General features: G+C 40.2%; 1 protein-coding gene across 1 annotated transcript; it reads right to left on the bottom strand.

The window, feature by feature from the left end:
- Positions 1–23,120: 23,120 nt before the first annotated feature.
- On the bottom strand, positions 23,121–71,575 carry LOC118556331 (unconventional myosin-XVI-like). The gene is made up of 15 exons (XM_036132427.1): positions 71,492–71,575; positions 68,523–68,723; positions 66,808–66,883; positions 63,373–63,569; positions 61,849–61,929; positions 60,689–60,894; positions 48,422–48,524; positions 47,741–47,837; positions 47,383–47,656; positions 42,768–43,150; positions 39,282–40,529; positions 35,055–35,207; positions 32,806–32,888; positions 30,017–30,120; positions 23,121–23,209 (listed from the first exon to the last, which is right to left on the bottom strand). The coding sequence occupies exons 2-14, from the start codon at positions 68,709–68,711 to the stop codon at positions 30,073–30,075; spliced, it is 3,138 nt and encodes a 1,045-aa protein (XP_035988320.1). The 5' UTR covers positions 68,712–68,723; positions 71,492–71,575; the 3' UTR covers positions 23,121–23,209; positions 30,017–30,072.
- Between the last annotated feature and the right edge of the window lie 514 nt (positions 71,576–72,089).

Below are 72,089 nucleotides of genomic sequence, written 5' to 3'. Positions count from 1 at the left end.
ATCTGCATCCTCTGGTCTCCTGCTCATACCTGCCTGCCTGCACCTTCTGCCAAGATTCATCTGTCTAATCTGGTTCTGTTTGTCTGCCTCACCTGTCACTATTCATCCCTCACAATAAAACTTTTCACAATAAAAGCTTGTCCAAAGGTGTTTTTCTTTAGTAGGGGAGGCTTGCTCAGTGATCTGGATGAAGCCATCCATTGTTAGCCAATTCCAGATGTTTCCTAGACTTTCGACGAGTGGTCCTTGGCTCTTGCACAACTTCTGTTTATTTCAGTTCTTTGTTAGAAACCTTACGAAAACCACACTGCTTTTCCTGAATCCAAGATTCGACTATCCGACGGACCCTCCTTTCCAGAACCCCTGAATAGACCTTACCAGGGAGGCTTAAGAGTGTGATTCCTCTGTAGTTGGAACACACCCTCCGGTCCCCCTTTTTAAATAGGGGGACCACAACCCAGTCTGCCAATCCAGGGGAACTGCCCCCGATGTCCACCCAATGCTGTAGAGCCGCGTTAACCAACACAGCCCCACAACATCCGGAGCCTTAAAGTACTCAGGGCGAATCTCATCCAACCCCCAGGGCCTTGCCACAGAGGAGCTTTTTAACAGCCTCGGCAGCCTCAGCACCAGAGATGGGAAAACCCGACCCAGAGTCCTCGGGCTCTGCTTCCGCAATGGAAGACGTGTTGGTGGGATTAAGGAGGTCTTCGAAGTACTGAAGCTGTACTTGATCAATATCAGGTATGTAATTTCAAGCTAAAACTCCCAGGGCTTAACTTCCACACTTGTTTCCTCTGTAATTCCACTTTGTTACTCACAACTTAATTTATGGGCTAAATTGTTTTACATTTTTTAATAAGTCTAATTCTTATAATGTTTCATATAGTGGTCCATTGGAAAAATACTGAGAAAAACATTGATATGTTCAATACTTATTTCCCCTCACTGCATTTCCAGGTTTCAAAACACACACATCTACATTTTCCAAAGTCACAGTACTAATTTCTGCATTTGCATATAATTAATTTCAGATCCCAATGATTTACTGTCAGATTGTAAATGCAGATGGCCTGTAGTTGACTTAACAGTAAATGATGATGGTCCAGTAGCACTGCTCAGCAGCTCTTCTTTCAGCGATCAAGAGAAGATAGCCATGTTAATTAAATTACTTTTACCTCTTAAGTAGGGCAATTACAAGATTTAATTGGTTGGCAAATGGTTGATTAGCTAGTTAACTAAAGCTTGATTAAAAAGTGTCACAGTAATATGTGGTGTTGACGGTCAGTTTTGAGTGGGGGAGGGTTTGCCGGAGATTTGTGGGGCTCTCGGTTCTATTTGTGTCCAGACAAATGTGTATGGGATCAGAGCAGAACTGTGGGGCGTTTTCTTTCCTGCATTTCTCATTGTGTCTCCTTTAGACAAAAAGTGTATAAATGTGTGGTGTTGAGGGATTTTCTCAATTTTTTTCATTTTACCACTGACAGCAGAGATAAATGAGCGGGTAAAAGCTTGGCCACCACATAAAGAAAAGACCCCTGGGACAAAGCAGAGGAACATCTGACATTTTCCCTTATAACCCAGCTGTATTGCTATCAGCGCTTATTGCTTATTTCCAACATTTTACCGTGCATATTTCTTTTGTAATCTGGGAGATAGCATGGAAAATATCAAGTTAAACTGTACATAGTGTATTTATGGAATTTGTAGATTTTTTTTATTCAAACTGAAGCAATATAAGTTAATTTAAGGAATAATCCAAGAAAAAAAAAAACATGAATGCAGAAGACTACTTGCCAACATTTAAATGGAAACAATCCAGAGTTTACTGGCATCATTTCTGATGGATTCATTTTCAAATGGCTTATGTGATAATTAAGGCTCCCGTTGTAAAATTTAAATCATCACACCATCAAATAAAAACACGAACCATTGAATTGCAGCTTGTTCATTCTCTTTGAGCATATTTGTGCATTTTAATTCCCATGTTGGAAGAAAGTCACAGTCTAACATTGTCAGCACTATAGAGCTTCTTTAACTGTCACATTAATGAGCTTAATTATAGATAGTATCAGACAGTGTCTGCTGACTGCTAGCTAAAAGGAAAGCAGAAGGAAGATGATTCAGCTCACACAGTCTGGATTTACAGAGGGTGGAGCAGATAGGACTAATTTTCTGTTACTGATCAGTTATCATTGATTTAGAAATCCGATGCTCTTTTTCTTTTTAGAAAATGGATTTTGATTACATTCTCAGCTAAAGCCCTGCCTTGATTCTCAGGTGGGGATGAAGACCAGGATAAGTTCCCATTATTTGACTTGACTGTGACAGGAACCTCAGCATGGCTGTCCTCAGCATCCCAGGATTTCTCCTCATCAGTTATTTCTTGGTCTGGGTTAAAAGTCTTCTTCAGTTTCTGACACTTCCTACTGAAATCTCTACTGTGGTGACCATCAAATTTGTAATCAAGAACCTCACGTATGCAATATGGATTTGCCATGTAGCTGCCACACAATGGTATGTGAGCAATGTCTCAAAAATATGACATAGTAAGCAATGGGCACACACGCACACTTGTTTAAAATACTTACAGAGGACTGTGCCTTAACTTCCATTGACTTTCAATAATTTTCAACCCTTTCTATGGCCTAACCCTAACCCTAACACCCAAACCTAACCCTTCCGAGTATATACCTAATCCTTACCTAGACCTAATTGATACCTTAGTCCTAAACCTAACCACTTCCCCAGAAAAAGGACAAAAAAGGACTTCACCTTACATCACAGTCCTCACTTTACTACTGAAATGGGCAAAACATGTCCTCACACCGCTACAAGTACACACACACACACACACACACACACACACCCTTGCAACCACATGTTTGAAGCAGCTATGTGTATCAAGCTCAGTGCTGTCGTAAGGATTTAGCTCTGTGCGTATCTGTCTGCATGAAGTCCGCGCAGATGTCTGCCGACTCATTTCCATGCAAGTGTGTGGAAGCTTTAAAAGTGTACAAAAGTTGATGTAATTTTCAAAATGTATATAATGTTGATGTAAAATCACATTTTAAATTAAAATTGGCTGACCCAGAACCCTAACCTGTGTATAGATGGCTATCTACCAAAGCTTCATGGCTCTTCTCTCTTGAGTCATGGCCATCTGAAGGATCTACTTCTGTGGTATTGGCTCACCTCCTTAGCCCTCCCTTGATGTAAAAGTTGTTAAAGGCTCTGGTCAAGGAATGGGCTTCAGCACATCTGCATCCAGCCTCCCCTGGGAGATACCTCACACTTTTGGCCTTCTGAAAGCCTCTGGCCATTAAAGAGCTTCCTCTCAAATGCTTCTACCAAGCAGTTTCCCCATGAAACTGTCAGCTCCAGCTATGCAACAGGAATGTGGCGCAGGAACTACAGCTGACATTCACAATGTCTACCAACTACTGTCAGTCTCAAGCAAAGGCCAGGATCGCAGCCTGTGATCTTTTGAGTGTGGCCGCCTGCTCCTTAGCTCTGACAAAGGTGATGGTTTCCTTGGAGAGAAAAACAACTTCTTTACTCCACAAGTCCATTGCTGATGGCTTCAGCAATGGTCTTAAGGACTTGGTCATGTCTCCACCAGTATCGTTTTTCTCCAAGTGCCATAGTTCCTCAGCTGAGGATGTGCTCTAGGGTACATCTCTTAGGACACACTGGGCATGCTGGTGTTTCTGCAATGCCCCAATGGGGTACCGCGCACGTGACGTCACCGTCTCAAGAGCAACACCCCTTTTGCTGCTTAGGTAGGGCATACAGGAGAGAACGCACGGATAACCCAGCTATTACAAGCGCAACAGAACCAGCAATATGACCGACTTTACAGCCGTTAAACTTTCCCAAGACGATATCCCAGGCACACGGTTTACTGGTCGCACTGTCGAAGAACACACCAACCTTCAGCTCAAACGATGGCTTGAGTGTCGAGGGCTTAAAAAGACTGGAAAACTGGCCGAGTTGATGAACGGTAAGCTTTGTTTTTTTTTCCTGCGTGGCGGTCATGGCAGCGTCGGCCGTTTTTTTTTTTGTTGTTGTTTGTAATCACCGTCCAGGAATGGGTATATGTTTAATGTTTCTCTCATTTGAAATGTTTTTGAGTAGGCTATCCTGGTAGCAGGGTATCATGTTAGCGCCTGCTACCATGACAGCCTATATGCTGTCATGGTAGCAGGCGCTACTTTATTAACATGTCGGCCACCAAAATACTCTTACCTTGACTTGATGTCGCTGGAATTGGGTCAGGATGTTCTTCGGTTGTGCCCTTTCCTCCGACAAAATGCTTGCTACATATGTACTTGAATTTGGTAACTTTTTCCGGGTTGAACTGTTGTGTAGGCCGACCGCCCCGGTCCCAGCGCACACATTTCTCCTTGGCAGTCTTGAAGAAAACATCCTTCATATGCGGCCGATCAGCGTAACTCGAGTCGCTGTTGCACGTTCCATAGCAACAATGTTTAAAAACCATGGTCTTAGATTTGGAAAAAGCAGTCGTTTACCGAGTAAAACCTAGGCTAACGCACGTCTCTTTTACAGCATAACAGCGGCGGGTTTCCGGAGTTTGCCCCACTGCGTACCACGTGATGTGACGTCATCGTGACGTTGTGTTTCTAAAAATAGCTCGTGCGCGGTACCCCATTGTGCACATTAGAAGGCATTGGAAGCACATGATACAATGCATTGGTGAGAAACTTCATGCAGTGAGGTTGAACTGTCAGATTTCAGTCCAGGTCACTTTCCTCTTTACCCAATTCTCCCATCATGTCCAAGCCCCCTTGTGACTCATTCATATAGCCTTGCAAATAATTTTCTCCTCCACAACTGATGTCAGCTTCTCCTGAACAAGACACTGCTTCTCCGTCCTACTGGTGTTCATATGGAGAGTTGGAAAGGATCCCAATCTGACTTGGCCTCTTGTGACCACTTCGACCTAGCACTTGTGACACAACCATGCCTCCTCTAAGACAGTATCTTCCACCCTTCACTTCCTGCTGATCTTCACTTAGAATCCAGATTTGGCCACCTTAGGGTAACTAGAGTCCCTGTACTGGATCACTTTTCTAGCTCTTGTAATTTTGAACTCCTCTTCCAAGTGTGGCAGCACTCTCTGTGGTGACCGAAACCATCTCTGGAGGTGTTTGCTGACATATCTCTGTAAAGTCTCAACTGCAGAGACTGACACGGCAAAACAGAGAGGGGCCACAGGGTCCCGGGAAGAAAGGCATGCTGGAGACCCAGGCCTTGAACTATCCAGGTGGACCCGACCTGTCCACAGATTTCAGCTAGCCATCCAACTTAGCACAGGTTGACCGGATAAAGGATGAGTCTCTGAGAAAGCTGTCAAAAACCTTGCCCAAACTCTTGACTGGCTTCTCTGTGATCATTGGCATGGTTGCGCCTGCAATGCTATACCAACATTTTTCCTCCACCTTTCCCTTCATCAACACCATGGAGTTTGAGTCGGCCAGTTAGAAAATATTAGGTATGGAAAAGTAAGGGAAAAAAACGATGGTGACAGCAAAACAAATCTCACTCCACAGTACCACACTGGAAGTGTCACACATTTCATCCCAATCGCCTACACATGCAATGTAGTAAACACAATGGTTGTGCATCATATACAAGACATATTCTTGATTGATTCTGTATTTTGTTATTCTGTACAGGAAAAAATGGATCGCTCTTGATTTACTTTCAATGTTTCTACTCACACCTATGGTCAGGGGACATGGATTATGACTGAAAGAAAAGTTCACCGATACAAGAGGCTGAAAAGTGCTCTCTAGAGTGACTGAGCTCATACTCAGACAGAGTGTGAGACAGTTTTTTCATTTGGAGTAGCGTTTAGAGTGGAACCACGGCTTCTCTGGATCGAAAGGAGTCATTTGAGGTGGGTTGGGGCTTTCTGGGCACATTCCACTGAGAGAAGACCCCTGGACAGACCCATAAAGCATCAGCGCGCCTGTACATCCCTGGTGGCCAGAGAATGTCTGGGGATTACCCAGAATAAGATGGAGAGTATTGCTGGGGAATGGGATGTCTGGGTTCTCTCCCAGACTTGTTACACCTACAACCTGAGCTGAGATAAATGGAAAACAGTGGATGGATTCCATGTTGACAGTACTTGATGTTTTACAAAATTTACTTTTTGTCTTATCTTTTAGACTGAAAAAGCTTTTAAGATACATGAAAGAGCAGAAAAAGCAGAAAAGGCAAAAACTATAAACAAAAAAATATAAACAATTGTTGTATAAGTAACAATATGAGAAAGGAATAGCTTAAAGAGAGTACTAAACATAAATAGGATACAAATCATTTCAGCATTTAATCCTGAAACATTTCCTATACAACTATTTCATCAAAAACTTTTTTAAAATTGTGATTTATATCTAGTTTTATCATTGGTGAGGCACAGGAAACGGTCTGTGAGCTGTGAGTGGAAGAGTAACCCTGCCTGAGTTTTTCTTCTGCTCTAATGCGGTAGAAGCTGAACTGATGTGATGGATGTGTCTGAAGAGACTGACCTAAAAGTCGTTAATTGAAAATTGAAGCACTGCTGAGATGCTATTGATTTTTCACACTTACAGCGAGCAGCACACTGAGGTCTGTGCCACTACCAGAAATGGGTGAAGAGGTGAATGGTGGAACAGCAACAGGGTCAGGTAGGGGTAGTCAAAACAAGACGTGGGAGGAGGACGAGCACCGAGAGCCAAAGAAGATTCAAGGGTGATTGTTACGGTGGGTCAAATGGACATTGTTGCTCCTTTGGCAACATGTTGCTCAAGGAACCCTAAATCTTTGAATATCAAAATGTAATGCTTGTGAACACTCTGAATGCTCACAGCTCAGGGAAAAATGCTTCAGGTCTGTATTTTTCTCTCTGCATTGATCAGTCTGGAGCAAGCAAGTCTCCCAGTCTGTTTGCAAGTCAACACAAACCAACCAACCCTCCAACCTGCGCTAAGTGAATCAATAGGGATGGAAATTCTGTTTACACTTTTGTTTTATCGCCTCTAAACTGTCTCACACAGAGGGTCTCACTCAGTCTTCAAATGTTCAAACTCACTCTTTTTTCTCATTATTTCAACCACAAGTAAAAAGACACCTGGACAAAAAGAACCACATTAATTCCCTCAGGATTGGAGGCGTTTGAAACAAAACAAGCATGTGTGATCAATACTTTGCCTCCTCATTTTCATTGTGCAGGCCACAGACAGCAGTTTCCTCCTCTCTCTCTCTCTCTCTCCCTCTCCCTGTCTCTCTCTCTCAGACACACACACACACACACACACACACACACACACACACACACACACACACACACACACACACACACACACACACACACACACACACACACACACACACGCGTGCGCATCACAGCAGTTTAAGCATTTGTTTGGAAAAACAACAGTCTGGTTCCTCCCAGAAATAAGGTAATAAAAATCACAACAAATACTCTTTGGAGTCATAGTTTGTATCTGAAAAACTTCAGTACAGAATACACTAAGGGAGAACTACATGCTAAGATCAGTAAAACACGCCCCAAAAATACAGTTCTTGTGAAAAGATCTACCATTGAATTTAATGAGTAAATGGTGGAGAAAATAAAATGTGTTTGTTCTCGCTGCATGTGGTGTAATGTTCTGTTACATTCAACTTAGACACTGTTAAAATCAATTGAAAACCAGTTAACCCATAAAAAGATTAATGTTTCAATTGTATTTCAAGACATGTTTGCTATTAAGACATGCTTACAAAAAATTGACAGATTTTAGTAATAACTAAGCATGTGGTGGAAATTGATCATCTTCAGTCAGTATAATGACACAGAACTTTAATATAATATAATATGCTTTCAGCACTTACAGCTGCAAGTCTTTTAGGCAGAGGTGGGAAAAGTAACAATACTTTGTATTCAAGTCAGAGTAGCACTACTTTAATATGTTTTTTTCCCAAGTAGAAGTAAAAAGTAGTTATCCAATATATTACTCAATTAAGAGGAAAAAAGTATTTGGTAAAAAGGCTACTTAAGTACTGAGTACTTGAGGAGCATTGTATAATCTGATTTAATTAGAGAAAATTGAATAATCATACAATTTATTTATTTTAGGGACTTTTCACGGCTCTAGTGGCTCACTTTTTATGACAGTAGGCTGACAGGAAGAAGGTGAGACATGCGGGTCGGATTCAAACCCGGGTCAACCGCATCGAGGACTATAGGCCTCCGTATATGGGTCACGCTACCCGTGTCACACATGTTTGTTCATCATTCAATGAAGTGCTGTAACTAGGTGGGAAAAGTAGCCAGGAATTATACTGAAGTTAGAGTAGCATTAATTCAAGATAATATTAGGGTCGCAGAGGTTAGGAAGTTCGGCCAGCAATTAGTCGGTTGCCAGTTTGGCAAAAATAAAAGTGGGACTCATCCTATAAAAATACTCTTGGAATAAGAGTTATATTTTGTCCTGTGTTCACATGTTGTATTTGTTTGATGAAAATTCCTAAAAACATAAACTTTCAAGAGGAAACTGACCTATGTGATCATGACAAGTTTTGTTTTCCTGAGGAAGATTTATAAGGAGGAGTTCATCAAAACCAAAGATGCTCAAAGTCTGCAGAAATTCTGCAAATTATTTTAGATTAATAGACTTTACCACTGCTGTTCAGAGTACATAATTTTGAATTATTGCAGTTGCAACAGGCTGAAAATGGAATCTTCAGTCTGACTGGAGACTGAAGAGATGTCCATCTTTTTCTTGAGCAACTACATATTTTCATAATGCTTATATATAATAACATGTTTTAAATATTTAGATTTTAAACAAGTCATTCTTATGATTACTATAACTATGGTTTACTTTGGCTGGAACCCTAGAGGAAAAAAAATTTACTTAAGTAAATGACAAAAAGAAGTAATTTGAGAACCTTGCAGCCTTTCCTTCCACTTCACAATTATGCATGATGTTATATTTTATATACTATGTTGTCTTTAGGCTAAAAAAAACACACGGTAAAACCACATTTTGTTTTAGGCTGTAACGTGACAAAATATGATTTCTTTTTTTATTACTTTTGCAAGATACTGCATGTAATAAAACATGCAGTAAAACAGGTTTGTAAAACACAACATGTGCATGAGACATTAGCAAAATTTACAAACTTAATTTTTTTTTTTTATCACAATGTTCTTCCCATGTTTTACAAGAAATTACTTGTTGGGTACTAATTCATACAGTTCTATTGAGATGGTCATCTTTATCGTCTTCTGTCCCATGCAAACACTTGGAAGATAGTCTGAAGGCAAAGAGCGCTCAGATTGAAATATGGAGAAGGAATGGGTGCTCTTGTCTAGAAGGTGCAGGAGGTAGGACATGATGCAATAAATAGCGTGGCAATCAGTATTTATTTCATAGCATGTGAAGAACAATAGAGATGGCTCCCTGATGACTGTTTATTGCTTCATGTATTTTAACCTTGGTTTTAGCGAGCCTATGAAGTCTTACTCGTACTGATACTTGCTCACTTTACCTGCTGACATACTAAGTTTGTTTCCCGAAGATTTGATGAACACATCACCAAGATATTCGCATGATTACAGCAAAGGTTGGTGATTGAATTGCTCAGCGAAATATTTCTGTGATAACATAATAAATTCATGATTTTAAGTTGAAACAATGATTACTTGCCAAACAAAAATAAATAAATGAATCCTAAGCATAGCCCCAAGCTTTCATAGTTCTATTGAGCCGGAGAAGAACAATAGATACGTGTATTCATAATTTCTGTTTATGCTTAACAATTGAATGAACACAGTTGTTTTTAACCTGAGCACATTTTGTCCAGAACTCCGCATTCAACTGTTCAACTTTCAGAACGCAGAACATGAAGTCCAAAACTAAACAGCATGTAAAGCAGACAAACCGGAGGGCACTGTCACCCTTCCTACTTTTGTTACACATCTGCAAACACAGTTCTTACCCCTGTGCTAAAATGGCTGGGTATTAATTTATATTTCCTTAAAATTTTCATGAATTAGGTAGATAAAATAGAAAAGATAACTGTTTAAATGTAATTAAATTTATTTTATTAAAACATCTGTTTTTTGTCTCAGTTAGCTTAGTTGACTCTTCTGAAAAGTCATGAATTAGTCACCCAGAGAAAATCAAAATAGCTGGGCATCTTCCCAGTGGCAAATCATATTTATTTCAATCATGAAAGCATCTTCCCTTACAGTGGGGTAGGTACAGTCTAAATGACCAGTTTTAAACAAATCACTTTAAAAAAAACATATTAAGACCACATTACAAAGTTCCCTCTCATCATGAGTTTAATTAGCCAGCAAAAATGTAAGCATGTGACTTTAAAACAAAACTATGGAAGAAAAGAAAGATAACTTTTTGCAGGGTTGTTGAAAAGATTTGGAGTCAGAAGTGAAGTAAGTAAGTTCCTACATGGGTCCCAAATCAAACGGCTTTTGGAGCTGCTATTTAAAGTGAACAATCTGGGGTGTTTTGTTGATATTTTTATTTACGTTTTCCTGCTCAGGCCGCAAGTACCTGGTCACTACATGCGCTATTGTGTCTGGGAGACTGACACAAGCGCGCACACGCACACACACACACACACACACACACACACACACACACACACACACACACACACACACACACACACACACACACACACACACACACACACACAGAAGCAGGGGGAGGGAGCTGTGCAATGCACGCCAGAAACAATCCAGAGACAACCTGCTGAAAAGATGAAAAGCCCAAGAGAAAGGGCGATAAATTTTGGATGCATTTCAGTTACAGTGATAATACAGAGGCAGAAAACAGAGTATGCAGGGTTAAGATCCTGTATTAGGCACTCTGTACAAAAACCTTTTGTATTTTCCAATGCATTTATTTTTGGCATTTTGGTCCTCTGTTGAGTATAATAGGCCAGGAATTTAATAAACAGCAAGTGCAATGAATGGGATCTTATTAAGTAATTTAACAGGCAGTTTTACAATAATTTTGGTAATGAATAAGTTTAAGTAACAAAATAAAATATCTGTTGAGGGTGCTTATTTTAGTGAGTCAAGCTATCAGAGCTGTCTCCTTTAAGAAAGCTGGAAGTCCCATCATCAGTGCTGCCATGAGCCAGTCTCTGGCACCTGTAGCCAGAGCTGGAGATGTTCATCTCTCCACTGCCAGACTTGAAATGAATCACAAATGTGTGAAGCCACACAGGAGGTAACGTTTTTGTTGGCTCCCAACCAAAATATAAGGCTAAAAACTAGACATGGGATGAGTAATAATGAAGAAACAAGAAAAGTAAAACGCCACTGTGACAGTAGTTACGTTTACATGGACAAAAGTAGTCAGAATAAAGGGGCGATCGGAAAAAAAAATTGTCATGTAAACACGGCAATCGGAATATTGTGATTGGTTTGAGCTCAATCGGGATGAAATTGTAATGCGAATGAGAGAGTTTTATGCCGACTGAAAATCCAATCAGCATGCATGCAAACGCTTGTTAGGATCAAATTATTCCGAATGAGTAAACGTGTGCGGCTGACAAAAATGTGACATATTTCTGCGTTGTTGAGTGTGAAGAAAAAACAGTTTGGGCTCTCGAAAAACCAAAATTATTATTTGTGCTAGTCCAGCCAGGAAGCTCGGATTTTATAACTGCGTATGTCAGAGTGGTTATATTCTGAATAATGCCAGGTGCATATTCATGCATACTAAAATCAGATTGCTTGTTTGTGTGCCCACAAAAACGGTCCAATACGATTATTTTTTGTTTTTTCAATCCGGATACATTTCAGTGCGATCATGAAATTTTGTGCATAGTCACTGTCTTTTATGGTACCTTTGCAAATCCCTAAGCCCAATAAAGAAGAAGTGTTTGAGTTGTAACAAAATAAACCGTGAATCCGAGCAACCTAACACTAACCCTATTGTCCAGTATATCCAGGGCTTATGCAGTCGCCTGAATCCGAGTATAACAACAGAAATTGTCAGATACAATTTATGTTATAAACGTGTATGTTGTTATTTTTAAATTGCCTCAAATAATCAACCACAGCGAAAATGTTTTGGATAGTGACCTTAAAAACAAACATACTGAACAGAGATTTTTGTTGCGCTTCTACTATACAGCTTCTGGTGCAATTTTACAGTATGAGTATCACTAATATATACATATATATATATATATATATATATATATATATATATATATATATATATATATATATATATATATATTGCCACTGTAGGATCATCTCTTCAAAGTGTCCCTGAGGGACTGATGGTTGTTTGCGGCTCAGGAAAAATATAAGGCAAAGGTTACAGAGAACGTCCAATGGCTTAAATAACAGGAACATGCACCATTTTGCATTCAGGGTTTACTTGTGTAGCTTCAGCTGGTCATTCATTCTACACTACCTTGTCTCCATCTTTCCCCTTTTCCTCTAATGGTGGCTCTTTCTAACCAAGAGGAAATGATAAGATGGCTGTGTTGACATTACAGTATTGTGGGACAAATTAAAAAGGAATCCTTCAATAGCAAAATAATCAAATCTCAGAAAAATCTGTGTTATTTTTTTGTCTCCCATGATAACAGGAAAATTAATTATGAGAAAAACAAATCAAAATGGAAAAATGAAATCCTAATGACCTAATGCAATTACATAATTATATTAGGCTAACTCTTATGCTCTGAAAATAGTATTATCAAACAAACCTAAACAATATAAATGAACATTAGTGCAAGGAAATCATGTGAAGGAAAATACCTAAATAAAACACAGATAAGAAAAATGAGAAAACACAGAACAGAATTGTTACTCTTTAAAGATCTCAGTCCTTTATTTCCTCAAAGACGACAAACCCTCAACTAAAGGCTAACCGGTAGGATGTGGGTTTCTGCGTGAATGCGAAAACCAGATCATTCAACAGGACAGTGTCTCCTAGCACAGCTGCAAGATAACTGTCTGAGAAATGAAAGAAGAAAGATCCAATACGCTAAGATCACCCATTGAAAATCTTTAATTGCTATAAAGCAGGTGGGAGCCCGAAAAACTATTTTCAAAGCTAAATAAACCTCACTTTTATTGCCATTGCTGTATTATAAAATGTTAATTACTTCACGGCAGAGCATTACCACTCAGTTTATTTTTGAATTTCAATTGGTTTATTAGAAAATGGAGATTATGCAGACCTTGTTTTCACAAAAGCAACAATATAGCGGTAAATTTGCATATGTGGAGATTTTCAAGCTCATATGCATAGATACATGTGTAATAACGTAATTTCCATAATGAAAATTAAATCAGAAACAAACAAAACAAGAAAAAAAGGCAGACAAAGGCTTGAGGAATCATTACCTCAGTGATTGTGGCAATTATGCTGGATTTCTGCTCACAGAATTTTAAATTACTCCCTGATCAACCACGTCTATTTACATGTACCATGTGCCTAATTGATCTACTGCTTTTGAAAAATGCTGTTTGCACAAGTTTGCATGCAAAACATGATAACTTTGGTAAAACTAGTTTTTGCAGCTGGAGCAGAAAGCATTTAAAGCATGTGTTGACTCCTGAACAATTTAAGAATGGAATGCAAGGCTGTTTTTTTTTTCTTCTTTTCTATTGCTATCTCATAGCAACAAATGATTTTTTTTTTTTTTACAGAGGTGCTGGTGTAGTTTTTCCAACACTGGAATATTCATTCATGTTGTACGATATAATAAGAAATAATTTCCCCCTGAGATAATTAAAGTATTTCTGATTCTGATACTGACATCAAGATAAACAAAAGGGTATTTCCGAATCCCTATGAAGAAGAGAAACAACAGCTTCAGAGCATTTCTTTTAAACTAAGCAGCTATAAATCATAACAAATGATAAAAGCTTAATTTATTTTTTAAAAAGCCACTGTTTACCTGGCCGTTTGTCATAGCCTCATTAACAATGTTATATTTTTTTCACCTTGGGGCAAACCTCAAACTATAGCACCTTGGAAACTAATTAATCTCCTTAGACTTTTGCACACTTTGTAACGCTACAGGGTACAGAGCTGCAGTTAAAGCTGTAAACCTTTCGTAGTTCATCTCCAACTGGTTTTGCACATCTAGAGAATGAAGGTTTTGCTCATTCATTGTTGAAAAATAGCTTCAGCTCAAGGAGAATGGATGGGGAGCACCTGTGAACAGCAATTTTCTTGCTTTGCTACAGACTGTTAACCTGGCACTCCAGAATGATAATGTGCAGCACTCTCCTTTCTGCAAATTACCAATCTTGGACTGCTCCCATCGAATCTCTTCAGGGAAAATAGGGAAATTCAGCAGAACTCTCCGAATTGATTGGGCAAAGCGACACCTAGTTCCCGCCTACTAAAGGTTGGCTTTAGCCAATCACGGTATCAGATGAAAATGTCGTAAGCAGCAGGCGCCCTGAGAAACCACAGGTTAAGATGTCTGTTTATTAGGATAGTGACACTCTTGACAATTGTGGATTCTGACTAAATAGATGTGAAAGCGGCAGCTAGGTGTGCATCCTCCTGCGCTGCCATGCTTATTTTGGTTCGGCTGTGGACTCAGCAGCTCTTGCTTTCATCTCAGCTGTATGTCCTGCCGTAACCATAATAGTTCAACATCATTGGCCCAAACTGGTTTGGTTTGGTCTTAAACAATTAAGGCGGGTGTGGAGCAGGAGAAATTTGTCACATGCTTATGAATTAAAAAAATACCGCAAGCATTCAGCTTGCAGGCAAAGTTAGCAATACGTGTGTGGGATTTAAGTCTGGGCCATATTAATAGACAAATATGCTTTGATCTAAACTGTTCAGTTCATTAGCCCTGCCTGTTTAAGGAATATACAGTACTTTAGCAAGGCACTTTAGGTGTCATAGTGGCCTTTATTTGTATATGTTTAATACTGAAATCAACACAACTTCACACAACAATGCCCCCTTGAATGGGTTAATCTCTGTCTTGTTGTGACTCTGTTCTAATCGCCTCTCCTTGATAAGATAGCTAGAGTAAGATTAATGTAAAAAAAAAAAAAAAATATTCCAACGGCAACATATTGATAGCTGAAAGCTGTTGAACATGTTTTCATTTTATTTGGTAGAACGTACTGTACACACCCACCAGTGCATGACTCAGCGCCCTGAAGCAGTGTCAGTGTGTGCCCCTGTAGGGCAGAACGTTCATTCGACTGCTGCTCGAAGAAACATTCCAATAAATGATGGTGGCAAATTATTTAGGTTGAAAGCAATTAGATGGCTGAGTTGTGCCTGTCCCGACCTGATTTTAAACAGAAACCACCGGTGCTTACCTGATGCCCGGAGGTGCAGGCTCTAATCATCCTGGGAAATGTCACTTCATTTGGACAAACTGCTTGTTTTCACACATATTCGACAGCAAAAGGCTTGACTGGAAAATACACTGAATGATTGTTTCAGGCTAATTTAAAATTTCAGATTTACGCTGCCTGCTCTCTGAAATCATACTATGTTTGGATGAACACAGGCGAAGCAAATGCATTCACTAGGAGTGTGTGTTCTGATGAATTTAGTAACCCCACCGATGGGAAAACTTAATGATGAAATAACAACAATAGTTAAATATTAATTTGTGGATGCCATCCTCTCTGTAAATCAGTGGGAAAGGGCTAAATAAGGCAGAATTTTAAACATGTCATCAAAGTATAAAGAAACTCAATTTTCATTTAATCTTACCTTGTGTCATGTTCACTATATAAATTGTAGGCTATTAAATTTACATTTTAAAACACTTTAATATGTCATAATCATCAAGGCAATTATATATGAGAGAAATACCAAGATACAAAGATTGCATGTCAAGGTCTAAGATAGCAACAAGGATATTTTTTTGCTGTGACTAAAGTGATGTGGTAATTGATATTATGTATGGCACTAATTAGTCTGTATTCTTTTTTATTGTTCTTAAAGGGGCGTGAACAGATGTGCAGTGGTAACGATATAGAGCAATATTTGATATCAGAATATGTAAATGATACCCATAAAAATATTTTATAAGTTATAACCTGTGTGCAAATCATACCCACATGAGCCCCTTTTTTAAAGATTGTAAGTTTTGACCCAAATATTACCTTTGTTTGAGACATATTAAAATTATTTTCAGTTCAATATGCAGCACTTGCCACACGTATTGATGCTCAGTGCAGGCTGTCCATCTGGAAACCTTCCGTTGAAGTAATTTTGGGAAGGGGCGAAAATACTGGTTAGCTGATTGGCCTATGTTGGTGATAGACGGACCAAATAAACCAATCAGGTCAATGAAGCATATGACGTACTCGTCAACATGCTTCGTCGTCGCTCTGTTACGAGCGACGACGAAAACACAACCACAAGCCAAGCTACTCTTGCTGCTGCAGGTAAAGGGTCGTTAGCTCAGCAAAGAAATACTCTGTAATTCCGATAAAACTTGCTCGATAGCCACGCTAACGCTAGTTTCATCGGCTGAAGCCGCCATGTTCTTTAGACTGAACTGTCGCGCTTCTCGTTGCGTCACACCTCAACCCGCCTCAAAGCCAACGCTGATTGGACGTTCGTTTGGTGAACGGCTCCAAATTTTCTTTAACGGAGAGTAGCCAGACTGATCTGCGAGTGAAACCTTGAAAGCTCGCGAGATCAGGATGGTCTCACGAGGCTAGGTCCAAAGTGCTCTGCTATCAGATTCCAAATCCTGGAGAGAGACTGTTTAATTTTGAGACAGTGCAGTGTTGCCAGTGACCTTCAGCGGTGCTAAACCTGAATGTTACGGGTCTAGTGGCCCCCTAGTGGCTAAAAGTTATACGTTGCTGCTAATTATCTTTTGGTTCAAAAAGGACTATCAAAACATTATTAAGATGGAGGCTTGGTGTATATAACCTTATTTTATCATGATCCAATGGTTTTTAGTATTTTTTATAAGCATATTACTTGGCTATATACCTTTAAAGCATTGAAGTAGAAGTAATCCCCTCTATTAATATAATTGTCGAGTATGATGTTATTATTGAAATAAATTGGGATTGGCTGAATCACCCACATACATGTCCATTGAAAACGAACCATTTAGTACAATGCAAATATATTAGAGGTCCACATATGTGCAATGCTGATCATCAACAACTGTTGTCTGGCTGCATTGCTGCAAAAAGTCAAACTTCAGAGACACATTATCAATAACCTTTTATTTATTATTGGAATATAAATGAACATCCAAACGTAGCTATAGGAATTGTAGGGGGCAACAGATGTAAGATAACAAAACTGGACATGAAAATGAGTGCATTACCCTTTTATAACAATTACCCTTGTATGGTTGTCTGTATACAGTAGACAGTGTTGTCTAAATTAATGATCCTAGCAGTAAACCATAAAATGAAAAAAAGGAAAATACCAAATAATCCTAAAAAATTAATTTTCTTCTTCTACATTTTGTTCTTCTTAAGTGTTTGTTGGGGCGTTTGGCAAATAACTTGGTGCAGTGCTGCCTCCAACCACAATCAAAATCACTGTTCGGGCAGCGCTATTTATCTGAATGCTGTTTTGTTTTTGATTTATATTGGGATGAATCGTAGTAGGAATCAAACCTACTGTTGTGTTGTAAGTTTTTGAAAGCTGAAAGCTGAGCCCCCCTCCTTTGTTTAAGGTTGTTTTTTCTCGCTTTATGTAAATAGCTTCCTTCACCCCTCACTCAAACCATTTGTCTTCTCTGTCCAAAATGTGAACATTTTGGTCCTCAAAATAATGTCCTTTGTCCTTGAGGTTCAGGTGGATGGCTGAGTCCTGTCCTGAAGAAGTAGCTCTCCTGTGTTGAGCCATGCCTTTCTTCACAGATGCAAAGATATAACTCATAAAACTCACAACACAGCAATAAGTTGGATTCCTGCTAAGCTTCTCCCCAATTCAAAACTTCACATATGTGACCACAACATTCCTCCTGTGAGCCAGGCTAAAGATGAGCCTAACGGCTCTCCATTGTTGGGCGATCAGTTCTGGGTGAATTTACATGTGAATCTAAGCTTTAATGATGCCTCGTCAGCAGGTCTATAAAGCTTGGAACTCCACACTACTCCAGACATTTTGCTATCAAGGAAAGCATTCTTGATAGGAAGCGAAACGTCTTCAGCTTCAGAATAGAAATCCAGTTGTTTTTTTTTTTTTTTTACCTTTTTGGGATTGATCATGACACGGATGACTGAGAATCTTCACCAGCATATAAACTGATGTAACCGAAAGGTTTGACACTCTTGCTTCAGGATCTTGCCCTTCCTGCATTGTTTTATGCATGAAAGTCCAGTACCGAATCTGTATCATTAATCTGGCTTGATAGATTAAATATGTTAAAGTATAGTTTTTGTTTCAAGAGTCATTTTCTTACTAAAAAAGTTAAAATTAAAAATAAGAGCATTTTTAAGGTATAGAACTGGGAGTACAGCAACAGTGTACGGTTAATCTTAACACAACACTCCTCTATTCTCCTCACACAGCTGTGCGGGACAGAGGTGCTGCTCCCCTGTCCAGTTCGTTTTTTTGTCCGCCTTTTACGCTCCATTTTATGTGGGTTGTTTTGCCAAATACAACCACTTTATACAAGCAGGCAGTCCCAGTAAAATGCTGACATGAATATTAAATAGATTAAGTAGTAAAATGATCAGTATGGCGAAATACTAATGATGATGTAAATAAAATACATTCAAACATTTGGGACAATTATTTAATTTTGCTAACTTTCATTATCATGTCACACATTTCATAATTCAGTCTAATTGGTCCATTTCTCTCTATTGGTTGCTAGGAGTGCATTTGTTTTTGCTCGTTTCTTGTATCAACCAATCACATGTTGTGTGTAAAATGACTAAAGGTGAAAACGTTCAAGTTAGGAAATGAGCTGTGGCTTGGTCTTTAGACTAAGCGTCATATAACCTGTTTAAATGTACAAAGACACTGACATTGACACAATTGTGCTTTATTGCTGTACAGGGACAGAATTATAAAACATTGGGATAATATTTACGAAATACCACAATCTTTTTTTCTTTTCACAAACATTCATATGCGAATGAAAATATATTGTGTCATGTACAAAAGAAGGATTACAATAATAAAAAAAACATGAGAAAATTATGAAAGGCAGTGACATATCCCTTAGTTAGGTGAAGAAATAATAGATTAACTATAAGCAAATGGCCATTTAACTCTGGCTGTAGCACCAGAAAACTGTTCTCAGAGGAGACGTTTTATAGATTCTTGACGAACAGAGATGAATGGCAGTAATCGACCTGCCAGAGTTTAGCATGTGTATGACAGCCTTTAATGTGGACGATCAGGGTGAAGGGGAGACAAAGGGTTCACAGTGTGGTGAAAAACAGTTCTTCACATTGGATAGTCTGTATTTCTTTTGCCCAACATGTGCATGTTATGGAGAGTCCAAACATATTGATCATGCAAGGTAAATGCCTCATTTCATGGTTTATGGGTATTCACAAAAATTGCACAGCTATCCCAAACGTTGCTCATAAGGAATGGCAGGTTCTATCCTTTACAGGGCACCAACCGAGTTTAACAGCTTGATCTTTGCATTAGATTTGTTCCTTGATAATGTTTGTGGTTCTCCTGCAGCACACAAGGTGTCCATGATGGGAGCAAATCTGTATATTTGCATTGTTACCTCACTTAAAAAAGAACTGCATACATAACTGTTGAAGACATAATTCACATTAAGCAGTCAAGTATATTCTTTTTAGAAGCAAGAGCATAGTCCAGTAATAACCCACAAGGCTACAAAGAATTTCCGTGACACTCAAAGGCGACGGAGTACATGTTTGCATTTAGACTTTCACTAAACAACTCTGCTGTTAATATTGGCGGTGATCCCTATGTCCTCTTGCATCTTCATGCTGCTAACTTGTAAAGCGGAATCAATCAGACACATTGTATGTGATCAGTGGCAATGAGAAATCAATTCGAGTTACTGATACTTAGCGTCTCTAACCCTTCAGACCAATCACCCAATATCAAGCGGCTTGCCGGGACCAATGCAGCCACAACACCAGTAAACTTAATATTAATATATATATATATATATATATATATATATGTATATATATATATATATATATATATATATATATATGTCGAACGTCCGGTTTCCATCAGGAAAAAGTAATAGGCAGAGCAAAAGTATCGGAAAGGAGGAATATAAATACGTAAATCAAATCAACAGTAACAGACAAGTCATTGTAAAAAAAGAAGATATTCACATTTTTAAAAAATAAATCTCTTCCAGTTTTCTCAGTCATTGCATCAAACCCCAAAACATTCTTCAATCTCAGTGTAGCTATAATGAACTGAATTTCCACACCTCGTCTGTGTCTTTCGTCTTTCATTTCAGTCTCTGTGCTCTTCTGGGATGATAAAAGCAAAAGTCTTAAAACACCAGTAACTATTTACACTGGCGTTACCATGGAAACACCCGTAAAGCCAGTTTTATCCACTAAAGGATGGGGGGAGGGGGGTTGGGGGGGGGGGGGGGGCAGGGGTTGATCTGGAAATTGGGTCTGTGGTTGGGGTCAAACTGGGGAGAGGAGAGGTGACCAGAGGGATGCAGGGTTAGGGGTGGCTGGAGGAATCTGTACATAAGTCCAGTTGTTCTGTGTGTGATCTCTCCTAAATGAGACCGAGCACGCAAACCTGATCAGATGTTTGCACAGGCATTGTTAGGAGCTTGAAACATCAGAGGCCCAGGCCAGCTTGCAGTCCTGGGATTTCCATATTATACAAAAATCCTTTTTTCAGTTATTTTCAGCAACATTGACACAGACTGACATGAAACCCACTTAATGGTTGGAATCTGAATTTCATTTCAGCTCTATTATAATTTCTTGGCAGCAGCAGTAAAACATGATGAAGACTTTGCAATCTTATGCAAATGCTTGACAAGGAAAACCTCAAAGTCCAGCAACTGCCTAAATTTTTTATATTAATTTATGACTAATTAGCAAGTACAAAAAGTTTTTTATTTTTTATTTCATTTATAAAGTCTAATTATTTGCTATGTTGCCTTCAGTCCATCTACAATGTGACACTTTTTCAGTTTGAGACAATCTGTCAGGGATAGATACAGTTCCAGTCAGATAAGTTCATACAATCAATGGAAAGTCAAGGTGAGGCTTTCAAACCTAAGAAGACAGCATCAACTGGTAAGCAAAGTGGTGGCAGCATCATGCTGTGGGACAGTTTAACAGACCAGTGAAACTGTCCCATAGACTTTTTTTTCACTGCAAATAAAAAAATAGCAAACTATAAATTACACAACTTCATCTTAAATCAGCAGCTTAATGGTTGAAACAGAATCAGGAGTTCCAACAGGAAGCACCGACCTCAAGTCGACTGAATGGATTTGGACTAAGAAAGCTTAATTCATGCCAGGAAACTAGCCACTAGAAGTAAACCCTTCCAAATCTACCAAGCAAAGTAAATAAATAAAAATCCCAGTCAGATTGATGTCTAAAGCTTGTTGATGAACACAAACCTGAGTGGTCATGGTGTATTTAGCTTCAAAACATTTATCTGCGTTACTGGGAGTGTATTTGGATTGCAGAGAATGTGCAATGAAATAAAACTTTTAAACCCAATTATTTCCTTTGAGTTTTATTGGAATTGGATGCTGTAAAATCAGACTGCTGATCAAATGTTTAACAAGATTATATCTGTGAGTCTAATGTGTTTGACTCAAATGGATATGTTGTAAAATATGTTTTTGTTTTTACGCCCAAGAAAAGATCTGGCCTCATATGCTCTGACCTAACGACGCTGATGCGATGACTCAATGAGAGTTCAGTTTCTGCTTTAGAATGCATTTTTTTCCTCTTATTTATGATGTTTTTCTCAGTCCACATAGTCACTAAACTGAGGTAACACTTCTTATTTACTCATTTAAATCAGTCTGTACATGAAGGAATTAAAGAGACTACAGTGACTCCTTATGCATCATATTTTATAACCATACTTCTGCAATATTTTTTACTTCTATAACTTTGGCACAGTGTTTCATGTTGACAACATTAACTACATACCTGTCTGCTAAAACATTTGCACACTGAACCACATCAGCTTTCTTGTTAGATTCCCTTTTAATGGTAAAGGTAAGTGCAGTGGGTTGGAATTTGGCCAGAGGGCTTTTATTCAAGGCTGGTAAATAAGGAGGAAGAGAAGTGCACCTTGGGATAAGACTGAGGTTAACCTGACCCCTGGTAGCGTGTTGCCATAGCTACAGAAGCACTTAGGATCCAAGCATGCCCGAGCCGGCCACACGGATGCTAAAAACCTGGAAGTTCCTAAAGGCGTTGGGTTTGCTCGTAAACTTCACAAGTCCACATGCAAAAAAAAACCCAGTGTGCACATGTAAGGATTCAATGGAATATCACAAGACAGCACGTTATCGTTAGTATCATCAGCACCAAGTTGTGGGGAGGAGACTTGTTTGAGTGCAGCAATCATTCACAATTATAGCCTGTATACTGGAGGGATAAAAGGCCCATTCATGATCAAACCACTACAAATATGCTGCTGATTTGCTCTTATGATCAGCCTCCAGTAAATGGACATCATCCTTTTGGTGAAAATAAATAGACACGTAGTAATAATTTAATCTGTTATACGTCCGGTTTCCTATACATAAAATATCTGATCATAAAATAAAACCCACTTCCACAGCAACAGCTGTTAATGCATTTATACACACTGTGCACTTTCAGTTCATGTCATATCAGGTAGCTAATTTTCCACAGTCAGTGCAAACACAGGAGAGGCCCAGGGGCTGAGCTCATGCTCTAGGGCTCAGGGCGTCAGCATAGCCCATGAGCAAGGAGGTTGTTGGCCCACGTCGAATTACAACAAACAAACAGAAGTTTACATTGTCACTGAAGAGTTGGGAGGATGTGACTTCAGATACCACAGCTGTGTCGAGATCAAGGAGAGGCCTTCCTTTTGGTCCACAGCAGTGTGGGGGGCAGGGGTGGGGATTGAGGTGGACGCTGCTTAAAGCTACTCCGCCCCTCACACTGCACTTGCCGCCAGCGCAGAAGCTCCCTGAGAGCGGCGCTCTCATCTCTGTTGGTCAGACGTAGTCGCTGGAGCAGCTAGGTAAAAAAGGAGAGACGCAGGTTCGGTTTAGAGAGGCAGATTAGCAGGAGCAGCACACTTTACTCTAACAGATGAGATGATCGAGCTAATGCGTGACTTATGGGACATGTGGATGAAAAGCTCACACTTTATTTCATCGCGATAAATTCAAGTTCTAGTCGTTAAACTTTCTCACAGGTGCTCAAGCCAGAAACAAATCCAATAGCTATGAGTCATTGCCCAAGTAAAATTAGATGAGATTTTCACATTTTTCTTCATTAATCAGTGCCAAACCCCACCCTCCAAAAAAACAACAACAAACAAACAAACGTAAAAATGAAAAGTTTCCTTCATGCTCAGTTATAATTGAACCGATAAATTAAATTGGAATCAACTTTGTAATTTTCTTTTCTTACTGTCAAATGAAAACTACTTATTTTGCAATCTCGTTACATTCTACAACCTGAAAATTACTAATGGCCCAGGCTACGCATCTCCTAGTTTCAGGGTTTAGTCTATTTCTTTAAATCTTTAATCACACAATCTCAACGGTTTATGCTATGTGTTCCCAAGATAAAACCTGCAGGTAACTGGATGTCCGTTGTGTCAATGTTATCTAAATCTAATCATCCGTCCAATTATGTCACTGTAATTTGTCGAAGTTTAAGACCCCTTTGTGTGACTAATTGCTTCTAGAAAATATTATATTTCAACCCTGGAGGTTTTAACAAAATAGGAGTACTTTTCCTGCTATATCTTTCAGTACATTGTCCCGTTGTCACACCAATTACACACAACAAGCTACAACGTGCTATGACATACATGAATATATGTTTCAGATATCCATATAAGCCTAAATACTTAGACTGACTGTTTGCACTGGCACAATGTTAAAGAATCTAATCCATAATTAACATCCCTCTGCTAGGCTATTCAATGCTGTGGCGCCGGTCAGGAACACCAGCTACTGGAACAGTAGACAAGAGGGAACACCACGTCCTTCTGAAATGCATGACTGCACAGGGACTTCCACAAACACACATAGGCCTAATGCAACAAGAACCAGAAACAGATTTAACTATTATTCACTTTGAGAGATTCACAGTGTACAGCTTCAAAATGGTTGCACAACATGATAGGATGACAATGTAGCTTTTAGAGATGACCAAAAAAAGTTATTTTGAAAAACCTTTGATACAGTTTTATGTTTTAGTATGAAGCAAAGTATTGGACAGTTTCTTCCAGGTTTGCTAATTTCAGTCTGAATTAAATTAGAAAATTCATGATTTTGTTTTAAGCAAAAATTACCTAATGATACAATCTAATGCAGCGCCACTAATGGTGTTAATCCATACCTTTGTCAGTGCAGCAAGGTGTTACAATCTATGTTAACAAGTTGAATGGATTATGATAGTATAGCAACAGTATGTCTGAATTTTTGTCTACAAGTCACTTCTTATTTTTGAATACAAAGATGTATGGTGATATGCATTTGGTCACTTTTTTTATTTCTTAAATACATTCAGTTATGTACTTTGGGTCTTTAGGAGAGAAAAAAAAGATGAATTTAGTCTGTCCAGATGCTGCGTACACTAACCAGCCACTTTGATAGGTACATCTGTCCAACTGCTCATTAACGCAAATTTCTATTCAACCAATCACATGGCAGCCACTCAATGCATTTAGGCATATAGATATGTCTACAAGATCTGCTACAGTTCAAACCGAGCATCAGAATGGGGAAGAAAGGTGATTTAAGTGACTTTGAACGCAACATGGTTGTCGGTGCCAGACGGGTCTTGATTTCTGCTGCAACATTCGGATGGTAGGGTCAGAATTTGGCATCAACAACATGAAAGCATGGATCAATCCTGCCTTGTATCTGGTGGTGGCGGTGTAATGGTGTGGGGAAAATTTTCTTGTCACACTTTGGGCCCCTTTGTACCAATTGAGCATCGTGTCAATGCCACAGCCTACCTGAGTATTGTTGCAGACCGTGTCTATCCCTTTATGACCACAGAGTACCCATCTTCTGAAGGCTACTTTCAGCAGGATAATGTGCCATGTCATAAAGCACGAATCATCTCAGACAGGTTTCTTGAACATGACGTTACTGTACACAAATGGCCTCCATAAGATATCAATCCAATAGAGCTCCTTTGGGATATGGTGGAACGGGCGCTTGCCATCATGGATGTCCAGCTGACAAATCTGCAGCATCTGCATGATGCTATCATGTCCATATGGACAAAACTCTAAAAGGAATGTTTCCAGTACCTTGTTGAACCTATGCCACGAAAAATTAAGGCAGTTCTGAAGGCAAAAAGGGGTCCAACCCAGTACTAGCAATGTGTACCTAATAAAGTGGCCAGTGAGTGGATATATTGTGATACTTTGCTTATGTCACAATTTTTTGTGCCATTCAGTTTTCTCTACATTTTTGAACAATGACACAAGAGTCTTTGCTGTGGAGCTGCTAAACAAGGTGATGGACTTCTAACCGATTTTGTGAATCGGCCATCTTTATTTTTTTGCTGCGACTTTGTAGACCAAGCTGGTAAAAGGTAAGTTGGTCCAAAACTGGACCATTTAAAGAGAATTTAAAGAGCCCGCACCTAAAATTAGTTGCTCTCAGAACAGAAGTTAAATAGGGGCTGTGGGGCAACAATAATAAGGAATTACACCAAAGCATTGCAGTTCCACTTTATATAAACCACAACTGAATGTGGTCTCTTTATCAAGTCCTGAAGACACCTGAATATCGTGTAAAGCGCTTTACACGATATTCAGCCATTCAGTGGTAAGCTACATTGGTGAGCAGGTCCTCGGACCAATACCAGTAGGTAAACCAGGTGAAGTTTGTTAAATGATACAACAACTGAGCGGGGGCTTGAGGGGGGAGCATTAATACCATGGGGGCGACAGTGCATGCCCATGGTATTAAAGTATACTACACTTTATTTTTTTTAAGAAGTAGAACATGTATACAGTCCGACCTTCAGTTCAACTTTAGGTATACCTCATTTGTACAGAAACTAGAAAAAGAAGAAAAAAGACGTAAGGATTTATATGGTTTTATTTAAAATCCTTTTATTTATACAAGTGTTTTTCCAAATCTCATAAACAGAAAAACAGATTATGCTTTAAAGATCAAAGATATCAGAAGACGCTGATTTTTATTTTTTTGTTAGCTTTTTCTTGGAAATATCTTTTTACTAGGTTGATTAGTTCAGAGACACAAAGTATCACACTGTCTGTCCTTCTCATATGTTTCAGAAATGAGAATGCGGTGTGCCACATGCTTCTGAGAAGCAAACATGTGAGGGCTGCTACTTTTAAATGTCACCGCCTTAGCCGAGACATTGTCTGATGGGATAAACAGAACTATCAATCTTGTCATCTTCTATCACTCAGCTGTCTGTCAATTTGTTATATAATTAGCCTAGACTGCTCTCGGAAAAAATACAAAACAGTCTAATCAACTTGCCCCCTTTATCTTCTAACATCCTTTCTTCTTATTAGTTATGAAAATCCTACGCAAACTTAGTTTGGAATCAAGCTAATAGACAAAACTATTCTGAACATTATGAATCTAATTTTGTTGTAATGAACAAATTAATTATATTGAAACAGCTACAAATCAGAGCAGTTTCAATATACATCCATCAGAAAAGCATTTTTCTCTTATCTTTGCCTCCCAGTATTTGAAACGTCGCTGTAGTGACGAACAGAGCATGAAACACGACAAGGCAAATATTTGTTAGGCTTTACAGACATTAGATATGCATGAATTCAGCCTGACTCTTAATTACATGGAACACCACAGTAATAAACGAGGAAAAATCATAGATCATAGATTTGTGGCTCAATTGCAATCTCTTATTTTTGTGACATTTTGACCTGCTGATATACAGTTTAGCTGTGAGTGGTCAAAACAACGTGATTTTTGACTAGACATTTTAAACCATAAGTATAGGTATTCAGACATGTAAAATTATAAACTGTGTAAACGGCAATCTTAACTCTGGGGCGACTAAGTTCCAATGGAAAGAGTAACAGCCTTGCATTCGGAAAGTTATGTATTTGAGCCTAATTTTCGCCACTGCCACATGTTGATGTGCCCCTGGGAAAAGCTCTTCCCCTTAAATTGCTTACAAATTTGCATGTTGGTGTATAAATGTACTTATAGGAGTAGCTGGGGAAATGTAACTATAGTGTAAAGCACTCTGAGTGGTCAGTATGATTAGAAAACTGCTATATAAATTCAGTTCATTTAACATTTAAGTTTTATCAAAAACATGCTAACACTTTCAAATTCAGTATGTTCTAAAAGTGATAAAATACAATTGCTCCCAACAATAAAACAACTTTTCAGCAATACCTTAGGCTACGTTATACTACAGGTTTTTATGCTTAATTCCGATGTGCAATTTTTATCACATGGCCGTGTTCATACTACTAATTACATGTCCCTGCCATCAGACTTGTGTTGCAACGGATCGCAATTGTTTTACGACCAGAAGGAGAAAGTAGACGTCACATAGCTGCGCACTGTTCATGGAAATAATTGCAGATATAGTTGTTACTACAAGTGTTCAACCAAGCATTGTTAAAAAAACTTGATTCCACTGAAACAACAACAGTGGATTTAAAGGGATCCAAAATTATACTTTATTTGAGAAATATCTATTTTAGATGTAAAAACAATACAGTACAAATAATGTAAGTTGCTTAGTTTTTATAAATTTTAGTCACTCATACATCACCATGTTGTTTATGCTGCAATGAATTCTGGGTATACTAGGTCCTTTAGCGCTAGCTCCGTCCAGCCAAAACAGCAATGAGTGACATTAAACCTTTGCAGTGTGAGCCGGAGCGAGTTGAAATTGAAATTGATAATATAATAATTAATAATGAAATGTTGAATGACACATACCGCTTGTAGGACTGTGTGATCCAGCAAGTAATGCTCTGTGTCCGGTGGCAGGTCCAATAACACTTGCTTAGGGTCTGATCGGTCTGGTCTTCAGTCCGTTATCACCTGTTTAGGGTCTGATCTGATTTCACATTGGGCACCGGCAAACAGTGGCAGTAGCTTGGTTATTTAAAAGGGCTTTCGGCATTGCCTGTCTGATGTTTCGCCCAGCATCTTTCGCTCTCTAGGTGGCGGGGTTTAGGCGCTTTATGGATAAAAATAGTTGCGCGACAGCTGGTTTTAGCCTGCGAGGGTAACACCCACCTGTTGGCACCTTCATCAATTTTGTTTGTAGAAATGACTCAAAGTCTTTTGGAGAGAAGTGTTGAGAGCCCATATGTGGGTCCTTTGGAAGTTGTCCTTATTTTAATAGCTTTTTCCTATTGTGCTTTTCTTTTTTTTCATGAGGGATCGACGAAGACTCACCTGTGTTTCTGTTGTGTTCTGTTTTGAAATTACAGCCAACAGCGACACTGTGTGGCATTGTCTGAATTTACACCAGTCAAACGCAATACAATAAAATACACTCGGATAACTCCGTAGGTTCCAGACCAGTAGGACCTAACCACGTCATTAACCCAGCATGCATTGCACAGGTGGAAAAATGGTGACCTCCATGGGTGAAAAATATAACAAAAGGTATACAATTTTTTTAAGTAAATATGAGTTTTTACATAACACAAACAGAAATTTTTAAGTTAATAAGAAAATTTCAACATATTTAGGCCAACATGTTCAACTAGTCTTGGATCCCTTTAATCGTTACTAGAAATTATACAAAAAAAAATATTTGTGTTTTGTTATATAGTTGTTGAGTCATGGGATAATATTAAGATCGCATCATAACAAGACAAAGAAGCACAGCTATTAACAGCAACCTTTTGTGTAGCCGTGATTGCTGCTGCTGTAGAGAAGTCTGTGTGGGTGTGTAGTTGGAGCCAGGATAGTGACGTAAAAGTCGGATGAAATGTGACGTGACCATTCAGACAGCAGATGCTTTGAAAACTGTCGGATACATATCCAATTTAGTACCACATGTGGAAGAGGCACAAACTGGATTTTTGGTGGGCAAAAAGATTGGATTTGGGTCACATTTTTCTGCTGCAGGAACGTAGCCTTAGTTCTCCCAGTTTCTTGGTTATCTGTTGGCAGTTCAGTGAAACGCCCCCGTGGTGGGTACAAATTGTGGAAGTAAAGGTCTTTTTGTAACCAAAAACGTTTCTTACAAAATGACAAATACATTTTCACCACCTACTCAAAGTCTTTTTTGCCTCAGCAACAACTTTCACAGTTGAGTTTTGACATTTCAACTCACTTGATCACCTGCTGATTTCTTAGTGCCACTCTAATAGAGATTGTACGTTGAAATTTGTTTTTTATGGCATAAATCTCTAAGTATATGAATAAAAGGACACACTTCTACACCTTGAATGTTCACTGAACCAGAATCGTCCAGAACAATAGTAAATACCATCAAGTTGCTTATAGAGCGCTAGAGAGAAGAACGTCCATCCAACTCGACATTAAAAAAATGATAATGGTAATGGAGTTTTCTGAACAAACAGTGGAGAAAATGACCAGATGAATTGTGGATGAAGTTATGCAAAAGCAGTGCTTTTCATAATTTTGACTTCAAAAAAGTATCCAAAGTTTATGTAAAACCTGTTGATCAGAACATTTTGATCCTCTTTCCTTGGGTTCAATTGCTAATAAAAACATCCATGACTAACCAGACTATTAATCATTTTTACCCAATGTTCTTGGGAAGTAGTATGATTTTGCACAAATTACATGAAAAACACTGCAGTTACTGTCAGGCTTGAGAGCAGCATGGCTGTGAAACACTCACCACATCCCTATATATGGAAAGTGTTTCCAGTGAGCCCCCCTGATCCCCTCTCTCTTTTAGAGGGCAGCCCCTGCACCAAATGGGGAAAAGTTGAGATGCCCCCTCTGAAAAAATCAATTATGGATAAAAGAGCAAAAGAAATGTTAGAAATACAGAGAAAGCGAATCTTGTTAGCAGCTAGATTTAGCTTCAGACTTCTAGAAATACTGTGATTAGGAAGGCCGGAGCATCAGCCTTTTGCTTCCTTCCACACACAGGTCAGCTTTAAATGCAGGGGGGAAACATTTCCTCGGTGGCAGGATTTTAAAGCAGGAACACAGAGTGCTTTCACACCTCTTGTGGAGTTGCTCTGTGAAAGGTGAATCCTGTGAGCTCGTCCCAAAACGGTACACCATGTGCTTTGCTTATTCTTTTGCCTTTAGCTTATCTGACAATCACTCGCTAATCCAAAGTGCTATTAAAGTTCACTTCGTTTTTATGAGAGAAAACTTTGCGTGCAGGTCTGAATGTTCTGGAATATGAAATATATTGGCACTTTTAGCTTGCCCACCTTTATATGAGATATTAAATCTATGTGAGCTAAGAATAACGTGGATTCCAGAAAGACCTAATGGTGTGGTTCACCTGTTCAAACTTCAGTGACAAAATGTGCATTTCTCTATTTACAAAAAATAAAACAACAAACAAAAAAAGTTACAGTTATGTTTAAAATGCCTCAAAGTAGAACCAAGGTCAAATTTCTGCTTCTTGTGCACAACTTGGTGAAAAAAGCAGATTCTGATGGTTATAGATGTGGTAAAGATAATTTGCTGAAGTTCAAACTGAGTGTTAGAATATCGAAGGAAAGAGATTTAAGGGGACTTTTAAATAGACAGACTTGTCTGAGTATTTCAGAAACTGATAATTTACTGGGATTTTCTCGTTTTACCATCTCTTAGGGTCACAGATAATGGTTTGAGATAATTCAAAGACACCAGCAGCTCAAATAACCACTTGTTACAACCAAAGTGTGGAAAATACAATATCTGATCGCACAACACCTTGAACCTCGAATCTGCTGGACTACAGCAGCAAAAGACCACATTGGGTGGCGCTCCTGTCAGGTACGAACAGGAAACCGGCTACAAGTCACCGGAGCCTACCAACATTTCACAATAACAGGTTGTGAAATGCTGCCTGATCTGATAAGTCTGTATTTTAGTTGCAACATTGTGGCAAACTAGAAGAAAGCAGTTATTCGTCTAGGTTTGGTACAAGGTCAAGCTGGTGGTGGCAATGTAATAGTTTGGGGGGGATTTTCTTGACATACTTTGGGCCCCTTCTTTCCAAATCCACCAGCCTACCTGACAATTGTGTCTGACCATATACCCCTTTTAACCAGAGTGCACCGATCTTCTGATGGCTCTTGCCAGCAGGATAAAACACCATGGCACTTAGATAAAATCATATCAAACAGATGTCCTGAAGATGGTTTGAGTACCGAATCTCAAACCAGTAGCCCACCACCTGGGATCTGGAGGAACTAGAGAATTCAATCATGGACATAGAGCCAAAAACTATCACGGCAACAGTTAATGTCAAGATGGTCCAAAATCTCTGAGGAATGTTTTAGATGCAATAATTAAGAACGTACTGAATGAAAATGATGGTCCAACCCAGTACTAGAAAGGTTTATCTTATAAAGTGTCCCGTGAACATTGACTTTAACTTTTCATCTAGATCTTATACTGCATCTGAAGATGATCATGGAAAAAGTTGTGTATTGTTCAGAGTGTCAAAGAAAACTCCCTGGTCTCATGTGCTGTATAGAACTATACATGTTTTCATGGAGCTGGTTGTGATTAAACCAGAACTATCTGTATGCTGTGAACCTTACTAATAAAAACATGCTATTAATAACACTTCTGTCTTCTGTTCCACGCATGAGAAAGTAACAGTTTAACTCCAACGCACAAAATGGTAAAATTCAGAGAATGAATCCACTTTTAAATGTTAGATAAAGCACATTCTGAGAATGATGTGTTATTTCATTTGGGTTTAATCTTTCAGCAAATCACAGGACTATGCTTTCCATTTAACGGTGGATAATTAAGATGAATGATGACCCTGATCAAAAGAAAAGTTGAATGTAATCTTTGGATAAAAAAGGGAGATTTTACAGGGTGTTCTGGCCTAAAGTGAAGTTGCAGCACGCGATAATAGCTATGAAAGCCTGAATCTGTATTTGTGACTTCCTCTCCCTGTGGAATGCGGCAAAGATGCTTTAGGCTCGCTGACATTTACAGCACTGTTTAGTTGGACCTCTCAGTTTTCTCTGGTTTTCACTTGAATGTGTGTGAGTTGGGTTGGAGTGGACAGCACCGTGAATTTAATCCTGTAACACTACACTTGCCTGTAGAGTCTGAAAAAGCTCGCGTGTCATGAGAGGTACATGATGTTCCAAGGAGGTGACTTTTTTTCCCCTTCACTTAGTCAACAAACCCAAACACAATAACGTCTGTCATTACAGGGACCGTGCAAAAACTGTGTGTGCCACTGTGAATGTGTGTGAGTCAATTTTTGTGTCCCTGCAACTGGCTATAAGCAAACAGATCTGAAAATGAAGGTCAAGGTTTCTCAAAAGTCTGCAAGTGGAGTTACTAAACATTATGAGGAGGCGTCCAGGGCTAACGGGCTGGAATGCAAAAAGTGAACAGCGCCTGAAATAAAAATTTGATTATACAGATACAATTCAAATTTCCTGGAGCCGCACATCACACACTAGTAGGTAAATGCTTTATGGTGATTACCTGAGTATGATGGCTGTCCAAATGTCTGTGGAGGGAGGGGGTGCTGGAGTTTGACTTGGTGTGACTCTCATCCTCTAATGAGCCTGAATGTTTTACAAATAGAAAACACGTCATTGGAGGTCAAACCACAACTGTGACATTTTTCAAGTGAACTTATTTTCACCATATAGATGCATCTCAATAATTTAGCAAATAGCTGAAAAGATAATTTATTTCAGTAGTTCAGTTCAAAAATTGAAAGTCAAGTATAGCAATATTACACAAAAAAAGTTAAATATTTCGAATGTTTATTTTAGTCAGTTCTGATAATGAAGAAATGCAAGTAATGAACCCCTAAAATTAAGAAATTTTGGATTTTGTATAAAAACAGAAGACTAACAAATGAATGCTATGTAATGGTCATTTTATGGTCTGCACTATCACAGATAAACCTCTGGACTTAGTTCTCCAGCAGACTGTCACTGGTACCTTCCACATAGAAGGAAGTCCATAAAAGGTCATACCTAAAGCAGATGGCTGAATACAAAGCGCTTATGGAATCTGTTGAATTAGAAGTTGAGTGGGAGGAAAACGTGTGGTAGAAAAAGTCACACAAGTGCCATGAATAAAAACAGCAACCTTGAAACACTTCTGAAACAAATCCCATTCAAGAGTTAGGAGTAAGGTGTGTCAAAAGTTAATGTTTAAATTTCAAAATTTCCATCATACTGTTCCTATGGTTCCTGGAGTCTGCACCATTATCTCTGGTTAGGTTGATTTTAAAACTCAAAGTTCTTCTATCAGATGAATTTACATTTTGCATTTGGAAATTAAGGTTCCAGAGAAGTGGCACAGTCAGATTCCCAAGTCAGCGCAACACTCTACCAGGCACTTATGGCTTTCATCTGCTGACAAGGTTTATGGCTTCATTTTCCGGCAGGACAAGGCACCTGTCCACACTGCCAGGAGCAACATACTTGGGCTGATGACCATGGCATCACTATGCCTGATTTGCCTCCATATTACACTGTATTGATGCAGTAAATAATGCAAAAGGAGCCCCAACCATATGTACTGTATAGTACATAGACATAGCCAAGAATGCTTAATATTTGTCTTATGCTATTTGTTATTTTTCTGAGAAAATACATTTTCTCAAAAAATTCACATTTTTATTAGGTGTAAGTGTGAAATATATCACTGTGTAATGAATGTATATTACATTAATTTCAGTTTTTGAACTTTTAGTTCCAAAAGTAAAACAAAAAGAAAACTATGATGATATTCTAAATAAATATGTGGTTTTTTTTTCAGTTTTAGTTATTTATTTATTGCTTTTATGGTTTATCTGCTGGTTCTCTTTTATTTGTTGTCTGAAATATTTGGGCTGTAGAGACAAGCAAACAGGCTCAAACAATGACTTCTCCACTGCTTTAATTTATACCGGATACTAGAGCTATCATGAAGAATATAGGTTCAGCAAAGATTATAATAAAACATCTCGACTTTAGACAATTCATAGTGCTTATGTAGAAGGTAACTCGTCGTTTATTGAAGAGATTTTACCTCTGATACAGAAAGTTTCTTCAGATTTTATTAATTTCAAGCTTTTATTGCCACTGGTACAGCTGTTGACGTCCTGTTGCTTGTTGATTTAACACTTAGGATTCCATTAATGTTTTGTCTTCGTTTTTTTGTTTTTTTTATTTTTATTGAAAAAAAAATAAGCCATTTGGTTTTTAGAGACGACAGGTTTCTGCTTGGGAACCCATCCAACCATGCTATACTTTTTTAGATGTTTTCTAGTTGTATTTTTTAAACCTTTTATATACTAAATGAGGGAAATTAATCATTAAACGTAGCGCTTGGATGTTTTAGCATTTGCTTGGTCTAACGTTAAGATGAACTTATTGAGCCATTCAGCAGCAGACTGGTTAAGGTCTTGTGTAGTTGTTAATGATCTCTCTTACTGTATCATTTGGGACTGTAAATTGGTTGAAAGTCTACTTAAAATGTTTGACTTTTAGCTTCTTCCTTTATGAACCCCAAGGCCGGACTTTTCTTTTTACAAGGTTTTTGTCAATAATGATGGGATCGACCTGTTTTTTTTTTTGTTTGTTTTTTTAGGCATGTTGTAATACCTAAAACTATAGAAGGGAAACAGGGAGCTCCCTAAACCTTGACTGACCTAGACAGTATAGCAGATCAGAACATCAGGAGATTATGTGTCAGGAAGTCAAAGTGTAAAATCTAAAGCCTTGTGGTGTTACCATTAGATATCTGGTTGCCGTTCTCCACAGGGACAGGGCTCGGGGAGTGGAGAGAGTGGTTGTTGGCGTTCTTGTCTTGCAGCTGCAGAGATGGAGAGGTGGGCGCAGAGCCACTTTCTTCCCTCCCTGGCAGATTGATGTTAGAATTGAATCCTAGAAACAACCGAACCAGGGAAAAACACAATATATCCATAAACAAACCACATTTAGCATCAGTCAGAAAAAACATATAGATTTCAACATGTATACTGTACCCCCTTCCAAACTTCCTGCTATCCTTGTTAATCATCTGTAAAACGTAGAATACATTCTTAAAATAACTGCTATTTTTCTCGATTAAAATATTTGTGTAAACTCAATCTAACTTTATACTAATATCTTGTAAATTATAATGGAGATTTGGTGACCCCAGGATGCCAACCTTTGCTCCCAGATGATGATTTGATGAATTTTTATTATTGATCTGACTCTATGTGTAAGTTTATAAAAGTATCTATTTTCTTTTCATTTGTATCTGCCTTACTTGAAAGGCATGACCTCTTGCTTCGCCTATTTTGAGCAGTAACTGAGAGAGATGGCCTCTGTCTCACGTCATATCGATACTCCAGGTGAACAGAAAGTCATGAATCACAAAGTAAAAGTAAAAAAAAGTTGATCAACTTTAAAAAAAAAGAAAAGTGCAAATGAAAAAAAAATTGTTTCTTTCACCCATCCTCTCAAAAATTAATGATTTATTTATTTTAGGGCGTTTTGAAATCTTTTGCAAGGGTTGAGAATAATTGCAAAGGGTGCTACAATGTTAATTGATTATTTCTGGTGTAGACAGACTGCTAAATTGTCCCTAAAATGAAAACGTGGCTACTTATGTTAGCGTTCATCACTACTTTTGAACAACTTTGCAAGCTATTTAAAAAGCTTTCATTCCGGAAAACTGCTGCAGCTCCTCAAGGTTCACATGTGTTCGCAAACGGCACAAGTGACTCTGGATACATATATATATATATATATATATGTGTGTGTGTCAGTAGATCATCAGCTGCTGTCTCATACTGAGAATGTCTAGCTTTGGCCTCAGTACCCCAACCCCCACCCGGTAACGTGATACCTAAATATAAGCTCAGCAAACTCTACTCTCTAGATTCCAGAGTAAAAGTTTGTGTCTAAGAAGGACAAACGATCACGCCCGGTCCAAGTGAGATTCCAGGGAAGGTAGTAAAGTAAAACCGAATGCTAATCCATTTTATTTGTTTGAAATATGAGTTTTTCATGACACATATTTGCAAAAGAATCCCAAGACCACCTGCCTTCTTTCCTTGGCATTCCTGTGGTTTTCTCATACCGTGGAAGTGAGGAAGGGGAGGGGGCAGCAGGGTAGAGTCAGCTGTTCTTCACAGAGATGTCAGGGATAGCAACTGTAACCTCTGCCTGCTCCCCAGAGCTGCGTATCACATTCAGCCATTTAACTACCAAGAGGGAACGGAAGTGGCTTGTCCTGTTAAACCCATCGGCATCCCTATGCACTCAGATCTGAGGCGGCCGCTGCAGTCTGCCTGCTCTAAATACCCCACTGGCCACCTCTCTGTCACACACACCATTTTCCATGATGCCAGTGCTTTTGCTGCTCAAGTCCAGGTGCTGACGAAGACTCAAGTACAGGATGCGATGTGGGGCAAATGCGTCATCATATGCGCTTGCTCGCATACAGTGTCTTATAAGGTGCTCAGCGCCCCGCTCGCTGAACTTACCATTATAGAAGCATGACGCAACAGTTCGCTACGCAAACTGAGTGGCTCCTCAATAAGGCCTGGAAAAGATGATCATTTATTTGCACCAACAGCTATTTCTCCCACTCCGCTGTAGTTTTTTTTTTTTTTTTTTCTTTTTAACTTGCTCCACAGATATTCGACCAGGTTGTACTGTTCAACGCTTCGGAACATTCACACTCCCTTCAGCACAACATGAGTGAGCTGTTAAATATTTAATGCCTATTCCTCATCATTCTACTGCTCATACATTATTAACAACGCCCCGAGTTATATGCTCTGAGGAAACAGCTGAATTTCTATCTTCCCTGATAGGATAGAGTTCTGCTAAGATTGCATCAAAATAGAATATTTACAACACCACAAAGCAATCTCTTTTTTGGGTTTGCATACTCTGACCTGGTGACCTTTCACTGCACCGACTGAGTGTGACAAAAATGTTTGCCCTACTTTTTTTTTTTTTTTTTTTTTTCGTAATTTTGTCTGCACTGCATGTTGCCCACTGAGTTGCTTCACACAATAACCCAGAACTTGTACTGGCTATTGTGTGATAACTGGGGGGGTATGCAAGTTCGATCATCAGTCAACATGTCAGAAAGCAGACGTAGAAGCCGAGGGGCTGTAACAAATAGGCTTGTGCAAGTGTGCTAACAAGGGTGGCTATTGCAACATCTGAAGAGAAATATTGGGGCTTCTATTGCAGATGTCAGAGTGTCTGCTGTCCCAACCTCTTACACAACCCTTTATGTTGTAAACCGACACCCACATACGAAATGAGGTGTTATCTAAAGCAATGCTTCTACTGTGGAGTAGGGGCTCAGTGGAACGTTATTGAGTCTTTGATCATTGACCTGGTCCAATGGAAAATCTAGATATCAGACAAGATTCAATGTTAAAACAACTGCACTAATATACACAGTTATATGAATGCACAAATTTATGCATGCCCCTACATGAATTAAAGAAGTATACGCTCACAAAAGGACAAAAATTATTGGTCATCTAGTCAAATCTTGAATGAACATTAATACGCACATGTGGTGGCCTGGCTTTGTATCTTCGGATTCCCCCACAGGGTAAAGCCGCATACCTTTAGAAACTGACTTCCATTCTAAATTAAAGAGTGGCTTCTTTCATACATTTTCTGAATATTCAGTAATTTCTGGCTGTTTGTACAGAGGATGTGAAACAGAGTACAGGAACACCATCAGTGACTTTGTGAACTGGTGTAGCCCCAATCATCTGCAGCGTCACGACACAACACAAGACCAAGAAATGATTCTGGACTTTAGAAGGTGGAGGTCCATACCGGCTCCAATTACTATATAATAACAACCTCCATCCTCTTTAAGCAGCATGTAACAGTTTGTAAAATGTCCTAAACTCAGGACATTTTACATAAAAGCGCTTTCATTTACAGGCCTCATCCTTCGGCGGAGCAGGACAGAACTCTACAGGATTTAATTCCTGCTATGCAACCATTTGGCTCTTTATTAAACAATAAAAAGATGGATAATTAATTCCCTCATTCATTTATCTTAATACAAATTTAATTTGCAAGGGGATTAGCCTTACATGTTTGAGCCAGAGTTAGACTCCAAAGTCCAAAGTTGGACACCCAATGAATGACAAAGATGAAGGAATGATTGTTGAAAAAACTTTTTCTATATATATCCCTTCATCCATCTGACTGGTTTCTATGTAAATTTCTCACTTGTAAAATTAGACAACAGCGTTTTCTGCCTGTGCCACCTTTGATAGTTATTTATCAATGCATTGGCATTGCAGGTATTCTGACTTATGTATTGGCTTGTCAAAGCCACTTATCTCTTGTTACTTTAAAGCCGTGGGATTGTTTTACTACCAGTGGAATAATGGCGATGGTATAGGCTGTACTGCATATGAAAGCATGGCACCGCTAATAGATAGGATCACGCTCTTGGCTTTCTAGCAGAAGTATCTAAGACATTTACATGTAGAAGCTTGTTACACACTATCTATTGATGGCTGTATATAATTGGCAAATTTTAGACATATATACATAGCTTTTATTACTATTACACATCTCGACACGTGATATTTCTGCGTTACTGTCTCCACAGCGGCTGCTCAGACTGCTGCTGGCTGCGGGCCCGACATTGCACACTATTTGTAGCTCTTGCCCAACCACGTTGTGTGTGTTTTTTTATTATTTGGTATGTATGTCTGCTCTTTGCCCTCTTAATTGCCCCTCAGAGATTAATAAAGTTTGGTTTTTTGTACTCTCATTCTGTTTAAGGAGTGTTTTTTTTAGCTTGCTTGAATAATTAATTACAAGAAAATGGCGAAACAAATAAAAACAAACCTATTTTTTCGCATGTGATTGTTGGTAATAAACTACACTTTAGGCGATTGAATTCACAAAACGGTCTGCCTAGTGGCTGTAAAGCATGTTAAAACAATGAGCGGCGAATTGTCAACACACCTCCATCTCTGATTTTGCGACCAGGTGTCGACTTCCTCAGCAGGCTGCGTCCTGAGCTGAATAGTGTGTTGAGCTCATCTAAGGGGCTGGTCAGGGGTCTGCCATTGGCTGGGTTAAAGAGCAGAGGTGACGATGAGCATGAGTGCGCCCTCCGTGGCTCAGGTCGGGACATCTTCCCAGGAGAGTAGGGAGGCGGCTTCCCCAGTGGCTCCACACCTGCCCTTTGTGAGGAGCTTTTGGGGGAGTCTGAGCTTCCAGTGACAGATGCTGCACGAGTCAGAGCCAGGAAGTTGGCCTCGGGTGGGAAGGGGAAGTGTGAGGGTGGTCTGTAGGGAGGAGGTGGCGCGCTTGGGGGAGGAGGGGGAGGTGGAGGGGTGAGTGGAGGGGTAGACTTCTTTTCTGGCATGAGGACAGTAAGACTAGGTGAAGAATCAGCCCTCTGGCGTGAAAACTGTGGGGACAGAGGGCTGTCTGGGCCGGTGGCATAGTTCAGGTTCGTCTCAAACACCGGCAGCTTCTTGACCTCCAAGGGGGTGAGGGGTGACTCATCTGAAGCAGGAGAGCAGGTAACAGGGGAGGGGGGAAACACCAGGAGAGGGGGGCGGTGAGGGAGCAAGTTGGGGAAGGGAGCGGGGATATCGCAGCTGCCATCTTTGCCTAGCTGAGCCTTGGGAGTGCCACTGCTCGAGAGGCTCTGTGTGTGAGCAACATCCATAACGGCAGTGGCACTCGCTGGTGTTTGCTTGCTCTCCCCGCTTTTTGGAGGAGACAACCCCAGTCCGATCAGGCCCAAGGTGAGGGTTTGCAGCTTGGCTGCCTTGGTGATTGCAGGAGCAGGAACTCCAGCACCTTCAGCTGGGAGATACTTCATCTCCTCATAGACGGCTTCTGAGTCGACCAGGTCTGGGCTGTCAGGAGGTTCCTGGAGGCTCCGAGTCCGTGGCTGAGATCCTAACATTTCTATGTATACATCCTCTTCATCTTGGCCCTTATATAAGCTGAGTGGGACCCCTTTTGGAGCATCTAAAGAGGCTGCTCTCTGCATCAGGCCTCCAAATCCTCCAAACCCCCCACCACGAGAAAGCAGGGCCATCTTTACATCAGCAGGGCGCAGTTGATGGAGCTGGGGTGCCACAGCATTAATCTCCTCGTATGAGCCTGTCAGCTTAGTGTTAGGGCTGCGCTTGGGTTTGGGCGGCGGTACCTTTCTCATGGTTGTGTAGTCATCACTGTGGGGACGAGGCTTGGCTGAGGAAATAACAAAAATAAGGGATTTCAAAACAAAGCAAGTTAAGGCAATGTGTAAGATCAAAAAAGCGCCTGCACCCTATGTTAGCTTGTGGGTTTTTGAAACATATTTAGATATATCAAAATTTATGAATTTTAGAAAACATGTATAACTAATATGTATTAATTAGTTTATGTAACAAGACAACAAGCAATGAAACATATAACAAGTAGTGAAGGACTGGCTTTTACTTCCACTTAAAACGGCACACAAGCGCAAATGATGAATATGCTGTTACTCAACATCCTGAAGGAGGGTTGCCAAGATGTTAAAATAAGTCAGCAAAACTCCTAAAATGAAATCACAGGACCTACAGCAGGCTCTTTCTGCTGTTGATATGAGAGTGCATGCCTGTACAATTAGAAAGAGACTGCACATGTTTAACTAGCCTGAGAGGTGTGCAAGAAGGAAACCTTTGCTATTTTAGAAAAACATAAAGGCCAGACTAAGGTTTATTAGAGAAGGAATAGAAAATGACCACTTCTTCGGTTATAATACTCTTTGGACAGAGGAGTCTACAATTTTAATATTCGGGCGTAAGAACAGAGGCAAAGTCTGGTAAGCTCGCCTTCATAGAATCCAACATCAATCCTACGGCATATCAGAGGGTACTTGACATCAATATCTGAACAATTGTTTTAAAAGAAGTAAATATTTATTGGGATCCCGTTTCATTCCTGAATTGGAGATGCATTAATCACAGTTTTGTGGCATATTTACAATCTCCACTTTTTTTTTTTTTTTTACGTTAACCTACTGATACCAATTTAGTCAATTCAGATTTCTCTTTAAGATTTACAATCAACAGCATTTAAGAGGTTTCTTTCTTGAAACTGCACTGTGACCAACCATAAAGGAGCAGAGGTAACGTTACACAGCCTATCAGTGAGAAGTCGCGCTGAGGCCAGGTTTTACTAATTTAAAACAAAAACGTTTAGAGTAATCTTGGTTGAAGTTCTTTTGTGGGCTGCTCTTTATGCACAGCATTGAAACAGGAAATATGTAGATAACGAGTGAGAGAAGACAGACTGCTGAACTGAGGACAAATTGCTTCCATTTATAAGGCACTGACTCTAGAGCTGCATCATGCACCACCCCTGGAGTGAAAATTGAAACTGTTAAGCTGCATCTTATCTTAGCGATCGATGTAGTTAGTGCAGCTAGTATTACTAAACCATCAATCTGAGTGTGTACGGCATATCAGCGGGAACAAAGACTCTAAATACAGCATGTTAAATTGCAACAGGAATATTTACCACTATTGTAGCGGCCTGAATAATTAGACAAACTTCCATCTGCAGAAAACAGTGTCCTTTTAAATAGCATTTTACACCTTTGTTTTTTTCCCCCCTCAAACTTCCACACCCAAAAATGTTAATGGACCCATAACTGATCAGGTGATTTGAGTAATGGGAAAAGGGTGGGATTCTTTTTAGATTTTGACCCTGTAACACTAAATGAGCCAATTTTGATCACTAGCGGATATCTAACGACAAGCTAAAATAATACACTATTTGTTGTACAGTAGAGGTGACATACAGAGTGCGAAATACGGGGGGGTTCGGGGGGGCTCAACCCCCCCGATTAACCCATAAGACCCCCTGAAAGCCTCAAAAGCAAAATTTAAAGGAGGTCTTAAATTGTGTCAAAAAAATTAAAAATGAATTTTTTTTTGTCACTAATGGTCACTAAAAATTTTTTAAGCTCAACATGTCCAGTATTTAAAATTCAAAACATTTATTCACAAATATCAGAATTAGAATCAGACATACTTTAATAATCCCAGGGGGAAATATGTTCTGTTTTTTGCCAAGTGGAGCCAGCCAATCCTATTCGCGGATGCAAATTAGCCACGTGCGTGCCAAACAGAAGAAAGACGTAACGTTGACAACAATTAATACTAAAAATTTTTCTATTTTAGTATTAGGAACTGATCTTATCTGTTGTGCCTATGCACTTTATCTGTTTCACTGTTGGTGAATGAAAAACGTCCTCTCGAGTCCTTGTATGTCTGGTGAATGTGAAGAATTGACATTAAAGCTAACTTTGACTTTGACATTGTAATGTTATAGGCCTACTGCATATTGAGAAAATTTACATCGGTTTTGCGCAACAATGGGGAGATGGGGAGATGGGGAGATGGGGGGGACCCCCCCCCCCCCAAATATTGACAGGTATTTCGCACACTGGTGACATACCTGTTGGGTCACTGGGGGACAGCTGAGACTTAGGCGGACTTCCAGCCGGTGAACCGGACCCCTCTAGATTACAGCTTTCTTTGGGAGCCATCGTCAACCCTGCGCTAACAGCTTCATAAGATGCACTGAGGCGGGTGTTGGGGTCCCTCTTTGGTTTGGGAGGAGGTTGCTTGCGAGGAGAGGAAAGACTCCCGTTCCCTGGTCCGTCCTCACTGTTCTGAGCTGCCTGCTGAAAGGCTGGTTTGATTGGTGGACTAGTAGAGAAATGGACCAGACTGTCCACAGCGAGGGGAATGGGCACAGAGCTAGAACGAAAGTGGCGAATAATTCTGCTTCCCCCGTTGATGTGACCCTCATGGACTTTTCCGCTCTTCTCCACCATCCTGTAAAATAACATAATGGGTATGAGGCAGTGACAGATATTTTGCCAAATAAGAAAAAAAAAAAAAGCTTTCATGCATGATTAAAATTACTAAAGTCCCTATCTTTAGTACTACCCTAAAGTCACTTTTGTCCTTCAACATAAGGAGAAATTCTTCTTTCTAAAACAACTGTGTTTTTTGATTTATTAAGTAAGTATATTAGCATATTTAGCATACTTAAAACATAAACATGCTTTGAGTATCATTCAAAAACTAAAAGAAGCAATTTGATGAAAACAATCAGAGATTAGGATTTAAATATAATCTCCTTAGTGTAATTGGATAACATCTATCTTGATATTTCCTCTGCTAATCTGGGGTAGCCATCTGCTGCTTCTGCGATTGCAGGCGGGGGGTAACTGAGCATGTGTGAAGAGGTGGATCAAGGAGGGCATTTTAAGAAACCAGGATGGAAATTAGGCAAACACGACTCCTCTGATAGTACACCACATGATAACATTTTACTTGTTAGCCGCTGCGCTCCTGTCTCAGCAGCAGATGTTATGAAAATAAAGACAGAGAAAGAATACACAAATCAGGAGGGTATTCTCTTACAGGAAGTCCTGAGGTGTAATTTGCAACTTTTTTTTTGTTCCGGGAAAACGTAGGACACCCTCATAGGGGATTCAATGACAGTGAGCTGGCCAGGTCCTGCTGCAGAAACCCATTCCAAAACTCCTCTCTAAGAGTGCTGTATATGTTTTATGGCAAACATGTCTTCTGCTCTGTTCTCCTTGCATACTTCTTTTCTCACGTCTTTTTCTAATTGTACAGACAACCCTGTGTCCCCCGGGGGATCCTGTGGGGGGTACTCCGGGAGTATGGAGTACCGGACCCTTTAATAAGGGCTGTCAGGTCTCTGTATGACCGGTGTCAGAGTCTGGTCCGCATTGCCGGCAGTAAGTCGGACTCGTTTCCGGTGAGAGTTGGACTCCGCCAAGGCTGCCCTTTGTCACCGATTCTGTTCATAACTTTTATGGACAGAATTTCTAGGCGCAGCCAAGGTGTTGAGGGGATCCGCTTTGGTGGCCTTAGGATTGCGTCTCTGCTATTCGCGGATGACGTGGTCCTATTGGCTTCATCAGGGCGTGATCTACAGCTCTCACTGGAGCGGTTCGCAGCCGAGTGCGAAGCGGCCGGGATGAAGATCAGTGCCTCCAAATCCGAGACCATGGTCTTGAACCGGAAAAGGGTAGAGTGCCTTCTCCGGGTTGGGGAGGATGTCCTGCCCCTAGTGGAGGAGTTCAAGTATCTTGGGGTCTTGTTCACGAATGAGGGGAAGATGGAGCGGGAGATCGACAGGCGGATTGGTGCAGCGTCTGCTGTGAAGCGGGCGCTGTACCGATCCGTTGTGGTGAAGAGAGAGCTGAGCCAAAAGGCGAAGCTCTCGATTTACCGGTCGATCTACGTTCCTACCCTCATCTATGGTCACGAGCTTTGGGTCGTGACCGAAAGAACGAGATCCCGGATACAAGCGGCTGAAATGAGTTTTCTCCGTAGTGTGTCTGGGCTCTCCCTTAGAGATAGGGTGAGGAGCTCAGTCATCCGGGGAGGACTCAGAGTAGAGCCGCTGCTCCTCCACGTCGAGAGGAGCCAGTTGAGGTGGCTCGGGCATCTGGTCAGGATGCCTCCTGGACGCCTCCCTGGAGAGGTGTTCCGGGCACGTCCCACCGGGAGGAGACCCAGGGGAAGACCCAGGACACGCTGGAGGGACTATGTCTCCCGGCTGGCCTGGGAACGCCTTGGGATTCCTCCTGAGGAGCTGGCCCAAGTGGCTGGGGAGAGGGACGTCTGGGCCTCCCTACTGAAGCTGCTACCCCCGCGACCCGACCCCGGATAAGCGGAAGACAACGGACGGACGGACGGACAGACAACCCTTTTTACAAAGACTGCTGTAGATGCTGCTGTATGACATTCTGGGCTGTTTTGGAGACTTCTTTCAGCATCTTGCAGTCGTCTCTTGGGGTGAATTTGCTCAGATGACAAAAGCTGGGCCCGTTAACAACTGTTTTAATTTCCTATACCTTAAAGTTTTTCCATACAGAGAAATGACTGATTTTAAATCCTTTTGAAACCTCTTTAAACCACCTTCATCGAATTCATAAGCTGCTACATGCTTCTTTCTGAAGGTCTCAGCTTTTTTATTCTCAGCATAGTGTTCACACTAAGTTCAACAATTAGGAACATACTATTTTAAATTTCTAAGGTTTAAACAGGACAAACCTTCATTAAAATATTGAGTAAAAATGTTTGATTTTATTGTGTGTACCTGATATGATACACCTGCATATAATGTTAGCTTATTTAAGAGAAAATAAATGTAGGGGTGTCCACATATGTCAATTCCCAGAAATTAAATTTCTTTAATTACAAAAGTGTGAAAAACTATGTTCGTCAATTTTTTAGCGTAATTATGATGGTTCAGTAAAAATACTTCCAATTTCCAGTGTTGTCAGAATTGATATGAAATATTTTTTTATCATTAAATAGCCTAGAAAATCACAAAACCTTTATTGGTTGCCCAATATTTTCACAAAATGACAATTCGACGATCCTATAGTGGCGCAACAAAGAAACAGTTTTGGAGTTGCTTGTTGTGTTGATGTGGCCAACATAAAAAAAATGCCTTTTTATTCTGTGGGTTTATAAAACTACCCTACAGATTTTTTAGAGACCAGGTTTTAAAATGTTTGTGTGATAATAATATCAATCATTATAAGCACCACGAGGTAATATGACACAACTTTTTAACTGCACTAACGGTATCTAAACTGCTCTAAATGTCTCTTATTCACGGCTGTCTTGCACTAAAGTAAAGGGTATTTCACTTTATTTAAGAAATTTAGACTTCATTTGATCATAACTGGTTCAAAACCAAAATTACATAGATCAAATCTAAGATAAACAAATATATAGTTAACAGAGATTCTTTAAAATACAGTTTAAGTTTGATGAAACCCCTGTTTTTATTTGTGAAAACAAAAAAATATATATATTTTTAGTGGTTTTTGTAGGTAGCTCCTCCGCAGAATGAGACAACCATAAATTTACAATATATAGCCAAGTCAAATTTGGACTGAATTATTCAACATTAAATAAAGATTCTTTATAACACCGTTTGTGATTTGTACAAAGAAGGTCTTGAGTTTTCTCTAAACCATTGTTAGAATTTCCTAATTTTTTTTTGTTATCAACCCAACAATGTTTTTCATCTAATCTAATGAGCTGGATGTACCTTAAGCTCCTGGTAATTATCACTGAGGACAGCACTAATCAACAACACTGATATGTTTGTTTAAGCATGCGCGTCAGAAAAGCACAGACGATAAAATATATCTTTCTTTAAAGTATTTATTATTTTTTAATAATATAAGCTAATTTGTGCTCAAATGAATTTGGCAGATGACTTTAAAAACTAAGGTCAAGCAGTTAGCAGTGTCTCAGAAGAGCTTCCTCGTATCCACTTAACTTTCTCTTTACCCATTTGGATTTCTTCTGCTTGTTTGGTCAGAATGAGGTGAAGTTTAGAGTCGAGTGATGTTTCAGTGATGCAACACTATAAGATCTGACAACGCAGATCATTATTTGACCATCTATCATGAAGCTTACAATTAAAGGTCTCGAGCACAGAGGTGTCCAATGACATCATTAATCGCAAAACACCTGCCCCTTCTCCATTAACTTGCAGAAACATAAGTGCACTCAATTAAACAAACAAACATGTTTAGAAGGGCAAATGTTTCCAGAGTAAAATAATAAATCTTGCTGGTGGCAGAACCTGCAAATTGTTTGCCAGTGTGCAGGCGAACTGAGCTAGCAATAACTTATAAGGTTGTCATAATTAGCTCACTGAGTTAGCTTGCAGTTACTGTCAGAGGCAGGAGATTGCTGGGAAATGGAATTTGATTGGCTGTGCTCGCGACCCCATGAGGGATAAGCACGCATATATAATGGATGGATGGATTGGCTGTGCTTCCGTGTACTAAACAAAAATCACAGAGATGTTTACTCAAGTTATCATACTGGGAGAATCTTATGCTACCGCTGTTGCTGCTTTAACTGAAACCCTAGGAAAAGAAATCAAATCAAATCAATCAAAACCTGAACAAGAATAAAGCAGTTGTCAAAAAGAAAGCAAACCCACCTTCAGATCAAATTGAACGCATAACTTGTGGTTGTGTTTGCTAATTTACCTCCTGACTGGCTGATCCTCCTCTTTGCCCACTGGCTCGGGCCTTTCACCAAGCGGTGGGCTGCTACTGCGGGTGTTGAGCTGGCCATTGCCATGGCAGCGCAGACGGTCACTCTCCCGTGCAATGTCAGATGCATTTTGTATTACCAGCTGGTCGTAGGTCCGTAGCCCCATGTCTTCGGCTCCCTGCAGGAAACGCTGCGCGCTGCACTCCTCTTTGTGCTGCAGCGACAGCCTGTGACTGACCTGTTGCCTGGCCAGCCAGCCACGAATCACTGAGACACAGACAGGGGACGAGGAAGGTGTCAGACATCCACAGAAGGCGCGCAGGAGCTCGTCTGGTAATGGTTGCGTGGTACCTTTCTGACAGGTGATGATCTTTTTGTGAAGCTGGTAGCAACGGTCATTGAGCTGGTCAGCCTGCCAGTATCTCAGGAACACTTTACTATTGCCCATCTAGACGCACACAATACACACATTATGAGTTATTCCGCATTACTCAAACCCGGCCTGGCTGTTTTCTGCTGACATCTCAGAAGGGTGTGTGAATGCAGAGATGGGAGTGCAGTGATGTGGCAATAATTTATTATAATTAGTGGGAGTGGAGTATATTCACTTTCGGGATTCCGGGGTCATTCTGGTTGGCAACACAGGTCGTTCTATACAAGGTGCATGAAACTGATCACTGATGACTAATGCAACACCAGCTTCATAGAGAACTAGTGTGTGTTAAACAGGGCTGCATTAGAAGAGTCTGCAAGGCATTGTGGGGGTGTGTGCGCGCCTGCGTTTGACCTGCAGGGTCACTTATTCAGACACAACAGGAGTGTAGCAGACAGGACAGAGTGAGGGGTGGAGGGGTTTGTGTTCCTGTGCATGCGTGTGTGAGCAGAATTATGATGAGGCCGGACAGCTGGAACGGGCTGTCTAGATTCCATGGGATCTTTCAAACAGAGGGTCAGGGATTAAGTCAAATCTTTTGTCACTGATTGAGACAAAAACAAAACAGAAGAAGCAGCAAAGCGTGCACACAAACACACCTGCCATCCTTGGAGTTTGGACTGCTGCAGGACGGAACGACACTTCTCCTCTGCCGACAACTTCTTCTTGTCTCCCAAAGTTGGGGCTATGAGGTCCTTGTATCTGAAGACACCAACAGCAGCAAAAACAACATGAGGCGTTAGAGCTGCAGAGTTAAACACGCTGTGTTGAGAACTTTCCACGAGACAGGGTCTCTTTTGGAAACAATGGAATCAAAGGTCAGTGGGGTTGCACAGTGGACCAGCCAAAGAGCATCTGTTCCCGTTGCCGTCGTCCTTGGTTACACTTGCTATGAATGATCAACTGGCTTGTGTTAAGCTGCTTGTTTTCTGCAGAGATGTTGAAGATGGAAAAGATACTGAACAACGTAGTCTTTTAAATAGCTAAATTGATTGTATAAACATGGATTAAAGAGTGTAAGTGGGGCAGTGGCTGGAATATTTGAGGCAAACTGATGCTGATTAGTGTTTGTTGTAAATTTTCCATGAATTTTGACATGTTAAAGTAATTTACAGCCTGTTAGCAGACAAGCAGCACATAAATATATTGTTTTATGCAGAGATTAACTATTCGTTCTGCCATGATATAAAGTTAATCTCCAGGATGAATGTAAAGGGTGTAAATTATAATTATCTCCATAAAAAAAAAATTAAGACAGTTCCACTGCAGATTTACCCTAAATTATAAAGGCTCCAAAGAAGATGCACACATCTGATAATGCACCAAAATGTGTAACTTATATAATCAATCACAACACAGTTTCCCTGCAATTCATGAAATGATTCTTTGCATAAGGACTCTGTTCATATATTCATATATTCACATCAGGACACAAAAACCAAAGCTGCTTGAAGAAATTGGCTGTTGTTCATTTTTCATTAAATTTTTCTCGTTGATAAAATGGCTTGTTGTGTTTTCTAAACAATAAGATACAACATATTTCCATCTGTAAAAAAAAGGCAGAGGTGATCAAATGCTCAGGAGGTATTTTAAAATTAAATAGACTTAGAAATGACATTATATAATTAAATCACAACAAGTGAAATGTGAATTATATAATTCAAGGATTTTTAAACAACTGAGACTCATCATATCACAAATTTGTGCGTACAGGTAACTTTTGTATTTTCCTCAGTTCGAACATTTTTTTTTGGTTAAACTCATGTGACAATCAAACACAATGAAATACACTCAAAAGTGATTGAGTGGAGATTTTGAGTTGAAATACAAGGCTACATGGTGTTTAGAAATCAATATATGGAAATTTTGAGGGAGGTTGAGGTTACATTTCCACAACTGAGGAAGTTTTTACATATGTAGACATTTTCCTATAAAAAACAAGCAAGGCTTAATAGTGTAAGCACATGCAAAAATCAGCTTTCAACGAAAACATAACACAAATTGTCAAATGTTTTCAAGTTATCAAAACAATATTTTTTTTTGAAATAATACAATTACAGAACTTCTAGAGTGGTGCAGTATTACTGAAAGAAATAGTAGATAAATAATTGTTGCTTATGATGCCAACATCGACATGAAAGAATTCTGTTACCCGCTGGCAAGCAGTATAACTGAAGGTTGTAACTTACTGCCTGGGAGGAGTCAAACTTATTGCTCTCTCTTAAATTTTAATCGAAACCTTTGTATACAGGCTAATATTAATGACAACTGATTTCAGTGAAATTTCAGCTTTTTGAGTCCATGCCTGGGAGTGGCAAAAATCAAACACAAAACATGCATAAAGAAAACATTCAGTAAGGCTCAGCGTTCTGCACTTCAGTCTACTCTGATACATACTGGTCCAAGTCAGATACCTTAACATCTCTTCTTCTACCCCAGGTCACTATTGATTGTCAACAGAAGAAGGGGTTTGTGGGTCCCTGAATGCACCAAAGGCGCCTTCTGGCACTTGTAGTGTTTGTTGAGATTGCACTGTTCACCAGCGGGACAGCTCTAGTAGACATGTAGAATTATCTTGTGAGGCACATATAATTACAGTTTTAATTACAAAGCTTGACACCTGCTGTCTAGATAAAATACAGTGCAACTAATTACCTTAAGAAGTCACTGATTAGTAAATAGAATCCACCCGTGAATAACATAATCTCTCTATTAATCTATCTGTTTAGTAAAGGACCCGGCAGACTGTCAGACAAACAGCATTATGAAGGCACACAGCAGCAGACGTGTCAAGGAGAAAGTTGTGGAGATGTTTTAAAACAGGGTTCGGTCATTGAACAATATCCCAAGCTTTAAACATCTCACAGAGCACAGTTCAATCCATCATCTGAAAATGGAAAGCGTGCAGCACAACTGCATACCTACAAAGACGTGGCTGTCCATGTGAACTGACAGGCTGGATAAGAAAAGCATTGTTCACAGAAGCATTCAAGAGGCCCAAATTAACTCTGGCACAGCTTCACAGATCCATAGCTCAGGTGGTATAGTCTACTGGTATGACAACTATTAGTTGTGTAGCCTATTCCAAAAATGGAATCTTTATAGAAGAGTGGCAAGAAAAACGCCTTTGTTGAAAGAAAGGCATACGGAGTCCCATTACCATTTTAACTATTATCCATGTAGAAGACGCAGCAAGATTATAAGAATATCCTCTATTCATGTGAGAAAGACATGTCATTTTTTGGCTTACATGCAAAATGCTGTATGTGGTAGAAAACTAACACTGCACACCATCCACAACACATCCTAATAGTAAAACATGGTGATGGCAGCATCATGGTCAGAGGGTACTTTTCTTCAGCAGGAACAGCGATGCTGCTCTCAGCTGATGGGAATTGAGGAAGAAAACCTGTTTGGGGATGCAGATATATTAAGATTCAGATCAACAACTCTAAACATATAGCCAGCGATATGATGGAACAGCTTACACAAAACTCCATAAAAATACATATAAGTTTGTGGTCGTAACATGACAAAATACGAAAAACTTAAAAGACTGAATGCTTTTGCATGTATGCAATGTCATCTACATTTAGCTTTATAACCCACACAAGAAAATTAAGCTAATTTTGCATGATCTTTAAATACTAAAATTATCTTGGGGCTTGGGTGAGATTAATGAAAGTATGCTATGTTTTAGCCTCAATTACTTTAATTAAATCTTGTCTGTAAATGATGTGAATATTAACCTGGGAATGTGGAGCAGGAAATAGCCGACGATACTACACGTGTGATGAAGTAAACAAAAGGAGCAGATGGTTGGAAACATAAACCACTTGTGTTGTCAATACCGAGTAAGAGAGTCCACGTGAATAAGGGATGTGTTTGATTTGCACAAGTGGGGTCTGACTGAACTCTCCATAACCCTTCCCTCTTTATAGCAATAATGGTCCAACAGACAGCTCACGCTGCCCCAATGGGCCCATAAAACACAAAGGGACTCTGTAAACCCGTGACCTGTCTTATGAGCATATGAAAACTGTCGATGCTCCCTTTTTTTCACAAGTCCCAGGGGAGTGTTGTATGGAGTCAACAAAATGAAAGATACAACATAAGGATCATACGGTGCCAGGGTGGTTCGGCCGTGTCTTTACCTGAACACCTAAAGCGATAGCAAGGCACCTGTACTTCAAACTCTGGAGCTCCTCTTGACAAACTCTGACTTGCTGGTTGTTTATGAGTCCATAAGTGTCATTTAGTCATGGATATTAAGACTCAGTGGTCAAACTGAATTACGTATATTCACCTGCTGGTAATTTATTATCCATTAATAATGCATCATGAGAAACCCCTTAGAAAAACAGACATGGATATGTACAGTATCTGTGGCTTATTATCTGCATGCTCATGGGTCTTGTTTTTATATTCAGAAATAAGTAGACTGTTGGACACAGAGGGCTGAGATTTAAAGTGGCAACATACAAAAAAGGTGGGTCAGACAGAAAATAAAGCCGGACACAAAACATGCACTGTAACATAAACGACAAATAAAAGGAACAGTAAAATAGATTTTCTCTTAAATCACTCTAGTTACCAAGATACTAATGTGATTTTCTTCAGGCAGCCACTGCAGTGTCGCTCTACAGTATAAATGGATTTGTTTTCACCATCTGATCTGTTTAGGTACAAGATCATGTAATGGCATTGAGGACTACCTGCTGTTTTTTATCACAAGGCTAAAATACAGTGCAAAAACACACACAGTTTTGTGCTTTCACCATCAAAGTTTTGGCCTTTTTGTTTTGGAGTAAGAAGCACCATCAGTATTTTTTCCTCAGCTTATCAGCACCATGAAGCAGATAATCATGCATATGTTCTTAAAGCTGAAGATTGTTTTTGAGTCAAACTGTACTGCATGTATTGCATGTTGTTCCAAGGACTCAGCTCATGACAAGTGGAGACATAGCATTCTTCCTCTTTCTGTGAGGTCTGCTGGAAACAAATGTTTTTAAACTCATCTTTCTTAAACAGGCTTTTAAACCCAGAGAGCAAGACCATTAGGCAAATCCTTGATTCTTCAATGGCTGTTATTGCCAATTTTATTGCTTATATTTGCTTATATTTATCTATTTTTTCCATCCATCCATCCATCCATCCATCCTCTTCCGCTTATCTCAGACATCCCTCTCCCCAGCCACTTGGGCCAGCTCCTCAGGAGGAATCCCAATGCGTTCCCAGGCCAGCCGAGAGACATAGTCCCTCCAGCGTGTCCTGGGTCTCCCTCTGGGTCTCCTCCTGGTGGGATGTGCCCGGAACACCTCACCAGGGAGGCGTCCAGGAGGCATCCTGACCAGATGCCCGAGCCACCTCAACTGGCTCTTCTCGTGGTGGAGGAGCAGCGGCTCTACTCTGAGTCCTCCCCGGATGACTGAGCTCCTCACCCTATCTCTAAGGGAGAGCCCAGACACATTACGGAGAAAACTCATTTCAGCTGCTTGTATCCGGGATCTAGTTCTTTCGGTCATGACCCAAAGCTCATGACCATAGATGAGGGTAGGAACGTAGATCGACCGGTAAATCGAGAGCTTTGCCCTTTGGCTCAGCTCTGTCTTTACCACAATGAACCGGTAAAGCACCCGCTTCACAGCAGACGCCGCACCAATCTGTCTGTCGATCTTCCGCTCCATCTTCCCCTCACTGGTGAACAAGACCCCAAGATACTTTAACTCCTCCACTAGGGGCAGCACATCCTCCCCAACCCGGAGAAGGCACTCTACCCTTTTCCGGTTCAAGACCATGGTCTCGGATTTGGAGGCACTGATTTTCATCCCGGCCGCTTCGCACTCGGCTGTGAACTGCTCTTGTGAGAGCTATAGATCACGCCCTGATGAAGCCAATAGAACCCCGTCATCTGCGAATAGCAGAGACGCAATCCTAAGGCCACCAAAACGGATCCCCTCAACACCTTGGCTGCGCCTAGAAATTCTGTCCATAAAAGTTATGAACAGAATCGGTGACAAAGGGCAACCTTGGCGGAGTCCAACTCTGACTGGAAACAAGTTTGACTTACTGCCGGCAATGCGGACCAGACTCTGAGACCAGTCATACAGAGACCTAACAGCCTTTATTAAAGGGCCCGGTATTCCATACTCCTGGAGTACCCCCCACAGGACCCTCCGAGGGACATGGTGGAATGCCTTCTCCAGATCCACAAAGCACGTGTAGACTGGTTGGGCAAACTCCCATGCCCCCTCAAGAATCCTGCTGAGGGTATAGAGCTGAACCAGTGTTCCACACCAGGACGAAAACCACACTGCTCTTCCTGATTCTGAGATTCAACTACCCGATGGACCCTCCTTTCCAGAACCCCTGAATAGACCTTACCAGGGAGGCTTAAGAGTGTGATTCCTCTGTAATTGGAACACACTCTCCAGTCCCCCTCTTTAAATAGGGGGACCACCACCCCAGTCTGCCAATCCAGGGGAACTGTCCCCGATTTCCACGCAATGTTGCTGAGTCGCATTAACCAATACAGCCCCACAACATCACGAGCCTTAAGGCACACAGGGCGAATCTCATCCCCACCGGGGCCTTGCCACCGAGGAACGTTTTAACAACCTCGGCAACCTCAGCAACAGAGTTCGGAGAACCCGACCCAGAGTCCACAGGCTCAGCTTCCTCAATGGTAGACATGTTGGTGGGATTAAGGAGGTCTTTGAAGTATTCCGCCCACCGACACACGGCATCCCGAGTTTGAGGGTTGCCGCTGCGACATGCACCAACAACCTTGCGGCCACAGCTCCGACTAGCTGCCTCAACAATAGAGGCGCGGAACATGGTCCACTCAGACTTAATTTCCCCCGCCTCCCTCGGAATGTGTTCAAAGCTCTCCCGTAGGTGGGAGTTAAAGCTCCGTCTCAAGGGGGACTCTGCCAGACGTTCCCAGCAAACCCTCACAATACGTTTGGGCCTGCCAGGTCTGACCGGCTTCCTCCCCCACCATCGGAGCCAGCTCACCACCAGGTAGTGGTCGGTGGAGAGCTACGCCCCTCTCTTCACCCAAGTGTTCAAGACATGCGGCCGTAGGTCAGGTGACAACAAAGTCGATCATTGAACTACGGCCCAGGGTGTCCTGCTGCCAAGAGCACGAGGACACCCTGGTATTTTTTTTTTAATTGCTTATATTGTCAAATGTATGTAATTGCATATTCTTTTTATTATTTTGCTATTATTATTTGTTTTTCACCTGTACAGCCCTTTGGTCATCTTTTGGTTTCTAAAGCGCTTTTTGAATAAATATTTATTTATTTAAAAGCCAAATCCTAGATTTGGCTATTAAACAGTCTGAGAAATTGACATTTTCTTTGAAACAACCAACCTACATGCAATTTGGAGGTGTGTGACCCTGGTTGGGAGCCTTATCACTTATTTCTGTGTGCAGAGGTTTGAGCACAGCACAGTTTTATTTTGTTGTTCATATCAGCTGTTTGAAAGATTATTTTCCAAGCAGAGGGTGGCGAAACAAATCAGTGGCGAAACGCTATACTCGTAGCAGCAGCAGAAGGGGCATTAAAGCAAATTAGTTGGAGAGCTGCCAGCCCAGGGTGGGTGTGATGAGGTGGTAGCTTTGGCGTGAGGACAGTGTGAATAGCCCTTGTTCTTTTTCTTTGATGACCAAGACACAGAGGTGCCTGTCAGCCACAGATAAGCTACTACTGTTGCCATCAGGGTTTTCAGTGGCTCCTACCAGGCCACCCCGATATAAAAAAGAATCTCACCGTGAATTTTTACCATGGTCAAAACATAGTTATGATGCTTACCCAGTGTTTACCCCAGCACTATCTTGGCGAGGTGGCCATAAGACTCACGCTACCGCCTCGCCAACATTCCAAAAAAAACCAAAAAACGAGGTTTTAATTCATTGCCAGGCCCAGACAATAAAACAGCATTGATAACGGTATGGCTGATAATACTGAATTGCGACACCCTCTGGTTGGCTATATTACTACGCCATGGCAGAGGAGTAATTTTCTTTGATCATCCGAGGAGACGTGCGGGGGTGATAATCGAAAATTACTATTTGAACTGTGTCGGACCAAATTCTGCCTCGTGTGCTCTGACAAATTAAGATAGGATTTAGTTTTATGTATTAATTTCGATAAGCTTGCATGTTTATTTGACGTTAACACGCGGTTTTTTGTTGTTGCTTTCTCACGTGCATATAATGAATGGCAGGGAAAAAATAGGCAAAAATACATCAAGAAGGATTGCGTGTAATGACACCACATGCTAAATGTGCCACAAGTAAATCATGTAAATAGAATAAATGTAAATAGTTTTACATACAGAATGTAAATAAATGCAAATAAAAGTGTTACAGTGTTACAGCTCTTAAACAGTTTTGAGTTCCGTCATTGTGTCCCCCGAAAACCCCGACCAAAGGCAGTCATCCGTTGTTGTGCCAGTTCAGACGTGACAGAAAGCGGTCATCAATTCGGGACGTAACGGACTGCGTTACCCATGATGCAATGTGGTCAAAATGGCCACCAACTCCCATCACGCAACACGGCAAAATGGCCGCCGATCAAGATAAGGTTGCTATGGTGATGGCTATAAAAGCCGATCACCCACGAAAATCTTTCTTCTTCCCTGGCTGTTAGCCAACCCGAGAAGACACGCACAGCTGATTCCGTTGGGGTGATTCCCACGCCACGTGTTCGATTGGTCGCTGGACCGAGATTTTTCGACGCAACGGTTATTCCCTGCTTTATAACAGGAGGTCGACTTAAATAAGTACTTTTAAATTCCCTCTGATCAAAAGACTGAGAGACGCCATATCTCCCAGTGATCGAAGAGGACCCCGCTTTGTCTGGCCAACAAAGCGACTGTTGAACCCGGAGGAAGAAACGAAGGAGCTTTTTCCCCGTGCCGCTGCAGCCTGTGGACAACTGCGCTCGTCGAGGCGCGTCCAGAAAGCCACTACTCGGAGCGCTCCGGACCAGCCCCGAGGCACCTCAAAGTAACGGGGTCTCCCCTTTTATTTCTGTTTCACCAACAGGGTGTTTAGAAGTGCCTGGGCAGGCGGTAGAACTTTGTAGGTGTTGGTTAATGCTTTTATTCCACGACGAAGTTGGAATTATTTTGCTGAACATTTTCTTTGTATGTGCATGCATTGTACAATTGATTTGCTGTGTTGATTTGTGATCCATCAATAACCCCGCCGTGGGTTACCGCCTTATTTCTTTTCATCTTTTTCCCTGCTTTCCCCCCTCTCTCTTTTCGCGTCTTCTTATCAATTTAATTTCTTTGTCCGAGCTCAAGTCGCGGGCTTTGCTTTAAACTCCCAGTTAGCTGCCCCCTCTCGAAGCGAGGCATTACCCCATCAGCGTAAGCGTGGTTACGTCATTAGGACCTCCCCTCATACGTCATCGTAGCAGCCATCTTGGGAGGGTGACGTATATCTGAACTGTAGGTAGCTTAGCTGAACTAGCTTTGTGTAAGACATCAAAGCGTCCAGTGAGATTCCCGAAGCTGTTCTGTCTATCAAGGCTGATACGTGAAATGCCGGTGTTTCGAGGGCGGTGTTAAACAACTTTGAGTTAAGTTAAGATCTGCTAACCGCTCATTTTAATCCATTGTTTATTTTTGTTTGTTCTTTATTTCTACATATATATTTTTGCATGTTTTAGTTTAGTAATGAGTAAGAATTCCAAAGTTGTTTGAATCAGAGAATTACTGTAACAGGGAATTGCTTTTGGTTCAATAAAACCAACCACTGCGGAATAGACATTGTTTTGTGTTCAGTCCAATTCACAGTTACATGGTTATTCAGAAATCAGAGCTAACCTCCTTTGGAGTTAACATCTGACATTAATACAGAGACAATATCATTGGATGGTGATAAGGAATAAGGATTTAAACTCTAATTGCAGTTACATTGGGGTTCTCACAGCCTGCTGGATAAACCTGGTCGGTTAACAGTCCGACCTGATCATTTATTCCAGCATAAATGAGTTCATAACAGCAAGTTAACTAATGCATTAGTGGTATAAATACTTATAAGCTTATAGCTAACATCACCACCATTTGAACTATATTTGTTATAGCGAAATTTTGAGTTGAATGATTTATTATTTAAATTATAATACCAAATTATAATTAATAATAATAATAAGCATATTCAACCAGCTTATGGCATAACACCGTGCAAAACTGGTTCCGGCCGAAAACTCACCACCTCGCCTAAGCAATTTCCTGTGGGAAACACTGCTTACCTATGCACAATAGGTACTGGATTGTGTTTTAATGGCACCCAGTAAGACCTCTTCAAGAACATGCAAAGACCGTGCATATTTTCGTCTGGTGTGAAAAGCATCTAAACTGACTAATGCATTTGCATTGATCAAGTGGAATTTTGCCAACAGTACATTTGGGAAACTTGCCTGGACTGGGGTTCTTTCCTCTAATTATCCCTACATTGCTTGATTTGGACTTGCTTCCAAAGTTATGCTCACTTTTGTCTTCTGTGATCCAACAACACTTCTGTCGTTCTCTCTCTTCATTCACAAGCCATTGCCTCAAAGTTTTGCTTTAGGACACACTTGAACATAAATTAGCAATTGTGCATTTTGAATGTTGCCAAAGTTCAATGCCCCCATTAAGTTAGGTTAGATCTAATGTTAGTGATAAAAACAAACATCATTGGATCCTCTTTGAGACATTGATTTTTGGAGGCCAGCAACTTTGTGTGTGTGTGTGTGTGTGTGTGTGTGTGAGAGTGTGTGTGCATGTATGTGTGGTGATGTGATGATTCTTACAGCGGAGGAATGGAAAATTTCGGGGGGAGCATGGGGGGGGGGGGTCATGTGGCCAGCTTTGTCATCCTTTATTATCTAGCAGGAATGTTCCTGTTAATCCCTTTATCTCCAAAATGAGAGACAGAAGGACAGGGAAATAGAGAAACTCAAGAGATGGAGTGAAAGTGCAACAAAAAAGATAGTATTAAAGTAAAATCCTGTTACGATGTTTAGGAGAAACACAAAAAACAGCATAAGTAAAACACATAAAGAAGATGCAAATGAAAGAATGATTGAATATTTCATTAATTGTGGTGCATGGGATCCCTCTTTTTGTTTGGGTGAAAAGAAAATGATAAAAGTATATAAAAAAGCAGCTGATGGGGAGTGATAATACCAAAAACTCAAATGCAGGACAAAGTGACCTTACATACAACTGGCTGCTTTAATGCTCGAGTGTCAGGCTGACTTGGGGAAAAATGTTTCAGTGACTTTCATCAGTAGCAGCGGCCTCCCATAATAGTCAGAAAGAGACATTCAAAGTCAAACTGCACCTCTAATAAAAGGGTTGCTCTGACTTTTTATTGTGTCTCTTCACATGTTAGCGTGTGGTCTGGACTCAAGTGTGGATGAAGCAAAAGCTGTTACAATTTCATCTTGCTTTGACTTTGCTGGCCTGTCACGCTACACATGACCGAGGCCGTAGTGACCTGAGAAGAGTTTTACGGTTTCTGGAAGACTGAGAACACATTAACAAAGAAAACATAAGAAAAAGCAATCCATTTTGAAAGATCTTCCCAAATAAATAAATTCATGAATGGAAACAGAGGAGAGAAAGGAAAACCAATAGAGAGGTATAGGCAGTTGATGTCTTATCACACTTTGCAAAATATTCAAACTCTTGACCCTTTTTATCTTTGTGTGACGTAACAACCGCAACCTTCAATCTAATTTATTGGGTGTCTTATGTAATAGGCCCTGGATCCTTAAGTCCTTAAGTGTTACTGTCCTGCAACTTTTAGATGCACACCTGAATCAAATAACTTCTGATTAAGGAATTCAGTCTTTTGGTTCAGGTGTGTTGAAGCAGGGATGCATCAAAAAGCTGCAGGATAGTAGCTCTCCGGGAGTGGACTTGGGTGCCGCTGTCATAGACCAACACAAAGTAGTGCAGAACTGGTCAGCGAAAATAAAATGTAACTGGGATATCAAAGGTCTCTATACATGAAGTACACCAAGCTTGAGAAGTCAGCACTTTTCAATACATCCTCTGAATACAAAAACAGAAAGGCACAACATACCAAGACATGGACTGCCACCTAAACTGATAGACCAGTCAAGGAGGGCATTAGTCCGTGCAGCAGGCAAGAGGCCCATGGTAACTCTGGAGGGGCTGCCGAGACCTCAAGCTTTTTGGCCAAGAAAAATGGCAGTACAGAATCATAGTAGCAGCAGCATCCTACTATAGAGATGTTTTTCTTTGGCAGGGACTGGGAAGTTTGCCACAGTTGGTGAGGGCTCAGTACATAGAAATTATGAGTGAAAACATGTGAAAGGCCACAAAAGACATTTAACGCCCAGTGGAGGTTTACCTTCTGACAATCCAACAAGTCAAAACATCCAGCCAGAGCTGGAATGGTTCAGATCAAACCAAATGTGTCAAGATGGCTGAATTAAAAATGTACACCTACATCAAAATGAAAATATGTGGCAAGACTTTAAAATTGCAGTTTAAACATGTTCTCCACAAAATCTGAAAACCCTTGAGCTAATTTGCAATGAAGACAGAGCACAAGTACCAGTAGATTTCTCTGCAATGAGACCTTGAGAAGACCTGCTGCTCTTCTTACAGCAAAGATTGGCTCTAAAAAATGTTCACCCAAGGGGGCTGAATACCAATGCATGACACATCTAGGGATTTTATTTGCAACAAGATACAGAAAACATGGCATTGTTAATTTCAACAATGCAACATTTAAAAGAAACACATTGTATTTGTGGTTGTAACGTGACAAAACGTGGAAAAGGTCAACACACATGTGCGAGCCACTGTAGCGCTCCAGCACTGACCTGCTGAGGAACGCTGAGAATGACAGGCGGATGGGGTATCCATAGCGAATCACGCGCACCATATCAAGCACTCCGATGTATTGCAGCTGGGTAGAGACGTGGAAGCTGTCGAAGCTGGCTGGCTGACCACTGGAGTTGGGGCGCACACACTCCACAAAGTGGGGAGTGCGGGTGTGCAGTTTACTCATAATCTCTGACAGCGAGTTCTGAAAAAGGAAAGAAGGGGGAGATGACTGTAAAACTTTAATAGCAACAAATTGCAATTCATAGAACAAAGGCTTCTCTGATTTCTTTTAAACTGTTTCTATTGAGGAACATTACATAGTGCCAGAGATAACACTGTCAGATTTTTGGGTGTGCAGCAAAAGAACCAAGATCAACAGTAGCTCTCTGCTCCTCCCGAGCTTTTCTAAAGTCCTGAACTCCAAGATGAAGCATACAAGGTCACACACTTCTTCCATCCTGGTTGCGCTCTTGGGGCCACACCTCAAACTGACGTCACTCAGCAACTTCAGGTACAATACCCAGCACCTCAACCCTCATCTTTAAAAGCCGCATTTCTCTTGAGAAACACACATATTTAGAAACCCATGCCCACAGAACACAGTGGCTGTTGTTCATTGTTCATTCATTCATGCGGCGGGCTTCATGTTTGGCTTGGTACAGCATCATTTTTGAGCCCACTTTCTACTTCCCTGCCATTCCCGGAGGAGTCTCGTCAACCGCAAGTCCACAACTCTGATTGTGCAACACAGTGGTTTCATTCAGACCAAAGGCACTGCTTCTCTGAGCCATGTCCCAGCCTCCTTGCGTCACCAGTGCAGCCAGAGCTGCTCGCTGCAAACTGAATATTATTGTTGCTGTAAAAAGTTATGAGCGCTCTACTCTTAGGGCTGCATTGTTGCAAAAGCTGTGAGGACTATTGTGACGAATGCGCTGACGTGAGATAAGACCTAATCTGAAATAAATCTCAGTTTTGTAACAAACAACGTGCTGGTAATGAGATAAAATTCGATCCAGATGCTGGCTGCGAACTATAAATACACTCAGCTAAGGACTAGAAGGTCTAAACACTCATATTTAATGTATATGCATGTTTAAGGAAGCTTCAGAAAGCAGATTTCAAGGGGTTACCATAAAGAAACAGGAATTGCTCTTACCCTCAGCTGGACAGCCCCTGTAATTGGCCCACAACGCTCCAATCGTTGGAGGAAAGAACTTGAGCCTTTTTTCTTCAATATCTGTTGACAGGATGAAAAAAAGCTGTATATATTAAATTGCTGATTAAATGCAATGAATAAACACATCTAACTGGTTGAACTGGTTTTCAGGGGGACATCTTGGACCACTTTTGGGAGCCAAGTCATAGAATGAGCTTCATGATGAAATGCAAATGTGTAGCACAATGAGGGTTTATAGAAAAGCTTTAAAATTCTAAATAATCAGGCATTGTATATTCTGCTTTGCAGAGCAATCACATGTTTGTTTAGGAGAGGCATAAATAAGCATCGAGGCTTCAGGCTCTTCCTTTTTTATTAAAGTTGTTTGAAATTATTATGAACATATAAAACGACTTAGTTTTACTATGTTTTGGGTTTTTGTTGATATTCTTCCCATACAGATTGCAACAAATTACGGCTAATAATGTACAGTATAACCCCAAATAAAATTAATTGATTCATTCATTAATGGTCAACTCTTAGGCACAGTTGTTTTAACAGATTAACAATGTCAAACACATTTGATTACTCATTTTTGAACAAAAAAGCTTGCTAACTTTAAATACAATGAAAGTCCTTATCTCAATAATACTGGAAATTTGTAAACTATTTTAACTATTTCTGTTCAAGGAAATAGCACAACGTGTACTAACTTTATTAATTCTGCCAAGACAAATGGGCAAATATCCAGCCAGAATTATGTCAGAAGCTTGTAAATGGTTGCAAAAGGGTATTATCTGCAACTAACTATTGCCAGGGTATACCCCGCCTCTCACACGGTAACAATGAACTTGTTAATTCCTGAGCCAAATGCCCCATGTTGTTTTATTTACAATCTTACACATTAGGGAAGCAACATTATCTGCTGTATAAGGCTTTAAGGATAGGTCTGGTAGGGGAAAGGGGTCTTATATAACCATTTGCTCTAGATAGCTAATGAGCCACAGAGACAGCAGACAGGATCTCCTGGAAGTTACACAACCTGATAGCCTTTTCACTCACATAATGCACACAACTGCTTTGTGTTTCCTAAAACACCGACATTCATAAAACACAGAGGCTGGCATAAAGCTCAGAAAACAATCTTTAATTGGTTAAAACAGATTCATTTCACATGTGTCTATTATTTAATGATTTGAAAAGTCTACAGACAAGTCCGAACTTTATTTTCTGTGTGCATTCCAGGGAAAGGGTTTTATCTCTTGAATGCTTCCGTACACACACACACAAAATAATTTCCCAGAGGATTATATTTAGACACTGGGTGGGAAATGTCTTAAATTAGATATGATTTTACTAAAAATAAAGCCCCTGTTTTTCCATTGACTGGTTGGGAACTGTTTTGTGTGAAATCCTGTACCGGTTATTGTCAACTAAAATTTACTGCATTAAAAAGGACACAGTATGTGTTGAAGCTGGAATTAGGTACTGCAGCCTGTAGCTTCTCACTATGAGCAACGTTACCTTGGTAAGATCATGGTACCTCCGGGGCTGTTGGGGGATAGAGGTGGCATTGACAGGGAAGGCTGATGGCATCCTCTGGAGCAACAAGGCCGCCTTAGTCCCTCTCAGGCCAATGCGGCCCTGGGCAGCTGGCACCAGAGAACCAGTCTGAGTCAGCTTGGACTGGAAGAGCTGCTGCAGTAACACGTTGTCACTGGCTGCCGGGCACAAAGCAACATACAGGGGAAAATCAGTGCAGAATAAGCAACAGCATTGGTTGAGAAAGGAGGTGGAGGAGAAAAAAAAAAAAAAAAGAGGTGGGGAGGGGTGAATAAAAGGAAAGAAAAACATATGAACGGATTTAACAACGGAGGAAAAGATGGATGAAATGGTGAAGTTTGGGCTGTGTTTAAACAATATGTGAGACAACAAGACTGGGTGGAGCGTGTCATTCTACAGCACAGAAAGCAATACATGTGTCAATGTGGGAAGACGGCCTCTGATTTGAAACGTTCAGAAAGAGAAATATGTAATTAAGGAAGAGGCAGACCAGTGAATGATCGCAAGTATACAGGAAGACAGAGTGAATGTTTGTGTGTTTGGGCATTTCTTGGGCATTACTTGGCAATACATTTATTTGATTTTAACACATGATGTTAAAATAGTTAAAGCAATATCATTAATATGTTTAATATGGTAGAATAGACACAGGGTATGTTTTGTTATCTATTTAGCATATTTAAAGGTCAAGCTTTAATATTAAGAATGATTAATGCAACGTTTAAAAACATATCAGATCTCCATTGGGAGAGAAAAACATGCTAGATATCCAGATTCATGTGCAATGGGTAATATGTTAGGGAAAAAAAGGATTTCACATCATTTAATGAAAATAAAAAGGATCAACCAACAGAGGGCTTAATTCAAAGTTACTGAGAAAATAAAACTGGAAAACTGATGCGGCAGGCTGGTCCAATTTGCTAAAATGTCATTGCAGCGAATCAAAATGTTAGTGTTTTGTATAACCCCACTAGCTTGTATGCATGCGTAAAAGCATTAAGCATGCATACAAGCCTAAACGTGACATCCCGGAGATGTTCTATTGGATTTGGGTCAGGAGAGTGTGGAGGCCAGCCAACAGTATCAGTTCCTTCATCCTCTAGGAACTGCCTGCATAATCTTGCCACATGAGGCCAGCCATCATGCACCAGGAGGAGCTCAGGACCCTTTGCACTAGCAAAGGGTCTAACAATGAATCTAAGGATTTCATCCTGATACCTAATGAAGAACAGGGTTCTGGTGCCTGTGCCACATCTACCAATTTTGGTGTTCACTGGTAAATGCCAGCAGAGCTCCACAGCACTGGACAGTGAGCACAGGGCCAACTAGGGGACACTGGGCCCTTGGACCTCCCTGATAAAGTCTATTTCTAATGGTTTGGTCAGAGACATATACGCCAAGTCACTTTGTAGGGCTCTACTAGTCCTCATCCTGTTTGTCCTTGCACAACGGAGCAGATACCGGTCTTGCTCTTGTGACTGTGCTGGGAGACACAGCAAACCCTTAGGCAATGGCATTGATTTGCCATCCTGGCGGAGTTGGAATAATCTGTGCAACCCTTGTAGGGTCCATGTTTCACCTCATAGCTGTAGGTCGTGACACCGACCCTGGTCAAATGCAAACTACTGAAAGGTAGTGAAAGGAATGAGGATAAAAAACATTTCTGTGTCTTCCATGTGCAAAACTAATCGTGTTTCTGGGGTCGTCTTATTGTTACCCTTGTAGTGCAAATGTTGTTAATTTCATTAACACCAGAGCAGCTGATTCAGATGAACCACCCCCCAATACTCCTGAACTGACCTGATCAATATTCCTGAGGTTTAACTGACTGGATGTTATACTCAGATTAAAATGGTTTTAAAATGTTAGTCTAAATAGTACAGACCAGCAGTGTATGGAAGAAAACGAAAATGTGATCTGTCTTTGCTGGATACCAGTCAGTACTCTGGCAAACGTGTTCTGAAAAAGGTGTAAGGTATTTACTGAGATGACTGGAGACCCACATATAGTTGAATAATGATCTTATCTAAAGGTAAAGGCAAAAGTGTGGAGCAGACTCCCTGAAAGACAATTTACTATTTATTTTTGTACTGTTACATTGGTAAAGGAGGGCTCCAACTTGAAGCCTTGTGGGATGCAACACATTTTGTTCTAGGATTATTTTCTCTTTTTTCACCATCAGTCCAACAACTTTCACAAATCATTGTTGATGAATAAATTCTTCTCATTTAAAATGCTAACAAACCCAAGAACTCTAATTGTAGTAGAATATATTAAAGTTACTGTTTGTAAAAATAAAATAAAAATACGCTGAGAAAAATATATAAACTATTAGACCACAAATGCAATGCATTTCTCTGTTACTATTCATTTGTTCATATTTAAGGTTTTCTGTGACATGATTATTATAAATTATAATTTTTTCTCAGTTTAATATAATTTATTTCTATGACTGAATTTAAATAAATTCATTTGATGTCATATATGAAAATAAAATGGAGATATTGGGGGGAAAATTTACAAAAATGTTAATGTTAATCTGTTCGTTTGTGAGATACAAATCAGATCTGCAGTTCCACCTGGTTGACATAATCAGTATGATTTTACTGCTGGAGCTGCATTTAAAAAGTAAAAAAACAGGGCTATATGGACTGCATTATTCTGTGAAGAAAATAAATCCAATCAATTTTAATAACAAGTAAAAAGCATTTAAAAGAGGAATGTATTTTGTTTATGTACAACAGGTGCTTTCTTTTAACCTTGAATAGATTTACTTAGAACTTGTCCTCTAGATCCAGGATTGGCCTCTCTAAGGTCCCATGATCTACTCTTGATCCTGTTAAAGGTGCCTCGCATTGTGTTTAACCAAATCATGTATACTTGTAATGTCAATTTAACAATGCTAAGAAGTAAGAAAAAAATATTCTATGCATACAACATCATGGCTTAATCAAAATACACACCACAGTCTTTGTTCTCATGGGTCTGCATAAGAAAACAAGTTTGTGGCTGTATGTGGATAAAACCAGCGTCGCATCGACTTGTCAGACAGAGGAATACCAGCCAAGCATGAATGAAGGGCTAGCCTTTAGAAGATTAGCCTCATCATGGAAATTATAGCAATTAGGTTGCTGGACGCAAGACTAAGCTGGCAGTCACACAACGGCTGCCTCTGTCCTGCAAACCACAACACCCGACATCTGGCAGCTTATTTAGACAATATACACACAGACGTGTCTGCTGCATATGGGCTAAAGCGCGCACATAGAAATGTAGCTGCACTAAGACAAGGGGTGGGTTTGTGTTCTGCAATTTTAAACAAGAGACCATCTTTGTGTTCATTTAAGCTCTGACGCCACATTGAGCTCATATGCCTGTTGTGTATTGGATACTTACTTTTCATTGTAAGCAGGAGATTCTGAGGGAAGAAGTCCTTGTTTTTGGTCAGAGATCCAGTGAGGTCATATGAAATCTATACGAGACAGTAAGCCACACAGTAAGATGATTTAATACTATTCAGCTTTAAAATCTATTTGCAACAAAAAAAGGTATGCAACATTTTTTTAACACAGAGAAAAGTGAGAATACATGCTGAGACTTGATTCATAGATATATGCAATGTGTGCTTGCATGAGTCAGTTGATATGACAATAGAAGCTGACTCAAACTTAATTGAACTGATATATTTATTTTCAAAGAGACACCGACTAGTAATTGTAATATGTAGCAGTTCCGGCTTTGTCTCAATTAGAGCTATTTTAATTAGTTAATCAAAATATCTTTATTAAGAAAAGATTAATTAAAATTTTTGGATTTCATTTAAAATTGCATTTTAATAAATTAACATGAAAAAATATTGTATGAGTCAGGCTATTTTAGGCTTGCATAAGATTCACAGAGGTAACATACCGACTTATTTTTTCAGGTTTTCACAGTACAAGACTATCCAACCGTATGGATGAGTAGGCTATCTGAGATATTTAATTTGAAATTCATTAGAATCTGAATTGAAATTGCTAGACTGCTTCCAACACATATAAGTTTATGGATATGAAATGGTTTGTTTACAAATGCAAGATGGAAGAAGACAGGTAAGAAAAGGCAACACACTGGTACTATATGAGGGTACAAATTGTTGAAGACCCAGATTCTAAAATTATTCATCTTCTGTTCATATCCTCACATAGTTTTCTTTATTTACTGTAGGGCTGGGTGATAAAGCAATTTTACAGATTAATTCGAATTTGCAACTCCTGAACATATAGTTTTGGAAAATAAAGATTTTTTTATTTTATTTTTTGTCAGTCCAGTTTCCTGGGCTTCTATGAAACTTTGAAGTATATCAGCCCTGAAAGGGGAATTTGTTTTGGTAATAGCACGCAATGTTGAACATAATGTTTGGAAAATCTATTGTCAACCTACTCCAAGACAAGGCATTATAATTTATTAATTTACTTTTTAAGTTGGTGTGAATTTACAAACGTGAAGTAAAGCATGTTCCAGCAAACATGTGTTATATTTTCATTATTTACAATGGCAGAGCCCTGTTTTATAACTGTGTTTCAAAACTCGTAATAAGTTCCACTTTGAATTGTGGTCAACTCCCAGATGAGATTATTAAGTAAAAAGTAAAGTAAAAAAAATGACAGAAGAAAATTGATTAATCAGATTCGGTTAAAAAAATCTGAGATTTTATCTTTAAGCCATATAAACTCAGTCCTAATTTCCTGTATGGTTGGGGCCACCCTTTGAGGATGAAATTTACACCACACAGGCGTGTTCAAGCAGACAGTACAGGAGACTGGCACTGAATTTCCCTTTAGGGATGTTTATCAGCCAGAATGCATCTGCCCAATGTATCCTAGCAACCATCACAAAAAGCTGGATATTTTTTCCTTATTTTTGCTGTTTTGATCTATTAAAATGTATTATTACAATGTTGGTAAGAGACTGAAAATATTGTCCTGTTTGTATTTATAAGTTTGAGTAAGCAGATACATTGTAATGCCGGGCGTTCTTAGCAGAGCCTAAAGTTTTACTAAGAGGTGCAGAAACGTGCGCGGTCATGATAGGATTGACCTGTGTGGGCATTTGTCTTCAAACATACAGACCTGTCCTGCATAGTGGTTGACAGTGAAGGCTGGACCCTGGTCTTTGGGCGGGGGGTTTCCGTTGCCATCCTTGGTGGTGAGAGAAAGTCCACAAATTGAACTGGAGTCCAGTTGGGCGGAAAGCCTCTTGTAAAGGGTCTGCTCCGAGGGCCGTAAGCTCTGACTCTCTTCATCCAGCACACATAGCATTCCCTGAGGTCTCTGAAGCAGGAACAAACATTTGCTCACATGTTATTTATGTTGGTCAATATTTACAAAGCCCATTTGTTTTGAGGAAAGCATTAGTCCGTCTGACATTTCTATTGATCCCAGTTGAAAAGAGTCCCCCTTTTGATACAAATTGGGCTGAATGTCACCCTTTTTTAGTGGTTATTTTGGATCGAAGCGGTTATAAATATAAATTGCCACAAATGAACCTAAAGTGTACCTGACTACAGTCTTTCATGTTTAAAATCAGAAAGGGTGAATTAACTTTCTGTGGTTATCAAATATCTAAAAATTGAATTTGAACAGGGCTGCACAGTAGTGAAGTGGGTAGCGCTGATGCCGTGCAACAAAAAGGTCCTGGGTTTAAGTCCTAACCTTGGCCTTTCTGTTCTCCCTGTGCATGAGTGGGTTAATTGGTCTCTCTAAATTCTCCTTAGGTGTGAATGTGTGCAAATATGGTTGTTTGTCTCTGTGTTCCCCTGCGATAGACTGGCGACCTGTCCAGGGTGGACAGGTCCGCCCTTCCCCGCCAGGTCCCCGCCTGTCGCCCATTGACAGCTGGAGAAACCTCGCGACCCCACGAGGGATAGACATGTTAGATAATGGATGGATGAATTTGAACATCTGCTTTTTTTCTCAGAGCAAAGAGATTTAGAATTTTGAGTCATATCAAGGGGAACCAAAGTAGGGTTGCAAAAATAATCAATGTTTGAGATACACTAGATAAAAAAAAGAACTATTCAAAGATACTCATTTGTATCAAAATCAGTACTAACTTCTCAATTCCCCAAATTGGTGCTCTTCTTCCGGCAGCAGTACTGCAGTAACAGAGACAGCCGCTCACCTGACAAAAGCAATGAGCTGCCGCTGGAAGTTTAAACCCTGCTAACATGTTGAGTACATGTTAGCAGGGGTGACTGTGCGGCGGCTGTGGCTTGATGGGTTGAGTAGTCGTCTGACAATCGCAAGGTTGTGGAATCGATTCCAGCTTCCCCTTGCCACATGTCGATGTGCCCATGGGCAAGGCACTTAACCCCAAGTTGCCTACCGAGCTGCGTCTCGGTGTATGACTGTGTGTGCGTTAGTGAGAGCGATTGGGTGAATGTGGCTACAGTGTACAGTGCTTTAGGTGGTCAGCATGACTGGAAAAGTGCTTTATAAGTTCAGTCCATTTACCATTTTACAGCCAGAAAAGAAACATATGCAACCCTCTTTAGGCAACAAGACAAACACAAAAGTGTTGTTCAGACTAACTTTTCTCCTGTGAGGTGGCTGGAAAGGGAAAAATGGAATGCCAAACAATGGTACAGACTAGCTACACTAATGCTGCATGTTGCGTGCTAATGCTACTCGCTACATGCTAATGCTACAATACTAATGTTTGAGAGCAAATTAAAAAGGTCAGTAAAGTTTCCAACAGGAAGTAGTCTCTCACTGAGAGACACAGTTCTGCACCACACAATGCTCTGCCCTTGACTGGAGCAAAGAATCACAGCAGACAAAAGCCCCTTTTCCATGCCTCAGTTTTGCGTGTTCTATGCCCACTTGCGAACATTTCAGAAATAGTATGTTTTAGGGCCAGCCCAGGTTTCGCTGACCCTGCTCAGGAGCAAGGCCAAGCCGAGAGGAATCAAGCAGAGTTTTGATGTGAAGACACCACTTTTCAGTGATCGGCCAAGGGCGAGGAGAAACAAGATGTTTTTTTCTACGAGGGAGTCCAGAAAAACTGAAGAGCATCGGGATTTATATTACGCACTATCAACATAGTGGGTCGAACCAAAATATAATTTTACTATTTACAAACCACACCTGAAAGAAAAAAAAAGAAAAAAGGACACTTTAACTGTGTAATCCATGAGCGGCTGGTCATGTAATGCTGTCAGCAGGGGGTGCTGACCCGTGTGCGCTATGTCAATGCTAAAAGCAACAGGAGCAGTGTTAAAAAAAAAAAAAGGCAGAGCTGGTTAGACTGAGCTCTGAACAAACAGTGAGGTGAACGGATCACTCAAAACCCATATGGGATTTGCTATTTTTCTGCATAAGAAATGTCATGTGTGGTGTGAGAGTAAGTGAAGTCAGAAAAATGTGTGCCTCATGCTCAGTGTGTGAGATTTGACAACTCTGTTGCCCTGCAGTAGTTGATTACTAAAGAAAATATGCAAAATTACCAAACAGACAGAATTTGTACATGGCTGATACTGAATACGTTTGCATGGACCAGATCCTCATTTACACTGTAAAAAAAAATGTTTTGTATTCACCAAATCATGTTTGTTTTGAAACACAATCTATTTTAGTTTAGAATGATCCTTTATTTGTCCCTCAGTGGTAAAACGTATTTGTATCCACAACAAACTGACAGGCAAATGGAAGCACACAGTGACATATATTAGATTGGCAATTATAACAAAATAAAATTATCGTACAAGTGAATCAAAGAGACCTAGTTCCATTAAGGATTTTCAACACACTCATATCTTGTCCACTGTTTTCCATTAATATAACGTGACACCTAAATTATATATTTCTCTAGATGGGGGCTAAATTGTCTGTCAGTGGTTTTGGCCTTATTAAGAAAGTAATTATTTTGTTATATTGTAATCATCAACTACAAAACAACCCCTGTGCCTTCAAATAATATTGTGGTTATATCAAAACTGAGAGTAAATTTCTTGGTATCGATATCGAGTATGAAATGTTTATATTGTGACAATCCTAAACAGAACTGTAGGAGACTAGTTAAAAGCAAATGAAAGTCCAACCTGAAGAAAGAAGTCCAGTACAGCGATGTGGCTGTCACTGGAGAGGGGGATCTCTGTGGTGATACCTTCCTGCAGACACTCAGCCTGCTCCTGCTGGAAGAGCACCTCAGTGACATACTGCCTCAGCCGTTGGTTGGTCATGTTTCACGCACAGCTGGAATGGACACAGAGAACACGGTAAACATGTTTCCCAGCACACGCTGTGTAGTTCCTCAGAGAGACAGGCTGCTCAATTGTTTTGAAAGCAAACAAAGGGAACAAATACAACCCCAAACATAACGCGCTGTTGGCAATCAATGGGCCAAAGTAAAGAGACTACTCGTGTAAAACAGTGAATGTCAAATTAGCCATTAAAGAGGTCAGAGTATGGATTGTGTACACAATAAGGAACCTTCCTGTCAGGTACTACACAATTTTAAAGACAAAGTGAGCAGGTATAATCTGTCTTTTGAAGGGAAAGACTCAGGTGTCACTTCACTACAGTGGGGTTTGAAGCTGGTAGCGTCTGATATCTTTTACGAGCCAATGTTTTAAGGGTTACTTGTCAATGCGAAGTGTGGATTTTAGCACTCAGTATCAGTTTGGCAGCTTAAGCGGT

The sequence above is a fragment of the Fundulus heteroclitus genome, unplaced genomic scaffold (genome assembly GCF_011125445.2).
Source record: "Fundulus heteroclitus isolate FHET01 unplaced genomic scaffold, MU-UCD_Fhet_4.1 scaffold_502, whole genome shotgun sequence".
Lineage (NCBI taxonomy): Eukaryota > Metazoa > Chordata > Actinopteri > Cyprinodontiformes > Fundulidae > Fundulus > Fundulus heteroclitus.
This window is presented reverse-complemented; position numbering and strand designations above follow the sequence as displayed.

Bases quoted from the DNA above. Each gene is read 5' to 3' on its own strand.
- LOC118556331 (XM_036132427.1), bottom strand. From the start codon at position 68,711: ATGCTATGTGTGCTGGATGAAGAGAGTCAGAGCTTACGGCCCTCGGAG. The intron at 66,884-68,522 runs GTCTGTATGTTT...TGTCTCGTATAG, and splicing joins TCAACCACTATGCAGGACAG to ATTTCATATGACCTCACTGG. The intron at 35,208-39,281 runs GTGTGTTGACAA...GGTTGTTTCTAG, and splicing joins TCGCAAAATCAGAGATGGAG to GATTCAATTCTAACATCAAT.